The 72,089-nt window shown below is 42.8% G+C and overlaps 3 protein-coding genes, 2 long non-coding RNA genes and 2 pseudogenes across 10 annotated transcripts; 3 read left to right on the top strand and 4 right to left on the bottom strand.

The window, feature by feature from the left end:
• Positions 1-925: 925 nt before the first annotated feature.
• Positions 926-11,402, bottom strand: LOC130134718 (terpene synthase 10-like; annotated as a pseudogene).
• Positions 1,580-3,893, bottom strand: LOC130134719 (uncharacterized). Its single transcript, XR_008814251.1, has 2 exons — positions 3,842-3,893; positions 1,580-1,889 (listed from the first exon to the last, which is right to left on the bottom strand). It is a non-coding gene; the product is annotated as an uncharacterized LOC130134719 (long non-coding RNA).
• Positions 11,403-14,873: 3,471 nt separating the features above from the next.
• LOC130134780 (protein FAR1-RELATED SEQUENCE 5-like) lies at positions 14,874-17,346 on the top strand. The gene is made up of 2 exons (XM_056302461.1): positions 14,874-16,628; positions 16,702-17,346. Exons 1-2 carry the CDS (start codon positions 16,614-16,616, stop codon positions 17,344-17,346), a joined length of 660 nt encoding a protein of 219 aa, XP_056158436.1. The 5' UTR covers positions 14,874-16,613.
• Positions 17,347-17,450: 104 nt separating this feature from the next.
• LOC130134781 (protein FAR1-RELATED SEQUENCE 5-like) lies at positions 17,451-24,782 on the top strand (annotated as a pseudogene).
• Positions 24,783-27,636: 2,854 nt separating this feature from the next.
• LOC130140955 (uncharacterized) lies at positions 27,637-32,200 on the bottom strand. Of its 6 annotated transcripts, none has more exons than XR_008818921.1 (6): positions 32,116-32,200; positions 31,356-31,623; positions 29,738-30,696; positions 28,451-28,516; positions 28,248-28,296; positions 27,637-27,836 (listed from the first exon to the last, which is right to left on the bottom strand). It is a non-coding gene; the product is annotated as an uncharacterized LOC130140955 (long non-coding RNA). The 6 variants fall into 6 exon arrangements; XR_008818922.1 differs by having other exon boundaries at positions 31,356-31,646; positions 32,139-32,182; XR_008818918.1 differs by lacking the exon at positions 32,116-32,200 and having other exon boundaries at positions 31,356-31,995.
• A 26,331-nt stretch (positions 32,201-58,531) lies between these two features.
• On the bottom strand, positions 58,532-60,786 carry LOC130134721 (GTP-binding protein At2g22870-like). Its single transcript, XM_056302355.1, has 4 exons — positions 60,214-60,786; positions 60,077-60,144; positions 59,238-59,463; positions 58,532-58,716 (listed from the first exon to the last, which is right to left on the bottom strand). Exons 1-3 carry the CDS (start codon positions 60,760-60,762, stop codon positions 59,460-59,462), a joined length of 621 nt encoding a protein of 206 aa, XP_056158330.1. The 5' UTR covers positions 60,763-60,786; the 3' UTR covers positions 58,532-58,716; positions 59,238-59,459.
• Positions 60,787-67,065: 6,279 nt separating this feature from the next.
• On the top strand, positions 67,066-69,937 carry LOC130140977 ((+)-alpha-terpineol synthase-like). Its single transcript, XM_056321492.1, has 7 exons — positions 67,066-67,305; positions 67,394-67,652; positions 67,735-68,110; positions 68,236-68,451; positions 68,758-68,896; positions 69,047-69,295; positions 69,402-69,937. Exons 1-7 carry the CDS (start codon positions 67,066-67,068, stop codon positions 69,702-69,704), a joined length of 1,782 nt encoding a protein of 593 aa, XP_056177467.1. The 3' UTR covers positions 69,705-69,937.
• The last annotated feature ends 2,152 nt before the right edge of the window (positions 69,938-72,089 follow it).

A 72,089-nucleotide genomic window follows, 5' to 3' on the forward strand; every position in this document is an offset into this window, starting at 1 on the left:
AGGATGCAGCATATTGATATTAGGTATCATTGGATACGAGAAATGTTGGAAGAGAAGCAATTAAAGCTCCAGAAGATCCACGCGAACAAAAATGGTGCTAATATGTTGACAAAGTCTCTACCTACGGAGAAACTAAAATTCTGTAGGAAGGAGGCTGGCTTATCGAAGTGATAAGGAAGTTTAAGACCCTCCATGATGGGCTGGGGGTAGATTTGTTGGGAGCAACCCAACATGTTCGGAGTCGATTTGAAATATCGCGAAGATTGCTCATCAAATACCTAAAGAAAGGAGTCCTATTATGGTAGAACGCTGAAAAGGAAAAAAATCTAAATAAGAAGTCTTATTTAGAAAGAATATCAGGATGGAATCAATTCTAGGGATTGTCCAATTAGAGGAATTCCAATCAATTGGGGAGATTTCTAATTGGGAGGTGATTGTCAATCAATTAGGGAGGATTACTAACTTGGGTGGAGATCTACCGCTATAAACAGAAGGGCTTGGTTGGAGGTTTTTTTTTGTGTACACCAGAAAATACTCTAGAGATATCACAAGAGCCTTCAATAATGTGTGTAAATACGAGAGATCTTGAGAGTTCATCAAGTGAGGATGTGTTTTGTGACAATCGTGAGGATTTATTACAAGAGAAACACCATTAGAGTGTTAATTGTAATCCTTTGATTATACTGGAGCAATTCCTAGATCAGCGTCCCGTGGTTTTTCCCATATTGGGTTTTCTACGTAAAAACTTCCGGTGTATCGTTCTTCTTTTATTGTGCTAATTACGTTGTTCTGCAAAGAGAATATATGGCTGACAATTAAAATTCCGCTGCGATTGATTGCAATCTGACTTAATTTACAACACTTTTCAATTTTTCTCCAATACAAGAAGCTATATATTCAACATAAAATAAAATTCGATCGCCATGAATATTGTTTGTAATAACATAATCAGCCACCACACAAAGCACGGAATAGCATGTTCTTCGATATCTTAGAGCTCACAAATCCAGCTCGAAAGCTAAGAAAGACAAATAAGATCAAAGGCTCTCTCCGAAAGCAAGACCTTGGTCATTCATGCATGCCTAATCGAGGGGCACAGGTTCGTATATAGCCGACACAAGATGGTCCATGGTTTCCTGACTGGGAAGGCCGAATCCGTCTCCATATTGGTAAAAAATATGAGAAACTCGTGCCAGGTTGAAACAGGCACCGAGAAAACGCTCAAACCGGGGAACCGAGTAGTCCTCAAACACGACTCTATTATTCATCCTCTTCCAGGTCTCACGCACCATATGCCTGATGTGTTCCCGCGCGGCCACTTATGAAGTGCCGGTTTCATTCATGTAGCATTCAAGCGCCTTAAAGTTGTCACCTCGTGCCAATTCATGCTAAGCAGGACAATATTGATGGATTACATGTCACGCCTCGAACCCCATCGAGCTCGCGACATCCCGCCTCCGGTCGAACAGAGTGCGACGTCCCAGGAATAACGTCGCTGACCCAACGATCCATCAGAGTTAACTCGCGGCGGAAGCAATAAAAAAATCCCGGACATTAAAATTGGAGAACACCAGGAAGGAACAAATCGTCAAACCACCAAGCATATATTACACTTCCAAATATTTACATCATCCGCCAATACAAACCACAAAATAATTTATAAGCACACCGAACTATAAACTCCAAACCACCAAAATATCAAGATCAGCTCTCTAGGTCAGCACTATCCAAAAATGGGGCGCATCCTCCTCCCAGAACTATCCCCTACGCCCTCTCGAAGGCGTCCACTCTGACTCACTGTCCTCGGCATCACCACCTGAATCCTCCGCAGCTGTCTGCTCACCCGACGACTCCGAGTCGACCTCAATCTCGACATTCAGGTGGGGGCTCTGAAATGGTTTGGTTGAAACAACCATGAGATCACATCTCAATAAGTCACAACCTAAGCCCCACCTAGGCTATCACGTAATTCCAGACACATCCAAACGCGCAACCAAACAACCACACAACCAGCAATCAAACATTCACACATACCTGGACTCTCTGCATACGCACCATGCACGTTAGCCCACAATCCCAACATACAATTCTTGCACACATGCCATCACACACTTTCCACATATCAATACACACTCCAATCATACCACAGCAGTACATCACAGCCGCGCGCGTGCCTCGATTATAAAGCAAAACCTACTTGGGCACGTCCCATACCATGCCTAGCAGATTTTACCCCATAATCGCGCACTGCATTACGCGATACAAACACACTCGCACACCAACTCACACCACGCGTCACTTTCTCAAACCTCGCACCTCAAGCCAATTCCCGCTCATTCTCAACCTTTCCACCACTACCGCGCCCGCGTAAAATGCATCAGGCCAACGGTCTTCTGACCTCGTCAGGCATCGACACCCCGTCGGGCCGGGCATCGTCACCTCGTCAGGGACGGCATCGTCCCGCGTAAACGAACACGCCTCAGGATGGAATCCTACACACACTTTCCTTCTACCGCGCCCGCGTAAAACGCATCAGGCCAACGGTCTTCTGACCATGTCAGGCATCGTCACCCCGTCGGGCCGGGCATCGTCATCTCGTCAGGGACAGCATCGTCCCGCGTAAACGTACACGCCTCAGGACGGACCTCACCCCGCGTAAACGTACACGCCTCAGGGTCTCACCTTTCAAACCAATCCTACATTCCAGTACCTTCATTCCACTCAAACCACATTTGTCACACGGCCACACCTACACACTGCCAAACACGCACACCTCACACGCATTTCACAATTTCACATTCTCGTCACACGAACACGCCACCCAATCACACATTCTTGGCACGCGAATACAATACGCGAATGCACTATCACACCACCACATCTCACGGCCAAACACACACGGCATATCACCAATCCACATTCAAACACACATTCAGGCTCAATTCCCACCACAAGGGCAGCAACCATTCAACCTCGACACCCCCACCATTCCGCTAATAAAAACGAACATCCAAAGAATCGGGGTAAAATTGGGCAGTTTATACAGTGACCGAAATCCCATCAAAATAAATAGTAAACGAACTCCAAAAATTCTCAATTTTGGATATGTCACAAAACACATCCCGATAAACATTTCTTATGAAGAACACGAAATCCGGTTCAAACTGCAACCATGCCTTTTTGTCCCTTGAAATCAGACCAAAATCAGTTTGCTCCAACAGAATATTTTGTCCTCAAAATACATTTATTTCAACACCCAAATCACCTTGAAAAGCTTTTCAATTTTTATATGTTATAGGCACGAATGTTCCCAACAACTTTTGTGAAGGAAGTATTTTGAAAATAGGCCTGGAAAAATTTATAAAAATTCGAACAGACCCGAAGGCGGGTGAACAGTAAATCGGGCAGTTTTATTTCGGTCCAAAGATGGACTTCCGAATGGCATCAAATGATTTCCAAAAATTCCCAAATTAATATATGTTATACTTCAAAATGTTGGAAACAACTTTCATGAAGAAAACTTCCTCAAATTCGACCCTCAAAATTTTCTAAAAAAATAGAAAACCGGGTGGGTACAGTAACCGCGAATCCGCGATTCACCCCGAACCTCACGGATTCAAGCCCGAATCGATTTCTACCGAATTCCAACAGCCAAAACTCATTTCCCAATGTCTAATCCAACCCGCAACAACCACTAACAGTCATACTCAGCCACCAATAGCCATGATTAACCACCAATAATCATGATCAATACCTTAATCATCCTCTAAATCCTCTAAACCATACCCGAACGAGTCCGAAAATACCCGACGTCCTAAATAGGGATTAGATCGCGACTTACCGGACTCTAGACTAACTCGGCTAGAGCGGGAAGGTGGAACGGCTGGCCGGCGTGGCTCCGGCGAAACTCCGGCGAGAGAGAAAATGAAGGAAAATGGAGAGAAAGTGGAGAGAAAAGGTGGGAAAATGGGGAGAAAATTTCTGAAGAGGGCTGGTCTGCACGTGAGAGTGAGTGAGGAGAGAGAGAGATCAGCCAACTTGGTCAAATAATTTAATTAGGGGTGCCATGTGTCAAGCTTAGGTAAAAAGGACTAAAATGCCCCTAATTAAATGGTTCCTATTCATTCTTATCTAAAAAGAGAGGGGCAAAAGGGTCAATGGTCCCCAAGGATGCAGCTGATATTTATCCATAATTATCCCAATTTATCCAAAAAAAATTCGGACCCAAAAATTAGCCCAGGGGCAAAATGGTAATTTTCCGGTCCCGGGGCGAAATTCCAATTTTCGCACATACGCGTTCCATATGTGCGTGGCCAACATAATGTGGTGTCGGAATCGCGAAATTCACTTTCTAAGCCCTCGAAAATCAACTGCGAAGTTCCGGGAATAAAATAATATTATTTTTCCAATTTTTGTCGAAATTCCAATTTTTGGCCAAAACCACTCTAAATGTGCGTGGCCACCCCAAAATGACCTTGGCCGCGAAAAATAACCTCAAACGGCCTCCGAATCTAGCCTCGGTGCCCACAGGGGCAAAACTGTAATTTCTGAGTTCTGGGTCGAAATTCCATTTTTCGACCGTACTTACCCCAAACATCATTGGCCACACTAAAATGACGTCATCCTCGTAAAAATAGTCGCGCACGACCTCGAAAATCGACATCCAAGTCCGGATCCAATTTCGCGATCAAAATTGCCCAATCTCAATTTTAGGGTCTCTCACTAACGGGCGGCTGTTTAGGGATTACGCGTATCGACCTATGGTTATTCGAGTCATGGCGACCTCGATCGTCACCGAAGGTCGACTCATGATCGAGTTCTTAGGTCCACGTACATTTCCCTAGGTAGCCATTCCCTAAAGGTTAGTATTCCGAGAATGATCAGTTCCGGGTGAGACTTACTAAAATGAAATGAGAAATAACATCTATTTCATTGATTCCGGAAATAGGTCGAAATTCAGGATGTTACATTACAAACATAAGTCCAAATACTCATCTCACATTCGTATCGAAGATATAAGAAAGAATAGCTTGTCACTATGAATATACCAATGATGTACTCTTTTTTTTTATAAGCCACTATTTACAAGGAGAAGAATAATATAAAAATAAGTTACCGATGATGTACTGAGATCATTGTTGAGTCGAAGGATCTTGGCAGAGCAATGCACGACACTGGGCATTTTCGACACGTAATCAAGTCCCTCTTCCGTCAATTTATCCGTGGTTAGGAAGTAACTGGTCAACAGCATAACCAGCCCTCCGGCTGAATTCACCGCAACGTCCACGTACTCCTTCAGTGTCGGTTTAGTGCCCTTGTTGTACCAATGGACCTCCTTTATGTACGCCTTGCATTCATTGGCCCACTATAGGATTTGAATTCGAAGAGTGGGTCAATGACCAAGTCGAGGGACGTTCTTTTCTCCTACTTTTACGGATTCTCAAATGTTTAAATAGAAATCATAATGAAAGTTAGAAGTGGAAAAAGGGAAAATTGTCCAAAAACTTTTAAACCTATTATACGACGGCCAATTTAGTCTTAACTCATTCGATTGTGCCAATTTAGTCATAAACATTTTTACAATTTGCCAATTTAGTCATAAACCTTTCAACTATGCCAACTTAGTCATAAACCTTTTGACGATTTATTAATTTAGTCATTCGGGTCAATTTTGACCGGAAATCATTGACGTGGAGGTCTAGTCAAGGCCAATCATCCTACGTGAAATAACCAGTGTTGGACGTGGACAATTTTTGTAATTTTTTGAAATTTGAAAAAAATTTCTAGGCCAACGTCGGCCGTCCGCTGGCCGTGTCATGTAGGACAACCAGCGTTCTTGTCAACGATTTTCAGCTAAAATTGGCCGAAAGGACTGAATTGGCAAATCGTCAAAAGATTTAGAAATAAATTGACAAATCTTCAAAAGGTTTTAGACTAAATTGACACAATTGAAAGGTTTGGGACTAAATTGGGAAATTGCCAAAAGGTTTATGACTAAATTGGTACAATTGAAAGGTTTATGACTGAATTGGCCGCTGTACAATAGGTTTAGGACTTTTTGGACAATTATCCCATAGAAAAATGAATTGCCCTACACGGGCTAGAAATTATTAGGTGAACGATTTATCAAGTCGAGATTACCACTTTCCGCAGGTAAGGGATGGGGTTGATTCCTTGCTCTCTCATTGTCCAATACCCAATTTCGTTGGTGGTGTTGTACAAGAGCATGAAACTATCTCTTATTATTGGAGGAAGTTTATCGATGTCTGTGATGTCCCACCTAGATAAGTTATCACAATTTCAGCAATCTTATGAATTTTACAGTCACTGAATACGCTTTTTAGCAATAATAATGAAAGTTAGTGCCTACCGTTACGTTATTAGCCCAAACCAATCAATTACATAGAAGAAAAAAAAGCTAACATAAACCATGATAGGTCCAAAACACATTGAAGAATTTATTTTATAATATATAGTATTTACTATTTTTTCCATAGCGTTCATAGACTAATTAATTCCGTCTTTTTTTTGGCAATAATAGTTACAAGGGAAAATGATGATGGTTCTAATACTACGCAGACCTGACAATGAAATCTGTTAAGAGCTCAAGCTCTTCCGGCATCCCATATACGTCATAAACATCATCGATAAGTGTCACCATACAAGCGATCTTCGCATTCATTTCTCTGAAAGCTGTATATTGAGGTTCGAAAACCATTAGAATGCTCCAGAAATAGCATTCCACTAGCCTGTCCCTAAAGAAGGTCGTGTTGGTCGCCCCAAGTTCATCCCACCACCTGAAAAATTTGTCATGTGATGACTAAGTCAATCAAAATGCGCTCCTACCTTGCCAGATTGCATCTGTGAACTATAGAGTGCTTGTGTATACCTTGCCACATTGCTAAGTTCCTTCCTGTAGATTGACTGCACTAAATTGAAGTCTAATTTAGGCTCCGTTCATTTGGCGGAAAATATTCTCCTTTTGGAAAATATTTTCTCGGAAGTCATTTTCCTGGAAAATGTTTTCCCGGAACATAATTTTCCGGTGTTCGGCGACCAATATGAAAAAGTTTCGGAAAATATTTTTCGAGGGCGGTGGCCGGCGACCGGCGGGGCGGCGGCGACCGGCGACCAGCGGCGGCGGCGGCCGGCGCGCGGCGGCGGCCGGCGCACCCGCGGCGGCAGCAGCGGCGCCGGCGACCGGCGGCGGCAGTGGCCGGCGACCTTAGTGAAGAAGAAGAAGAAGAAGCTCCGGAAAATGATTTCCGCTTTTGAAGAAGCGGAAGTCATTTTCCATAAACTTAGGCTATTTTGTGAGGGGGGGAAGGAAAATATTTTCCCACGAAAAACGTTTTTCGCCCCCCGAACACCGGAGAATCCGGAAAATATTTTCCGGGAGAATATTTTCCGCCAAACGAATGGAGCCTTAGCCAATCGTAGCAAAGATGGCATCATGTCTTGTTGTTTCTCGTACATGTCAATGAACCACCGAGCCTCCACCCTATTTGGCCTCCAGTGGATCGGCATATCCAATGCATGACTCACGTTACTCGCTGAATTGGTGGGAACTTTGTCGAGGTTTAGATCCTTCAGATGCTTAGAAGCAAAGTTCCAAGCTTCATCAAGTATGGTTTCACCTTCCAATCCATGGACAGAAGCTTCATAAAGACCAAGAACCCCCTTCACATCCCTTTTGAGCGATTCGTTGAATGTGCCTGTCTCGTTCATAAACCTTTGAAGCACATCTATATGTCCAAAAAAAGGAATGGTAAGGTAAATTTTGGTGCATCAACATGATTTAAAGAGGTTAACTAGTTGGTGACTACCTTGCTGTACGTTGTATCCATGTTGTCTGAGTAGCCGGAATCGAAGGGAAGCGGGATAGAGATCATCTGAAAGCTGAGCATCTTCGATGTTGTTATGGATGGAACCAAGAGCGTTCTTGATCTCTGTCTCGAAATGATATCCTAGTCCCAGTCTTTGAACCCCGTCAACGAGCTCGAGTTTTGCCACCTGATTCATCTCCCGGTCGAATAGACCCTTGACTTCTTCCTTCAACCTTCGGACTTGCTCCGTATATATATCCTCCTAGGCACATGAAAAGCTCAGCAAAATGAGATCTTAATCAAAGTCAATACACAAGCAGACTTCAATATTGCCTCCCGTATGGAAACAGTTCGATTCTCACTTTATTTGCAAAAACATTTGAGTAGGCACGGTTGAGCTCGTGTCTATATATTGAGAATATGCTATTTCGACCAGGTTTATTAATAGGTTTATTAATGTCTCCAATAGAATGTTGATGGGGTTGGTCGTGTATTTGATAGAGTGGCAGTGGATGAATGTGTAAATTGATGTTTCATATCTCGAACGTCGTATATAAATTATATACAGAAGTACATAAGAAGTAAACATCCATATATCTAATTCAAAGGACGAATTTTCTTTTGGTTGTGTCTTTTTTGTATTGGTGGACTCATCCCATTAAAGTACATAAAAATAGGGAAAAAGTGTACATTTGGTTGCTTTACTCAGGTTATTTTTGTAGTCAACGTGGTCATTGAACTTAAAATTTGCACAATCAAGCTCTTGAACTTAGAGAATTTCTGTTCGACCAAAAAAAATAAACTTCGAGAATTTCTATCCTTTTTTTTTTTTGGTAAAGGTAAATGTATATATTACTTTTCATTAAACCAATACAACCTAAAGCCAAAACCAGCCTGTGACCCAATTAGGACATGGAGATGTCCAGACGAGGTCAAAGGTGGTTCCGCGAGGACTATACAAGAACACAGAGGCTAGAGTAAACAAATCTAGAAGATCGTAATAACTAAAGCCCAGGTATCCAGTTCGCTTCAAAGATTGAGAGCGGAAGCTCCCATTTCCTCTGTAGGGCACGATTCCTAGGAGTATCCTGAACTTTCCCAAAGGATATGGCCTTGTCTTTGACTACTTTGAGAAGATGCTTGCGCATACCCGGAGTGTATACGCTCTTGTTTCTGAATAATGCATTGTTTCTCTCTGTCCAGATAAGATGGACTAGCGCGCCAAGGGAAAATCGGGAGAGGCGGTGCGCAAAGGAATCTCCACCGCAAGTCTTCATTGCCCATAAAATAAGGTCTTGCCAAGGTCGATTGCGCCATGGAAGGTTGCATTTTGTCGCCCAGAAGGATGCCAGTCTACGTGTAGAAGGGCACTCAAAAAAGAGGTGGTTGACCGAGTCCGGCCTAGAACCACGGAAGACACAAAGTGCAGTGTCAATCCTTCGATTTTGCGGGAGGAATACACGGGAAGGCAGCCGGTTGAGTGTAATAATCCATAAGAGAAAGGCATGTCGGGAGCAATATGGTGGTCCCGGATAAATGAGTGCCAAGTAAGCTGGATTGCCTTTTCTCCGATATGGTTCCAAGCGGACATTGCGAGAAGGAGCCCGAGGGATGTGGAGTCCATACCAGCCTATCCGGGCATCATCATCAAGGACGGGCGGGGATCAGAGCCAGCTCAATATAGTGCCAAGTGTGTTTGAGTCCTGCCATGTACAATCGTAGAATTCCCGAACCGTTGTTTCACGGGGGATTCGCGATTGATAGATGTCTGCATTGCTGAAGATAAGGTAGAGGGGGCCTTTGTTGTGCCACCAGTCAAACCAGAAGGAGACAGAGTGGCCATTTCCTATCTCCCATCGAAATAGAGTTCGAGCAGAATGTCTCAAATCAAGAATTTTCTTCCATGTCCAGGAACAAAATGTCGGCTTGGATACTAACCAAAAGTTAGACTTTTTTAAGAAAACAGTGTGTATCCATTTACTCCACATTGATTCCTTGTCTGAGAAAAGGAGCCATATGTGTTTATACGTCATTGCTCGATTGTAGTCAACCAATCGCCGAATCCCAAGGCCTCCTTCGTCTTTGGGTAAGCAGACAGTAGACCATGCTACCTTGGCTCCCCCAGTGCCCAGGTCAGGGCCTTTCCATAGGAATTGTCTCAAGATGGTCTCAATTTTGTGCAAGACAGCTTTTGGGAGGGAGAAAATACTAGCCCAATACACTTGGATGGAGTGCAGTACAGATTTGATGAGCTGCAGCCTTCCCGCAAAGGATAGGAAACGTTGTGTCCAAGAACGTGCCCGTGCTGTTATGGAATCAACTAATATCTTGCAGTCTTCTTTCCGCATTCTAGACGAGATGATGGGCACCCCTAAATATCGAAAGGGGAGTGTGCCTTGCTGAAAGCCAAGGCATTGTAGTAGTTGGGCTTGCAGTGCCGAAGATCCTCCCGAGAGGAATAAGTTGCTTTTATTACTGTTCGGGTTAAGGCCAGACCAACTGGCGAACAAAACAAGGGATTCCTTGATTATTTCGACCGACCTGAGATGAGCTTCAGAGAATAGGAGAACGTCATCTGCAAAGAAGAGGTGAGAAATGAGTGGCTTTTTGCAGCGCCAGAACCAGTGAAAGTCCGGAACATTCGTTCTCCTCTCAAGAATTCCAGATAAGACTTCCATAGTCAGAATGAAGAGGTATGGCGAAAGTGGATCGCCTTGTCGAATACCTCGGCTGCTGGCAAAGAAACCATGTAATTCCCCATTGATTGAAATGGAGAATTTAGCAGTAGTGATACACGCCATTATCATCTTGATGAACTGGTCAGGAAAGTTAAAGGCCTTGAGTGTCGCTTCAATGAATCTCCAATCAACTGTATCAAAGGCCTTTTGGAAATCTACTTTAATGGCGCATTTGGGGGTGTAAGCCTCATGATGGAAGTCCGCAAAGAGCTCCTGGGCAATCATGATATTATCACTAATTCTGCGTCCTTTAACGAAAGCCGTTTGGAACGGACTAATCAGTGATGGTAGGACGTGCGCAATCCGTCTAGCCAAGATTTTTGAAATGCATTTATAAAGTGTGTTACAACATGCAATGGGGCGAAAGTCCGTCATGGCGGATGCATTAGGAGTCTTTGGCACTAGGGTTAAAATGGTGGTATTTATCTCTTTAAGCAACTGGCCAGACTCAAAGAATTCATTAACCGCCCTGAGAATGGAAGGACCAATAATTTCCCAGGAGGTTTTGAAGAATTCAACATTGTAGCCGTCCGGCCCAGGCGCTTTGCCTTTGGCCAAAGAAAAGAGAGTAGCTTGAATTTGAATTTCTATCCTTCTGTGCTGAAAAAAAGAAGAAAAACATTACCGTGTAATCAACACCGAGTGATTGCACAAAATCATAGTCCCAAACGCTTGGTTTCCAATTCGCCGAACGTCTCGCAATCTCTTGATCTTCAATCTTCAAACTGCATGTCGCGAATCGAGGGCCGGAGGACGCAGCGGAGGAGGAAGAGGAGGAGGGTTGGCTATGGTGAATTGAGGAGGGAAGGAAGCTTGCGACCAAAGAAGGAAGAGCCATTGCGAAATCTGTTGCCAGACTCTGAGTGTGCTAACCATCCATTATATAGGTGTGCTGCGGTGCATCCATAATGAAAAAAGTTTGTAGCTGCTTTGGGTGCAAAGTTTTCTACTTACTCGGGCCATCCTCTAAGCATTGCACTTTATTGTTTCTACATGCACAGAGTCATACTGACCCTGTTAGTACGACCCCCTCATGGCCGAGAAAATATTGGGTGCCACTAGGGATTCCACCGTGGAGAAATAACAACTCTGGCGTGGCGACACGTGTCCGAGAGGACCCACATGTCAGGAAGGCTCTCCCACGGCACTGAGCTGAGCTGAAGCTGGGAGAAAAAATTTTAAAAAACAGCCCTCTCTCTCCACACTCCCTCTCTCTCTTTCGCGCTCCCCATCTGCTCTCCGCTCTGCGCTCCGTCTCCCTCACCCGCTTAGGCACCCCATCCACGAACGACGCTTCGCTCCCATCCCATCCTACGCTTCTTGCTGGCCACTCGCCGCGCTTCCTTCGCCGCTCGTCGCTCGCCGCCTTGGCCGCTTGCCGCGCTTCACCGCCGCTCGCCGCGCCTCGCCGCCCGTCGCTCGCCGTGCCTCGCCGCCCGTCGCTCGCCGCCCCGGCCACTCGCCGCCCTTCACCGCTCGTCGCTCGCTGCTCGTCACGCTTCGCTTCGTCCCCCTTATCCTCATCTTCACCACAGGGAGGAAGAACTTACTTCAAGCGCTAGGGTTTAGGCATGTTCACGAAGGTAATGTATTCGTTCGGATTTTCATGATTTTTCTTGGGGGTTTTTGTGTTTGTGTCTGCTCGTTGCCCTGCCACCATAAGTTTTATGATAGTTTCTGAAAATAGCTGAGAGGGTTGATTGTGGTAGAACAGAGGGTGGTTCATGGCTGCATCTTGAGTACTGCATCTTGTGGGTTTTTCGTTGACGTGGTATGAGCTATACACATGTTACGCGACTTAAGCCAGATTCAGGGGAAGCTCAATTGATTGACCCATCTGCCTGTGACTTCATGTGTGATTAGATGCTATGCTTATTTGGTGCATCTTCTTGTCTGCATACTATGTTTCATCCTATCCAGTGCTGGGTTATCAGTCTAATGTCTTTTCTAAGACTAGATGAATTCGGTCACTGCACGGAGAAGATTTTAGGATTGACCTTTTCACAATATGTTCTGTCTAGAAGAAAATAAACTGGTGAAATCTACCTTATGCTGTATTACTATTATCAGGAGTATGCTCGTTTGACGTATGAGGAACTTAAAATTCTCACGTTAGCATCTCGTCTGATATAATCACCTGTCATTTATGTGACCATACTGCTTAATGTTATAAAAAAGATCTACTAGTAAAGGAAAATGTTCAATGCTTTAGTTGGACAATACTGCTGCAAAACTTTGCTGAATTTAGAGGAGTTGGTTCTTCAATAGTTGAGGAATTGTACATTTTAATGATAGCACCTGATGTGAGATAATTGCCATACAAATATGCAAGCAAACACTGCCAAATTTCGGTTGTCAAAGAGAGTTGCAAAGAAAATCAAGTTTTGCTATTTTAGACTCTTTTGTTCAAGGGTATTGCTGTTAGACTGTGCTGGCTTTGGCTCTTTCGTGTATTACAATTTCCAAATAAATTCGCATCCATTTTTTCAGGACCACTGGAAAGAGCCACACATGTATAGGATTGTTTGATTTTTAATTATTCCAAGAATGACATGCTTCCATAATTAAGGTATTGTGTAAGAAAGGAAGTTGTCAAGAAAGTAAGTGCTTAGCAAATTTTGTATTGTCATTAAGTTCATCAAGTCCTCACAACATGGAAATAGAATACACATCCTGTTCGTTTGGTTACTGGACGATCTAATGCTTGTCAAAAATATGCGTAAGAAGCGAAAGTGCGTAAGAAGCATTATCCTTCTTCCAATGGGATAAACAATTGTGGATCAAAAAGAGTAAATTAGAAGACAGAGCACGCAGCGAGTATGCAGGGGGGTCTCCTTCATAATTGAATGATTCTCTTGAAGTCTCTATACTCACTTTATAAATGACCTAGCAAATTAAGGTTTTGCGCTGTAGTTAATGAAAATTTTGTATTTATTTGGCATGGCGCTTGAACTAATAATTACAAGGAGATTGAAAATCTGACTTATTTAATTATGTTTGTTGGGATACAGGGCGGACAGTTGGCTGCTATAAATCTTGTATCTCGTGCGGCCTTGCTTGCTGCAAAGAAGGTGATGACATTTGAATTTGCAGACACACTGGAAAGTTATCATAGTGCAACAACGCATGGTCATTTACTCCATAGATATTTTATCAAATGCGAACTCATGATTATGTTTTTGCGTGATTGGTTTTGGCAAATACTAGCAAGGCACGTAGCAATAGAAATTTTACTTTCGGCTGGTAAAAGAGAATTTATGTATAGGTTGTTAACTGTGCTTGTAGTACTGCATCGACTATTTGGAAAGAGTTGGTTTCTTCCACTGACCATAAATCATCGAAGGTTATGCGTGTAAACAAGAGCTCACCAAGGAGGTATTACTCGATGTAATTCACATCGTGTTCTGAGAGTGAGCTTGCTTTTGTTACTATCTGGGTCTTTGTTAAAAGTAAAATAAGGAAGGAAGTTTTCTTTTTTCGGGGTCTAGTACAGAAGATGAGCTACATTATGTTTAGTGGTGTGAGTGTGTTGAGGTTGTTCTATTCTGTGTTTGCCTCAGGACTCTGAAGAAGAATGGTTTTTCCGGGTTATGCTCTTGTTGGGTTCCTTTGCCTGACGTAGAGTTGAAGTGTATTGCTTGGTGGGTGTTTGTTTACCCGCGATTTGAGGTTGAGCTTGGATTTACAAATTACAAAATAGGTGGATTTGAGGTTGAGCTCCGATTTGCCTAGGCGTTGACTCCCACTTAGCCGACACTAACGCCGCCTCCGACGAGCAAGGTCCTCCGCTGCCCACGAGCAACGTCCGTCACCTCCCACGAGCGAGGTATATTTTAGATCGTGATGTCTTTTTTCCTCATGTATATTTTCATTCACGACATTTAGTTGACATGAGTGTGCTTGTCAAAGGGCTTCTCAGTAGTACAGGTTGGGATGAGCTTGTTTATGTTTGGCAACATGGGACTGATCCTAGAGCTCCTTCAATTAGTATAAAAATTTCATTTTTTGGGGTCCCCTCATTGAGCTGTGTCAACTTGGGATCAGGATTCTGAATGGCCAAATTTGAAAGTGTAATTGTCGTTCTGCGGTTTATCTTGGTAAATGACTCGCAAATAATTAGACTGTAAGTTAGATTCAATAAAGCACGGAAAATTTCTATTTGCATTATCAGAATGGTGAGTTTGCACTTGTTATGTTCACCTTGTATGGTATAGCATTAGTGATGGTTCTCCTATGTTTGTTTATTGCTGTGATTGTTTAAACTGAGCTTTCTAGTCTTATTATAAGGATCTAGTTGCTGTTTCTGTTGCTGTAGTGAAATTTGTGTCTCGATTATGAATTTTCCGTGTTGCTCGGTTTGATCAGGGAAAGACCATGTAGTTGCCTCTTCTTTGTCATGCAAGGATGAGGTTGACTTTCAATATTATAGTTCCTTTGTTTGGTTAGTGCAGCATTCTTTGATACTTCTCACTTTATGGTCACTCTTTCCAACCTGTAAATCACCTGTTCCGAGCGTGGGAGTTCCAACTTCTTTGACAAAATAGTTCTGGTGCTTGTCTCAAAACATTGTTTCTTTGTTAATTGTGTTTTCTGAGCATTTGAAATGATTTGAAAGTGTCATTTTAATGCCTCTCTCTGAGGTGCATATTATCCCATCAAATAAAAGAAGTATTTTTGTTAGTGTGTGAAAGATCGTGAGTTAGTATAGAGTAGATGTCTCGACATTCCTGTCAATAAGTCGGCATGGACTGAGCCGCCGATAACTAGTACTTATTTATACTTTCTTGGTGCCGAATGGATCAATATTTGCCCCTTAGCTTGCTGCTCGCCTTGTGTTTGAAAAAATGCCTAAGCCAAATCTGTTGAGTGTTTGAGGTTTTGACGTTGCTAGATCGAATGGACCGAATGAATAGGGTAGTGCTAGCGTAACTCGATACATCACAATGAATGACGTGCTGTACTTTATCTGGTGGCTTCCGAATGAATGGTGTGTTGCGGCTAGAATTTGTTGTTGTGGGGGGGGGGGGGGTCAGATGTTCATTAAAATTCCCCAGAGAAAATTGAGTTGAATGTCTCACCGGATAATCATCTTTTGTGAATGTGTACTAGAGATGACGACAGTATATTAGAGATGATGTGGAGAGGACCTTGAACGAGTGGACTAATTCTGTACCTGCACTGGTGTTGCATAGGGTCCTGCTTCATTCATGGTTGAACATAATTTGTGAGAGTGCTTTTCCTGCTTTATAATGGTGTGTGATGACGTACTGCTAGTTTGGTGCATCAACTAGACTCTATATCTAATTGTGAATCGCATTGAAACAAATTTTTTTTCCATTTGAGCAGTTCATGGTAGTTTTGTCCGGAGAATTCTGTGGTCTCCTAATGAAAATGCGCCCTCACTTGAGTGCGTATGCTTGAAAAATTCCTTGTTTTACTTGGTTATCCATCAAAACACTTGGGTAAGAATAGTCCTCCTTACTTTTTTGGAATATGACTTCCACTTTTTAAATTAGGAAGTTGTTTTCCTTAGTTTTGAACTTGGCAGTATCGCATGAATTGTCACTCGCTGTTCAGTGTTTGAGCTCCTTAGAATGAATGGTAGTGCATCACATTTCAGCCCCTTGCATTAAATCGATGTCACCCTTCATGCTCATTTTATCATGATGGCAATTTTTTCGGATACTGTCATCTCTAACTTTACATATACGGTAGTGGCTTGCTCATGTACATAAATTTTCCATGGATGACAACCTCCATTTGAAAAAAAAAAAAAAAGCCCAGCTGTGTTGCATATATGTATCGTGCGTGCGTAGTTTCTACATTATAGTTTTGGATGTCTTTTCTGATAATGAACTCCACATTCTAGTTTTCTGAGCATATACATGAGTATGGACATCCGTAACAATTGATATACATCTATTTCTCGTCAAGTAGGGTCATTACTGAACTTAAACCTGCTGGAATTATCTTTCAAGCTTGCTGGTTGGGACTGTTTTAGTGTCATTTTAATCCCAATTTGGTATCAATTTGGGTGCAAATTTATCGGATGGCTGAATCAGAGGTAATTATTTGCTCATACTATGTGAAATATATTTTTCTTAAACCACCGCGTTGATAACTTTTTGTTCTTTTAGTTGCAGCATGAAACTTCCCATCTTGCACACGTAATGCGTGATATGGAAAAAGATTATGAGTTTGCGGTAGGAATGGTTTTTCCAAATGAACTTGAAGCATACGATAAGTATGTGGCCTATGCAATCGGCAAAGGATTTGGGGTGAGAAAGGGTAATATGTTCAAAAATGGTAAAGGAGAATTAACCCGACGAACTTTTGTGTGCCATTGTGAGGGGCATTCTGTCAGCTCATCTGATCAAGAAAAGAAATTTGAGAGGTATGAAGTTAGATATGGCTGTCCTGCTCGTATCGAATTTAAGGTTAACAATGGTGTCTATGAAGTCATGAAGCATATTTCTGAGCATAATCATGCATTTATTCCGGATGATCAAAAGCATTTGATTAGATGTGGAAGAATCATGTCTGATACTTCTAAGAGTGTCTTAGTTGACATGAGGAAAGCCGGCATTGGAGGGACTACAGCGTATAAGTTTTTAGCAAATGAAGCTGGAGGAAGCAAAAACTTGGGTTTTAACCTGCGTGATTGTCAAAATTATTTGCAAACGAAAAGATCCGATGGTATAAGTGGGGGAGATGGTCAAAGTGTTCTAAATCATTTTCATCTCATGCAAATGCAAAATCCAATGTTTTCATATGATGTATAGGTAGATCAAGATGGTAGATTGGCAAATTTATTTTGGAGAGATAGCATGTTGAAATTTGATTATGATTGCTTGGTGATGTTCTAGTGTTTGATACCATGTATCGTACCAACAAATATAACATGATATGTGCACCATTTATTGGGATTAATCACCATTGGAAGAATGTTTTTGTTCGGTTGTGCATTTTTGTTGGACGAGACTGCAGAATCATTTATATGGTTATTTGAGGCTTTTTTGAAGTCTATGGGAAATAAGGCACCGAAAACCATATTCACTGATCAAGACCAAGCCATGGCAAAAGCCATTAGAACGGTATTTCTGAATACACAACACCGTTTATGTACTTGGCACATCGGGAAAAATGCCAACCAAAACATCCCACATCTTTACCATAAGCCGGGTTTTAAGGATACATATTTCTTAGCGCTTATGTATAGATGTACATCGGAGGAAGAATTTGAATTTACTTGGAGGGAAATGGAAAAGGAGTGGGATACTGCGAATAACACTTGGCTTCGGAGATTATACGACATTAGACACAAATGGGGTTTAGCTTTTGGTCGTGACATTTTTACATGTATAAGATCTAGTCAATGGAGGGAGAGCACCAATAATGTCTTCCAACGAATGTCGACGAAGACATTGACTCTTGTAGAGTTTGTCCACCACTATGAAGAACAAGTGAAGCACATGAGAAATTGAAACTCAAGATGATTTCAGTAGTCGAGGGAATCCCAAATTGGCAATTTTGGGTAATGACATCTTGACGCATGCTTCATGTCACACCCCGAACCCCACGATGCGCAACATCCCTCGCAAAGGTCGAATTTGCTGCGACGTCCCAGGCCGCGTCGCCGACCCAACTCCCAACACAGAGCATAAGGCACATGCGGAAGCGATAATTAAAACACCCGTACAAAGCAATACATGACCAAGGGTAGCAGGAACGTCGAACAATTCAAAGCCTAATAATCAAGACTTGCATTGAACTTCAAAACATATACAATGTCCACTATACACCAATACAAGTCGCCAAACAAAAGCGGGTCGACGGCTACTACTAACAAAATCCCTAAGTGGCTAAGGGGGCAGTCTAAGGTGGGGCTATAATCAAAAGGGGTTACTGGCCCGACCTAAGGGAGGCTAAGGCTGATCCTAGGAAACTTAATCTGGATCAGATCCTGATAACTCGGACTCAGCCTCGATTATTTCATCCTCTGAATCCATCTGCTCGACCTCGCCAACCTGTTCGGGTTCCTGCTTTATGGGCTCCGGATTCTCATATGGATCAGGTACACCAGGCAACCTCTATCAGGAGTTTGAAAAACGGGGTTTAAACAACTATGAGACGAATCTCAGTGAATAGGCCTCCTAAATCGAAATTAGGTTAACATGCACCTCCCGACAAGCAAATCAACACAACAACGGACAATAATGTCAATCAAATGACCTAGGCTCTTGAGTCCGGTTCGCTTACCTTGCTGACCCTGCAGGTTAAACAGTTCGACATAAAAATCACGGCACATACGTGGCACACATTTTCACACGTACGCCATACGCATGCTCATACTCGAAGTGTTCATCTCGCATGCCATTCACCGAGTCTTGCACACTCGCACACTGGCCCATGCATTCTTATGCATGCAAATGTCATCATCATGCCATGTTTCGTTCTGGCTCACACTGCATACTGGCATACAGCTCATTTTTAATTAGAAATCGACCCGAAGGTCACGGCCCGAAGGCTCACAACACTCCACGGCCAGCGTAAAAACACCCCAGGCCCAGTGTCTCTAGCCTGCTACAAAGTGCATGAGGCGCAATACCGATCTCCTTACGAACCAGAGCCTGCTACAAAGTGCATGAGGTTGGTCGTCTTTCGGACATACCGGGCATCGTCCTGCTACAAAGTGCATGAGGACGGCACGACCCGAAGGCCAATAAGTGATAACATGGCACACTGTCAATTTTTATCTGAACCCCGCGTAAAACGCATCAGGGTATAATTAGGTGATCACATGCTCATGGCAGACACGCATTCTCGCACAATTTCGTCACATGCCTCACACTAGGCATACACAATGCGTGGCCATGCAATGTCGTATAATGCAATATGAGCATTCAATTTCAGCACGGCATTTCAACAAACATGCCAAATCAACGTGCTCAAATAGCCAATCAATTGCCCATACTTATTCGCATAACATGCGCACTTGGCCAACTAGTACCATGTGGCCCAAAACATAATTTACGCACTTGGGCAATAAACATTCACACCAATGATTGGCCAAACACACACCGCATTGCCCGAACACGAAATCAGGCGGCATGGCATTAAACAACTGAGCACGACAAAGTACCATTCAACCACCGAGTCGCTCAAACGAGGCACCACAAAATTTAACACAATCAAGCACAATTTGTACCCAAATCAACCACTAATCAGTCCGAGAGAGAGAAAAACTGGAAATATGCAAAATCGGGTCCAAACTGGGCAGTTGCACAGTGACAGAAATCCATTTGAAATAAATGGTAAATCAATTCTAAAAATTATGAAATTTGGATATGTTGTACAAAACATCTCGATGAACATTTTCCGTGGAGAACTAGAAACCCAGTTCTAACCGTAAACACCTCGTTTTGACACTCCAAGTCGGACAAAATCCGATTCGCTCGGACAGCCCGTCAGGCCAGAAAAATACAACTCATTCAGTACCCAAATCATTTTGGAAAGCCTTGAAATTTTTATATGTTATAACCACAAATGTCCCCAATAATTTTTGAGAAGGAAGTATTTTGAAAATAGGCCTGGAAAAATTTATAAAAAATTCGAACAGACCAGAAGGTCGGGTGAACAGTAAATCGGGCAGTTTTGTTTCGGTCCAAAGATGGACTTCCGAATGGCCTCAAATGATTTCCAAAAATTCCCAAATTAAATTATGTTATACTTAAAGATGTTGGAAACAACTTTCATGAAAAACACTTCTTCACATTCGGCCCACAATGATCACAATAAAAATAACAAAGCGCAGAGGTACAGTAAAATTAGTAATCCGAGAATCAGTAACTTGCACCATTAAGCAAATCCAACTCATACAACCTCTAAATCAAGTCTCCACAGCCTTAAAACCATCCTTAAAACATCACCTTATGCCCTTAAAATCACCACAACATCAGCCCAAATCAGCCCCCACCAATTACCCCTAAAACTTGTCCAAAGTGCACATAATCCTAATTAAGGGTTAGGATTTCCACTCACCTATTTACACTCCCCAAAATTCTAATCGACGGGAACGGGCGGCCGATTGCCGGTAAACGGCGAAATCGGCGGCGGCGTTCCGGCGGCTCACGGTAGAGGTTCTGGTCAGTGAGGGTGGTGGCGGCGAACGGCGCTCCTCTCGCGCGCGACGGCACTCCGACGAGCGGCTCCTCTGGCGGGGGCCTCTCACGGCCAAACCAAGAGGAAAATGAAAGAGAAGAAGTGGCGTGGGAGGGGAGATGATCGGCTGATGGGGGAAGAAATGGGAGGAGAGAGAGAGTCAAAGGGGTCTTATGGGTCAAAAAGTGGCGCCACGTGTCGCAATCCGGTGCGTTGGACCATTTTGCCATTTGATCCAATGGCCATTAATCACTCTCATCCAATAATTGAGGGCCCTTTTGGTCATTCAAAAATTCTGAATTTTTGACTCATAATTATCCACAAGAAATTCCCAAAAATTGCCAAAATTCGGAACCCAAAAATGGGCCATAAGGGCAAAACGGTAATTTTCCGGTCCCGGGTCGAAATTTCATTTTTCGACCGTATCGACCCCAAATGTGTGTGGCCAACATAATATGATGTCGGATTCGCAAAAATAACCTTTTAAGCCCTCGAAAATCGATTGCAAAGTTTGGAGGGGCAAAATAGTAATTTTTTCACTTCTGGGCCGAAATTTCAATTTTCGACCGTAACTACTCTAGATATGCGTGGCCACCCTAAAACGGCATCGGTCTCGAAAAATAATCTCATATGGCCTCGAAAATCGACGTCGGAGTCCAAGGGTAAAATCGTAATTTTTCTAATTTCGGCCGAAATTCCAATTTTCAGCTGGACTAGCCCCAAATGTATGTGGCCACACCAAAACGATGTTGGCCTTGCAAAATAGTCGTAAACACCCATAGAATTTCGACATCGAAGTTCGGGTCCAATTTGGCGATCAAAATTGCTCAATTCATAATTTTAGAGTCTCTTACTGACGGGTGGCTATTTAGGGGTTACGCGTATCGACCTAGGGTCACTCGAGTTGTGACGATCTCGATTGCCGGGATAGCGCAAGGAATTATTGATTATTCCAGGGGTCACGATCGTTCGGTTCAGGTTCGGGATTTATTTGCCATGCGCACTCTCGGTCCAGCGGAATCACCCGTGATCCGATCGTACGTCGTTGGCCAAACCAGATCCGTCACCTTCCTAGAATCGGTCCACACTGGCCCAAAATACTTCCCTGTTGTTTCTCGGAATCGGCGCCCGATTCGCGATCGGGTCCCCGATCCACTTACTGTTTTCCTAGTTAGCCTTTCCCATTGGTCAGTATCCCGCGAGGGGCCAGCTTCGGGCGAGACGTACTAAAATCAAATGAGAAATAATATCCACTTCGTCGGATCCCGGAAATAGGTCGAAATTCAGGATGTTACACTTCAAAAGTGTATACCCGTACCATTTTTAAACAGTTTAATGATGAATTCATGCAAAGTGTCTCTCAACGTATTTCAAGTGAAGCATTTGATGGATCGGTTTATATTTTTACTGTCAAGTTAAATGGGAAGTTAAATGGGAGTGGAAATGTTGTCAAATTTGACCCTGCAGACTCTTCAGTTTCTTGTGATTGCAAATTATTTGAATTAAAAGGGTGGTTGTGTTGCCATGCGTTGAAAGTGTTGAGTGAGAAATAATCGGTTATGGGTGTTCCATCTCCCCATATTTTGAAAAGATGGACTAAAGGTGCCAAACAAGTGATTGTGAATGATGAATCTTATGAAATGGCACCAGGTTCATCTAAATTTAATCGATTTTCCACGTTAATGCATCAATCCTTTGAAATGATGAGTTTGGGAGCCGAAGATGCTGATACTATGAGAATAGTGAAGGAGGACATGGAAAAAACGAAGGCTAAACTTTTATCACATAAATCGAGTATGGTTGTGACTGATGATGCTGGTAATGATGATGATAATGAGGCTTCTGTGTGCAAGATTTCGGCATTGGACCCGCATTGAAGGAAAGCAAAGGGAATAAGTTATGGGAGGCTTAAAAGCTCAAGTGAGAAAAAGAAGAAAAAATCTGAGGAACGAGCACCTCCAATACGAATAGAAAGTCGAGGTGAGTGGCATATTATTCTACTTAATATGATTAGTTAAATTTATTGCTTATGTCACATGATGCCAATAACATATTTATTACTTTGTAATGTAGAGTTGGTTGTTCAAGCAACACAAGATGGAGCTCATTTCCCAGATTATTTGCATAATTCAAATCAGTTTCAAAGTGCCTTTTATCCTAGCAATATTGGTGGTCCTAGAGTAAATCTAAATTTTCATAATCAGGTATATTGCTCGTAGTCTTTCAGTTGTATTTACATTTTACTAATTTGGTCAAATTTTTTTTGTGGATGTAGCAGCCACCATACATCATGCCGCCGGAGATTATGAGTGGATTTTGCCCATTCCCCAGTCAGGTATTTAATAGCTGAACTTATCGGATACATGAATGAGAATAATCTTGCAAAACAAATTAGTAGTGACAAATTTATTATATGTAGATGCAATCACAATACACCATGCCGCCAGGGATTATGAATGGAATTTCCCCATTCACTAGTCAGGTGCTTATTATGAAATCATTTTAGATCCTAGTGTTATTTCACCTTATTATTACCATTGTAATATTTATTGTTAATGGTTTCTTCTGCATAGATGTTGGAGTATCATAATAGATCTCATGGAACCATTTTGAGTTAGGTACAACTTGCTTTTTTTTATTCAACACTTATTTGAGACATTTATCTTGGCATTTGTTTAGTAAAATGTAAATAAATTGGTTATTCCTTTGTGCAGGGGTCATCAAACTCTTTTCATCATCCTAGGGTGAATGAGTTGAACGACTCTGAAGGAACATAAATCAATTGGCTGAAGTAACTCATAATTTTGTCTCTCTCTAGGAGGAGGAGGAGGAGGAGGAACTCTCCCTCTCTTTTATGTACAGGCTTGAATTTATAGCTTGTTGTGGATGAGCTCGACTTCGATTCCCGCCACTTCTCGTCAAGAAGAGGTAAAAGAGCTTGACCTTGAAATTTGAAGCAGTTACCTTCGGGTTGGTAATAGGGGTCATCTAAATTATTAATGTTACGGGAGTTGTTATTGTGATATTTTCCTTTTTGTGAACGAACATCACTTCGTTGTAGACATTTGGATGATTTGTCCTTGCTGTTAACTCTGAATGTTTGAAACATTTCCATGGCTGATTGAAGAGAGACTTCTCTTTGGACATGTAATGTCCATCTCCATTATCATTGGACAATATGCAGCTGTGGATCTACTTTTGTTAATGGACACTATTCTGTAGCTGGAGTTCCAAGGTGTGAGAAAGCAACTAAAAGTACAAGTTTGTAAATCTTAAAGTCTTCAGAAATTTTGGTATTTGGACTTTTTCAGACTTGACATGTATGTACACCAAGGCCAGTTGCATCAAGGCTTGCTGCAGATACCCATCTGCTTACTGGTCAGGTAACAGATTGAAAGTTCATTCCAGATCGTGATGTCTTTTTTCCTTTCGCATATTTTCATTCATGACATTTTCAAATTCATGGGGGCAGAGCGAGTAAGACTTTTGCGCTGATGTTGAACTTTTGTTCAGCTTGCTTATGTCGAGGGAGGAGGGGATGAATGAAAGTTGCTTCCTTTATCAGCGGAATAGAGCTAAACTATTTTTTTTTCTGATTTGTTTGTAAATTTTGAAATACTCAACTTTCTGAAGTTGATTGCAAATATCCGTTGTTTCCATCTGGTGGAGTTCAAGTGCAGTCATCTGCTTACAATGTTATTTAACTCTGTCGAACTGAAAAGTGGTGGCCATGAGACCAAATGACTAGACGATGTTGCAAAGAGTTAAGATGAGTAACATTAAGCTCTCATTATTGCAGCACTCACTGTCAAATGCAATTCAATCACAAGATCCATAATTGGTTGCTCTGGCTTAGGCTAAGATATTCTTGTATTATATCTCAGATAGAAAACCTCCTTTCTTGGATGGAAGAGTAGTTTTTACTGAACAAGCTGAGCCTATAATGCCGCTCAAAGATCCGACGTCAGATATGGCTACAATCTCAAGAAAAGGTTCTCCTCTGCTCAAGGAGATTCATGAAAAACAGAGTATGAATAAATCGCGCCACCGCTTTTGAGAGCTTGCTGGCTCAAAACTTGGAGATATTCTTGGTGTTGAGAAATCATAAGCCGATGTCATGTGTTTTGCAAGTTTGAATGACGGTGTCCTCTCTCTCTCTCTCTCTATTTTCAGATTTAGGGTTTAAATTCAGAATTTTGGAAAATTTTTCGCTACGAAGTCCGATTTTTGAGTTGTTGAGCTGCGCATTTTTATAGAATTGGTAGTTTAGGGTGTCGTGGAGCTGTGGGATTTTACGGATCTTGATTTGGACTTACCGTTTACCCGAAAACGAATTTTTAAAGTTTTCCGCGCGAAGTGAACAGTGCACGTCCGGCAGCCTTCAGGCCATATTTCTCTGCGAAATCCGATTTGTGAGTCGTTGAGCTGCGCATTTTTGTAGAATTGGTAGTTTAGGGTGTTGTGGAGCCGTAGGATTTTACAAATCTTGATTTGGACTTACCGTTTCCCCGAAACAAATTTTTGAAATTTTCCGCGCGAAGTGAACAGTGCACGTCCGGCAGCCTTCAGGCCATATTTCGCTGTGAAATCCGATTTTTGAGTCGTTGAGCTGTGCATTTTTATAGAATTGGTAGTTTAGGGTGTCGTGGAGCCGTGAGATTTTACCGATCTTGATTTGGACTTACCGTTTGCCCGAAACAAATTTTTGAAATTTTCCGCGCGAAGCGAATAGTGCACGTCCGGCAGCCTTCAGGCCATATTTTGCTGCAAAATCCTATTTTTGAGTCATTGAGCTGTGCATTTTTATAGAATTGGTAGTTTAGGGTGTTGTGGAGCCGTGGGATTTTACGGATCTTGATTTGGACTTACCGTTTGCCCGAAACGAATTTTTGAAGTTTTCCGCGCGAAGTGAACACTACACCTCCGGCAGCCTTCAGGACATATTTCACCGCGAAGTTCGATTTTTGAGTCGTTGAGCTGTGTATTTTTGTAGAATTGGTAGTTTAGGGTGTCGTGAAGCCTTGGGATTTTACGGATCTTGATTCGAACTTACCGTTTGCCCGAAACGAATTTTTGAAGTTTTCCGCGCGAAGCGAACAATACACGTCCGGCAGCCTTCAGGCCATATTTCGCTGCGAAGTCCGATTTTTTAGTCATTGAGCTGCGCATTTTTATAGAATTGGTAGTTTAGGGTGTCGTGGAGCCATGGGATTTTACTGATCTTGATTTGGACTTACCGTTTGCCCGAAACGAATTTTTGAAGTTTTCCGCGCGAAGTGAACACTACACCTCCAGCAGCCTTCAGGACATATTTCACCGCGAAGTCCGATTTTTGAGTCGTTGAGCTGTGCATTTTTGTAGAATTGGTAGTTTAGGGTGTCGTGAAGCCTTGGGATTTTACGGATCTTGATTTGAACTTACCGCCCGAAACGAATTTTTGAAGTTTTCCGCGCGAAGCGAACAATACACGTCCGGTAGCCTTCAGGCCATATTTCGCTGCGAAGTCCGATTTTTTAGTCATTGAGCTGCGCATTTTTATAGAATTGGTAGTTTAGGGTGTCGTGGAGCCATGGGATTTTACTGATCTTAATTTGGACTTACCGTTTGCCCGAAACGAATTTTTGAAGTTTTCCGCGCGAAGTGAACACTACACCTCCAGCAGCCTTCAGGACATATTTCACCGCGAAGTCCGATTTTTGAGTCGTTGAGCTGTGCATTTTTGTAGAATTGGTAGTTTAGGGTGTCGTGAAGCCTTGGGATTTTACGGATCTTGATTTGAACTTACCGTTTGCCCGAAACGAATTTTTGAAGTAGCGAACAGTACACGTCCGGCAGCCTTCAGGCCATATTTCGCTGCGAAGTCTGATTTTTTAGTCATTGAGCTGCGCATTTTTATAGAATTGGTAGTTTAGGGTGTCGTGGAGCCATGGGATTTTACGGATCTTGATTTGGACTTATCGTTTGCCCGAAACGAATTTTTGAAGTTTTACTCGCGAAGCGAACAGTACACGTCCGGCAGCCTTCAGGCCATATTTCGCCGCGAAGTCCGATTTTTGAGTCGTTGAGCTGTGTATTTTTATAGAATTGGTAGTTTAGGGTATCGTGGAGCCATGGGATTTTATGGATCTTGATTTGGACTTACCGTTTGCCCGAAACGAATTTTTGAAGTTTTACGCGCGAAGCGAACAGTACACGTCCGGCAGCCTTAAGGCCATATTTGGCCGTGAAGTCCGACTTTTGAGTCGTTAAGCTGGGAATTTTTATAGAATTGGTAGTTTAGGGTGTCGTGGAGCCGTGGAATTTTACGAATCTTGATTTGGACTTAACGTTTGCCCGAAACGAATTTTTGAAGTTTTACGCGCAAAGTGAACAGTACACGTCCAGCTGCCTTCAGGCCATATTTGGCCGCGAAGTCCGATTTTTGAGTTGTTGAGCTGCGCATTTTTGTAGAATTGATAGTTTAGGGTATCGTGGAGCCATGGGATTTTACGGATCTTGATTTGGACTTAATGTTTGCTCAAAACGAATTTTTGAAATTTTCCACATGAGATTTTACAGTAATCAGTAAGCTTAGAGTTACAGTAATCAGTAAGCTTAGAGAGAGAGAGAGAGAGAAAGAGAAAGAGAGAGAGAGTAAATGGCTATAAAGATGCAAAAAAAAAATTCTGTAGACTTAATGCCAAAAGGTCTGCTTGTTTCAAATAATTTCACAAACTTAATTCTGAGCCTTCCTATAGCTTCTGTTTTCCCTAACATTGCTAAGATAAAAATGATGTGCCAAAATCGGCATCAACTCAATAGAACGACATGGAGTCGGAGAAACGCTGTACTAGAGAAAATGTGAGTGAAAAAGAAGAAAAAAAATCTAAGCTAAGACAATGCTTCATACGGTCGACTTCACGTAACTCGCATCAGAGTCTCAATTTGGTCCTCCACATGTCTCCAATGACCATCTTAGGTTGCGGATTATCTGGCCCTCGATCCCGCTACCCCGATGTAAAGTACAACCAGCCGTCACAAAAGCTTGCGATTGCGGTTTTGACGCGGTAAGGAAGCTTACCGATCACCATCCATTTCATACCACAAGCATATAGACGTCGCTATAGACTACCTGAAATAAGAAAGTTCCAAGTTTGAAGAATCAGCTCGAATGAAACATCATATGACACAAGCATGCATCTTTTGATAAGCTAATAAAATCAATGACCAGATGATGAGTAGCATGATTAGCAAAGAATGTATCTAAACATGTGAATGCCCCATTCTACTTGGTTCTGTAAGTAACATTGGAATGCCCCATTCTACTCGAACTAATTATCTCATATCTCAGCTCATATATATCAAAAGATTAACGCAAAATGCTAGAGCTGTCTCAGGAAAGCACTGGTCCCAACAAATTGCTGACAAAGATAACAAAGTTGATCAACCTATCATATCTTAACCTTCGGCTTTGACTTATGGAATCAGCCTAAAAATGTTAAAGCTTTGCGGAGTCTACATTGGGACTTCTAGTTGCCATTACCTGCAATAGATCAGCTGCATAGTGGCGACTTCATTGACTTAGAGACCTCCTGCTCGTGATAAAAAAGTGAAGATGCTAATATTCAGTACCCGACTACTAAAAGTAGCATTTTAGCTTACAATATTGCCGGCTTACAATGTAATATGATGTACTCATCTAATCGAACAGTAACCAAATGAAACCACTGCAAGATGCTAACTCACCCAACATCCACAGAAGAGGCAGTAGTTATACTCATCTCTTAGCTTCATCAATACAGCCAGCAGATCCTGTATACAGCAGAAAGCAGTCATTCATTACTGTAGTGCCACTTTTTCCATGAGTCATACTAAAAATGATTCAGCAATGAACTTCGTGAACTGATGCTTATGCAACATTTTATATTCAAGGACTTTTTTTTTATCGTGATATTCAAGGACTTGAGAGAAATAACAAGAGGCAGATATCTGACAAATTTTTCACTACGGAATTTCAGTCACACAGATGAACTTCCGAAAGTTTGGAAGAGTTTTAAGATGAACTGCAAAGAAAGGCAAAAGCAGTTGCTTAATCAACTGAACCTCCATCTTCAATCTGATGAACATAATGGGTGACAAACGTTTTCACGAGTTATGAAAAAAGAAGCATTCAGTTGCACAGCATAATGAATGTAGAAAATCCTCTTACTGATCTCAGTCGTGCACTACACATCACTAATTCACTGTCATTTCACCTACTTTCACTGCCATAGAACCAAGGATGCAACAAAAGCATATGATAGTCTGAAACTAAAATCTGACTCCATTAAAACAATATGTTTCACCATTTCTAGGAAACAAAATGAACAAGCCAAAGCCATTTAAATGTAATGAATGAAACTGAGATTTAAAGAGAATCTGGATTCTGGTATATGACATCAAAGAACATATCTCTTCCGTAATTACTTCCTCTTCCTCTTCATCCTGTTCACCCTCCTCCTCGCCCTCATTCTTCTCGGGCTCTGGAAATTCCTTATTCTCTAATTGATCCAGTGCAGCCTTTGCCTTCTGGAAATATACAAATATCCTCCGACCAAACAATCCTAGAATGATGAAATACGTCATTGACCATGGAAATCTTCTCTTACCAACGACAAAACAAAATCACCTCATAGCATCCAAGCCGCCTATGCACATAAGGCGCACAAGCCCATCTGACTAAGGTACGGAACCAAACAAGAACGAGCCTTTGTAGCTAAGAAAGAACAGAGCAGCTCGAAACAAAAAACCTAACCACGATCCCAATCCTCCTAACTCCACGTTCGCAAGACTGCGGCATCAAAACGAAACTAATCTGCTCTATCAGATCGCTAAGGCCTTGGTCTTTTCCAAGACAATTAAAAGCTAGGACCTATAATCCAAAACCGAAGACAGACACATCGTAAAACCTCAAAAGAGCTCGAAACACCATCGAACCGAAAGCAACTGCGAGGCTGCGTAATCAGAAAGATATCGAAAGCCAAGCAAGCTTACCTCCTCCGATTCCCTAGTGAACCACGACCTCCATTCCCGAGGTCCGATGCAGCAGCGGAAGAGGACCTAGATCAGCACCACCACCATGGAAGAAACGGATACATCAATTCACCATCCGAAGCTCGGAGCACGAATTCCAGAGGCGAAACGACCTGCAAATCATTCGCTCCGCGCGAGCTGCTTCATCGTGCGTTCAAGAAGGAACTTCAGCGAGGGAGAGAGTGAGTTTGACTGGTGGTGGAGATTGCGAACGAGCTTGGGACCCAGCTGCTCTTGGGCAGGCGGAGGCAACGGCGGAAGTCGGGGCAATAAACCCAACTCCACAAGCTCCTCTTTCTGCTATTATGTCCTCCAATTGTGCAACCTGCTCAAAGGAAAAGTCATCCAAACTATTAAATCCTATGCTTTTTTAAAGACAGAAGCATAAAAACACTAAAGGTGATAAAATGACAAAATTGATCGTTCACAGAAGAATTCCCGGACAGGTATTGATGCTTCATTTTGGACCACTCCTGACGTATCTAATTTAACAGAATATTTGAAGTAACATGAATCCAGACTCGTGAATCTGCCAAAAGTGTAAGAAACCAAGAAACGAAGCATCAATATCCTTTGGGATGGTCTTCTGAATGATGTTATATTCCGGCGCAGCAAGCCAGTCCGTCTCTGGATTGACCTCCCCAAGGACGAGCTAACTCGATAGGAAGGCTTCTAATTAGAGAAATTCACAGTAACCTTCAGCTATAGGAATTTTATAGGACCAAGGCATGAAAGATGTGGCGGAACAGATTGCAAATGCAGCATATGCTGAGGTCTTTCGGTGCTTTGTCCAATCCGACTCAAATTCCATACCAGAACCTCTGCTTTTAGAGAATTCTGTTCTTGCAGATTGAGGCAGAGTATTTTCCAGGCAGATTGATGTGCCACTAAGAGTTTAAGCCCACACTTAAAGGGATGCCCTGCAATTTATTCGGCAACCAGTAAAACCAACTCTTGTTAGTTACTAAATTAAACGAATTTTGTCAATGCAAATTGTTAGTACATTGGTTATAATATGTTCCTGTTAAATCGACTACCAACTATCTGGATACTGTTCACATCTTTGGTTTGCACGTAAGCTGAATTTGAAAATGTCGACCCCTCTGCCCCCATGAGTTCTTTCAGTCCTTGCGCATTATAAACAGAACACAATCCAGCCATAGAGATTCAAAAGTGTTTTCGATATTTCTTCAATGCTAAAGCTTGGCTAAATAAGAGTACTCGAGTCTTAATCACCAAACTCTTTCCGGACAACCCCCAACAACCCCCAAAAGAGAAAAAAACAGCAAGAATTTGATGGAACGATCGAAGTACGAAGGACGCGCCACCTGCATGTAGCTCAAACCGCATATCTCTTCGAAGCAAAAACAAACAGTGGCAGGATTAGGAAGTCAAGAATATTCAAACAGCACAAGCAATCACACGAAGCACATATTCGAAGCAAAAGCAAACGATGGCAGGACTAGGAAGTCAACAACATTGAAACAGCAAAAGTAATTACACGAAGAATATGCTCTGAAGCGGCAAAAAACGAAGTTGTAACGAGAGAAAAGCACGAAAGATGATGAAGGGTCGTTACCTCCTCCAATGGAAAAACCCGCGGGCTTGGTTTAGAGGCACGATGCGCTTAGAAAGAAAATGCACGGCCTGCCCACTATTCAGCGAACATTCAGAAGGCGTGAACTCATGAAACCTCAATGAGTTTGGAAATTGAACTTTTGTGGGTTGGCGTCTGAGGCTAGGGCGTCGGCGTCGGGCTTCGTCGGAGGTGTCGTCGGCATCGGCGTCGGCGTCTAGGGCGTCGCTCGTCGAAGGCTAGGGGTCGGCGTTGACGCGAGGAGACGGACCTCGCTCGTCGGAGGCAGCGGACCTCGCTCGTTGTAGGCGTCGTCGGCGTCGGCGTCGGGCTTCGTCGGAGGCGTCTTCGGCATGGGCGTTGGGGGCTAGGGCGGAGGCGGAGGCTAGGGCGTCGCTCGTCGGAGGCAGCGTCGGCGTCGGCGCGAGGAGACAGACCTCGCTCGTCGGAGGTAGCGGACCTCGCTCGTGGGAGGTGACGGACGTCGCTCGTGGGCAACGGCGAACCTCGCTCGTCGGAGGTGTCAGAGGCTAGGGCGGAGGCGGAGGTTAGGGCGTCACTCGCCGGAGGCGGCCAGGGCGTTGGCGCGAGGAGACAGACCTCGCTCGCCGGAGGTAGCGGACCTCGCTTGTGGGAGGCGACGGACGTCGCTCATGGGCAACGGCGAACCTCGCTCGTCGGAGGTGTCAGAGGCTAGGGCGGAGGCGGAGGCTAGGGCGTCACTCGCCGGAGGCGGCTAGGGCGTCGGCGCGAGGAGACAGACCTCGCTCATCGGAGGCAGCGGACCTCGCTCGTGGGAGGCAACGGCTCGTGGGAGGCGACGGACGTCGCTCGTGGGCAGCAGCAGACCTTGCTCGTCGGAGGCGTCGGCATCGGAGGCTAAGGCGGAGGCGGAGGCGGAGGCTAGGGCGTCGCTCGTCGGAGGCGGCGTCGGCGTGGGCGCGGCGTGAGGGAGACAGAGCGCAGGGATAGAGATTGGGAGCGCGAAAGAGAGAGAGAGACTGGAGAGAGAGGGCGCTTGATTTTATTCAAAAATTTTCTCTCTCCAGATCTCTCAGCTCTGTGCTGTGCCGTGGGAGGGGAGAAAATATTGGGTGAGGGAGACGGAGCGCAGAGCAGAGAGCAGATGGGGAGCGCGAAAGAGAGAGAGAGAGGGTGTGGAGAGCAGATGGGGAGCGCGAAAGAGAGAGAGGGAGTGTGGAGAGAGAGGGCTGCTTTTAAAAAAAATTTCTCCCAGCTTCAGCTCAGCTCAGCTCAGCGCCGTGGGAGAGCCTTCCTGACATGTGGATCGTCTCGGACACGTGTCGCCACGCCGGAGTTGTTATTTCTCCACGGTGGAATCCCTAGTGGCACCCAATATTTTCTCCGCCTCATGCACGTGTGTTTCTTGGGAACCACGTTTTATTTATTGCACGTTTAAACATGGCTCCGTGGGATAACAATCCTGTGGCCACGAAAAAATGTTTCAAAAGAGGAATCTATGAACCACCAGTTTGCTTGGAAGCCTGTAATTACGATAGGGTGTATAACAACGTTGTCTATAGATCTATCTCCAGAAGGAGTACTTTTTAAGTGACTACCGATTTGAAAAACTTAACTATTTCAAATTTGGGAGAGCTACATAGGGGAGGAGAGAAATGTGTTGATTATATATCAATGTCATGCTTGAAGAGCGGCACAAAGGTGCTTATGTTGGAAAGTACCTTGTTCCACATAAATAAAATGGGAGTGTGTTGGCGAATATATAATTGTGAAAGTCTTCTTTTCTTACAAATAAAGACAATAGCTAAATGAACTAGACCCTACTATACCCGCGTGCGGGCGTGCGAATAGTTGCGCGATTTTGGTGAGTGTAGAACAAATTTGGCACTAATCAACGATTATTATTTTTTATTTATTAAAATTCGGATTTATAATTATAAAATAACATTTGTGTTCTATTGAAACAGAGTAAATGTTCGCAATAGAGTTACAATTATTTTGTTTATTATTTAATTCCGAATTTATTATTTCTATCGAACAATTATTAGGTGCTCTTACAACCTTTAAAAGGTTGTATCCGTTCAAACATATTTTTCGCTATTAATTACTCAACATTTTTGCTTAATAGAACAACTTCCATTTTTGTTTCTTTCAAAAGATATATGACCACTGTTTTCTATTGTTTCCCTTTGAGAGTTCTTGGAAAAATACCAGAATTACTATTGGGTATTCTAGCTTGAGACTTGTGTCATGGAGGAATTTGCTAGTAACCGTTAGCAACGTTTTGGGGAAAATAATTCCTTAAAGAGTGTGTTATGACAAAAAAAAAGTCTGCTTTCGTTCGTCTTCTTGATTACTTGATTTTTCCCCAACAACGTCAAGATGTCATTAATAGATGAAACTCTACATATCTAATGCTTGAAAGTATGGTTGTCTTTCAACGTGCATTTTCCCAATTAACATATCTACTCAGGCAATAGTCTTCCAAGCACTAGGAGAAATAATAGGAGATTTTGTAGTAGCTTGATTTGTGAAACTATTTAGAAATTTCTTATATGCTGATTTTATTTCATGTTTAATTGTTTTTTTATTTCATTAGTTCTTTTTCAATATACTATTATTTTTTGTATTTAAGGGAAAAATTGCTAAAAATTGGAGCCCGAGTTGGGTTGAGTACGGGTCAGGTCAAGTTGGGTCGAATATAGATTGCTAAGATTGTATTACATAAAAATAGATCGACATGGATTAATTAGATCAATTTGGATTGCTTCCATTTTTGACCTAACCAAATCCGACCGGACTCCCTCTCTTTGACCGGTGTATTCAGAACTACTAAAAAATCTCTAAGAAAAAGATTTGCAACCTCTAGGTCGGGTGAAAATTGGACTTTGACTATTAGCTTTGACACACTCGCTCACCAAACATTAGAAATTGATCTAGACCACTCCCTTTATCTTTTCTCGAAGATACGCTTTGAGAGGAAGCAAAAGAGAATGATGCATGTTAAATCGAAATTATCCGGTTAATTTAAGTCGTAGGCAGACATAGAGGGGTGCTTGGATATCTCTATTTTCTTGGCATTGAATGAATTGTGAGGGAAGCAATCAAAAACCTGCCAGCGCTTGCTGTGAAAATGAGAAAGAAGAAAGGAAGTGTTGACACAAAAAAAAAAAATTGGACCAACTCTAGATTGGTATCAACGAGTGGCATGCTCAGTCGATAATTAAAAGCAGAAGTCATCAATAAAAAAAAACAAACGGAGACCGATTAGGCTCAACGTTAGTGAAGGAAATCGATAACATCATTTATAAAGTCATCACAATATGTAGTGCAAAAATTATCAACGAGAGGCTTCACCAGTCAACAACTTAAAGGAAATTGATTGACAAAATCATCGACCACAGACAATCTCAGATTTTTGGCTAAGTGTTGAGGAAATGATATTAATGAATAAACTAGAGGTTTGCTAATACAACAGTTGAATATGAAGAAAGGTGATTGACTCAAACACATGATTGCCATATGATTATGCATACAATCTAGGGATTTGCATGTTTTTGTGTATAATCATGTCTAGAATCTCAGAGAATGTAAATGTAGATCGTGCTAGGAAGTTTGTATAGATTCAAAATCCAAGAACTGGTTGTAAATAACTGCTACAGTGTATTATAAGAGCTCATGTAGTAATCTAACTGCACATAATCAATCAATCTTTGTTTTTTTTTGGTCAGCACCCATAATCAATCAATTTGAACATCTGTTTTTGCTTTTATTTTCGTCTTTAACTATCCTGCAAATTTACCTTCGCAATACCTTTAACTTTCCGGTACCTTTTTTTTTCTTGCAACTTCTGAAGTTCAGTACTCGCAATTTAAATACCTTTAGTTCCCTTTACATTCCTTTCCAAAATAAACAAATGACCATTTTTTAATCTTTGTCAATTCAATTCGAATCATCCTGATGCAGCCTGGTGTAGGCTACTCGAACGTTAGGATCGGGAGAGTGACTTGCACACGTGGAACAGGACGAACAGTAATTACAGTCCTGCGCAAGCTCGGGAAAATGGATGTAACTTCGTCGATACAGATCGGAATGACCTGATTCCAAAGCCAAATGAACAAAGACTTCTGGATTGACAATTTCTCTGTTTTGAGTTTTCTCAAATAAGCACTATAGGAAGGACGAAATCGGGGTAGAAGTGGACGGTTGTAAATGGACAGAACAGAGGAAAAGATAGAACTTCGTTGGTTGCTCTTCCAGGCCTCCAAGGAAGTGGATAGGGCACCGATTCTTCTAGATCGATGACTGCAACTCTTCAAGGATGCAGATTTGAAAACCTCCGACTCTTCAAGGACGGAGTGAAAACTCTTCTAGGTTTTCAGGGGTATGAACTCTTCAAGGTTCAAGATAATTGCTTGATGCAAAATTTTCATTAATCAAATTCGTCTGTCGAATACATAAAGTAGATGGTCTTTTATAGCCAAAGAAAAACAAATGAAAAGACTCAAGCAAATGAAGAGACTAAAGAGCATTAAAGACCCTAGAAAGCATAAAACATTAAAGAACTTAGAAACTATAAACTAGATAAATGCCCAACGTCTTCTTGATCATCCCAAAGTATCTTTTAGGCTTCCAATGTATAGGGAAAGACAAGGACTTTATTGTGGCATGGACTCGCGGATGAGACTCTTTGTCTTCGAATTGCGTCCCTTCGATATCTTCAAGACTGGTCGAGCGACTTGTCGAGCTCGGATGCGGGCTGATCTCCTTGGTCGAGTGAGCTCGTCTTCGATGCGGGCAGCATTATCAATCTGGCCTGCATCATCCTCCCCTTCTTTAAACGAATTTGTCCCCGAATTCATGTCATCATCAGAGGAATCACCAGCATAAGGTGTTAAATGCCGAACGTTGAAAACATCATGTGTTTTCATATGAGAAGGAAGCCTTAAGCGATATGCATTGGGATTGATGCGCTCAAGAACTTCAAGAGGACCAAGCTTTCGATCACTAAGCTTGTTATAGCTTCCAACAGGATGACGCTCTGGTGGCAAGTAAGCCCAAACAAAATCTCCTGGTTCGAAGATAACTTCACGCCGCCGCTTATCGACGTCCTTTTTATAGGACTCTGTCTTGCTTTCTAACCTTTGGCGCACATCTTCATGAATTGCTCTCATCTGAGAAACAATATCTTCAACATTGCCACTCGACTTTTTAGCAAAAGGAATGGGTGCAAGATCAAGAGCAGTGTTCGGCTGTTGTCCATACACGATCATGAAAGGACTATACCTAGTCGTACGGTTTACAGCACAATTATATGCAAATTCGCCATGTGACAATCGTGTCTCCCAAGAGCGAGGATCAATCATTGTCCTCAATAGAATTCCCAAGGTTCGATTGACGACTTCAGTTTGCCCATCAGTTTGGGGATGAAACACAGTACTATATTGCAGTTTAGTACCGACATTCTTCCACAATTGTCGCCAAAAATGACTGAGAAACTTTGTGTCCCGATCAAAAGAAGCAACTTCACCTGCTTTGTGAAGTAAAACATATACAATACGAACCCCTTTTAAAGCACCTTTTATATCCTTCATCGAAAGCAATGAAGACTTTTCGACAACAGAAGTTTTTAAAGGCTCCTTACTAGGTGCTAATATAATCTTCTTCCCTCCAAATTCAAAAGAATACGTATTTCGATAACCATCATGAGTAGTCCGCCTATCGAATTGCCATGGTCGCCCAAGAATAACATGACTAGCATCCATTGGTAGAACATCGCACCATATCTTGTCGAAATAAACAGAACCAATGGATAGATTAACAAGGCAGCGTTTGGAAACGGTTATCTCGGTGCCTTTCGATAGCCACGACATCTTGTAAGGTGTGGGGTGCGTCTTTAACTCCAACTTTAGTTTGTTCGTCGCCCTTTCAGAAATTATATTCTCACAGCATCCAGAGTCAATAATTAATTGACATACCTTCCCCTTAATCGTGCAAGCGGAATGAAAAATGTTGGTGCGCAGCCACCCATCTCCGGTCTCATCACGAGGAACTAGAAAGATTTTTCTCACCATCAGAAATTCACCAGAATCAGCATGCACTATTTGCTCGTCACCTGCGGACTCTTCGACATCATTCACCTCTTCTTCGAGCGGATCCTCCACATGCTCATCAGAATCGTTATCCACTAAGAAGGCTTTGCCGGCTTGTCGATTCTTGTTCTTTTGGCAATTGTTAGCACGATGACCCAACTCACCACAAGTATAGCAACGAATATCGGACGTAGTTGGTTGCTTCAAAATGTTGGGCTGATTAGGAAACTTACTAGCGGTTTGCATCGTAGCCTCAGCAACTTTGGTGGTGCCGGGGGTACTCCTAGCGGGTTGATTGGTCATGATAGAGGATTGTTGCCTCCTTGAGCGAGAACGCTCCACCTTGAGTGCTCGTTGGTGTGCATCTCCTAAGTCCCAAATGTCAAGGACTTCTGGGGCATCTTGAATATGAAGTTGAAGGCCATTCAAGTACTTGCTCACAAGCATCTCCTCCGGATCTTGAATGTTGTTGCGAATCACCAACTCGTTGAATTCGTTGGTGTATTGGTCCACCGTTCGCGTACCTTGTCTCAGATTTTGGTACCGTTGATAGAGCTCTCTCTTGTATCCCTTAGGTAGGAAATACTTTCGGATCTTGTCTTCCATCTTCCTCCACGAGGTAATTGGCGCTTTGCCAACGGATTGGCGAGTTTGCTTCTCACGCCTCCACCAAGCGATGGCTTTACCTCTGAATCGCATAGCGATGATCCCGACTCGACGATCCTCCGGAACATTTCGATGCTCAAACACTTCATTAACAAGTGTTAGCCAGTCAACAATTTCTTCAGGAGAATCATTACCTGAGAATTCCGGGATATCCTTTTTAACTTCTTTTTCCCACTCCGGTTCACAAATGTTTTGCTCGTGATGTCGAACATTCCTCCGATTGCGAAATGGTCGAACATTCTCCGAAGATGAAGAGTCACCATTGGAATCTTCGGTCCTGGAACGAGGTGGTGAATTGTTTCTTTCCGCCCTCAGATGCTCAACTTCCCGCGTCAACTCATCAATTTGTTGTTGCATATGTTGCTGCAAATTGTCAGCGAGCGTATGCACTTCATTCAGTGGGATGGTTCTGCCTCCACGACGTCTAGCTTGTCTTGGCAGCATGGTTCTCTCCTCCAAAGCTCTGATACCAAATGATGCAGCCTGGTGTAGGCTACTCGAACGTTAGGATCGGGAGAGTGACTTGCACACGTGGAACAGGACGAACAGTAATTACAGTCCTGCGCAAGCTCGGGAAAATGGATGTAACTTCGTCGATACAGATCGGAATGACCTGATTCCAAAGCCAAATGAACAAAGACTTCTGGATTGACAATTTCTCTGTTTTGAGTTTTCTCAAATAAGCACTATAGGAAGGACGAAATCGGGGTAGAAGTGGACGGATGTAAATGGACAGAACAGAGGAAAAGATAGAACTTCGTTGGTTGCTCTTCCAGGCCTCCAAGGAAGTGGATAGGGCACCGATTCTTCTAGATCGATGACTGCAACTCTTCAAGGATGTAGATTTGAAAACCTCCGACTCTTCAAGGACAGAGTGAAAACTCTTCTAGGTTTTCAGGGGTATGAACTCTTCAAGGTTCAAGATAATTGCTTGATGCAAAATTTTCATTAATCAAATTCGTCTGTCGAATACATAAAGCAGATGGTCTTTTATAGCCAAAGAAAAACAAATGAAAAGACTCAAGCAAATGAAGAGACTAAAGAGCATTAAAGACCCTAGAAAGCATAAAACATTAAAGAACTTAGAAACTACAAACTAGATAAATGCCCAACGTCTTCTTGATCATCCCAAAGTATCTTTTAGGCTTCCAATGTATAGGGAAAGTGTCACGCCCCGCTCTCCTCGGCGCGCCACATCCCTCACGAAGGTCGATTCGTGTGCAACGTCCTAGGACGCGTCGCCGACCCAACACCCAACACAGAGATTTAAAGCACATGCGGAAGTAATTAAAACCACCCGTACAAAGATAAATACACAACCAAGGATAGCCACAGAAACCAACAACAACGATTGCACTAATACTGGAAATCATATACAATATTCATATACAACCCGATCATCAAAAATCAAAAGCGGGTCAAGGCCACTACTGACAAAAAGGGGGGTAAGTGGCTCGGCGGTCAAGCATTATATCTAACCGGGGCTCCTTCCAAAATGTATCGGTACGCCTGTCATCTTCAAGGCCGGGGGTCTGAAAAATTAATTTTCAACAACAGTGAGAATGAATCTCAGCGAGTAGATTCCCTAAACCTAAGCTAGGCTAACATGCACCTCCTGACGAGCACTAAACAACACACCAATCAAGCCATAATTGACTTAGGCCCTCGGGCCCAAATCCAATACTCACCTTGCCCTGCAAGTTAGGCACTTACAATTCAAGAATAAAACATAGGACCCAAACGCAACACATGCGCACATTACTTGGTCACAACGCATGTCATGCTTATGCTCGTGCTCATACGCGTGCTCACGCCTCATCAATGCATTTTCGCACGCTTGCACTCAGCACACTTGCCATTTATCAATTTCTCCTCCGACCCGCGTTAAACGCATCAGGTCCGACCCGCGTAAAACGCATCAGGTCCATCACTTCGAGATCGATCTCTAGCCCGCGTAAAACGCATCAGGCTCATGGCACAACACCCGCGTAAAACGCATCAGGTTTGGCCATCTTCCGGTAGACCGGGCATCGTCCCGCGTAACACGCCTCAGGACGGGTTCACTACCCCGCGTAAAACGCATCAGGGTTTATTGTGATCACATATTCACAAGTACCAATTTTCATCTGAACCCCGCGTTAAACGCATCAGGGCATTTTAGGTGATCACAATGCACATGTCACTCGAGCACACTTGTAAATGCACATGCCGTGCCAATGCTCGTGATGCAAACTCATGGCCATAAACTTCACACTCGGGCATTCACGATTTTCACAATGAGCATTCAATTGCACAACACCGCTTATTCAATTCACCACATAATATGCTCAATTAAATAAATCACAAGCCCAAGTAATCAACCATCCATTCCAGCCATGGCACAAACTTGGCACATAATTTACGCATACAAATCACACAATTGAGTCAACATCAATTCACGCACTCGAGGCCCGGCAAGAGACTCCATTCTTAGTCACACTAGGCACGTGACACGGCACCACAAAATTGATCACAACCCAGTACAAGTCAGCCACTTAGCCTGCCAACCTAAACATTCCCGATAATCACACAATTAACCTCCAAATTGATCGCTCATAGACCAATTCAAACCCGGTATGGACAGCCACCAAACAAATCGTCCTAGGCCAACAAATGTTCTCAAAACACTCCATTTGACTCCCCAAAATATCACTCAAATCAGCCACCATGAGGACCAAATGAGGCGCGCACTATAATCCACATTTGAACCCGAAATTAACCCCAAACTCGGGCCGAATCATTCCAATACTTTCGGCCTTCATGCAGCACATTCCAAGTCATTACACCTCATTAAAATGATCCCGTTAGACCACCAAAACCGCCATGAAAACAGCCGCTATTCGGTCTTCAATTTACACCCGCCAAATTCACAATTTGTACCCGAACCAAGGCGTCAACGTTCAGCCACTATCCAGCACACCACAGACCACTAAACCTCGATTAGAACATCATGCTAACCCACCGAATGCGCCACAACATCAGCCCTTAACATCCTCCAAAAACTAACCCCCAAATTGATCGCGCCTTGTCCGATTCAAACCCGATATTGACAGCCCCCACACCAGTCCCTCTAGGCCACTAAATATCCTCAAAATGCTCCATTAGACTCCCCAAAACACCATTCTAGTCAGCCACCACAAGATCGAATAAGGTGCGTACTATAATCCCCATTTCAAACCCGAACTTTCCCGAACTCGGGCCATTCCGATCCAAACCTGTCCAGCCAATGTACAGCGCCTCTCGGGCCACTAAACCTCCATTAATTCATCACACTAATTCACCGAATCCGCCACAATGACAGCCCCTAATCACCTCCACAATTTAACCCCCAAATTAACCTAATTAAACCCTAAAACCCATCTAGAAACACACATTAGTCTAATTAGGGTTTAGGGTTGTACTCACTTGGATTCCTAGGCTCCAAATAGGGCTGAGCAAGTGGCAATGGCGGCTGGACAGCGGCGGATCCGCGCCGGAACAGTAAAGGCGAGCGGCGACTCCGGCGAAGCCCTAGAGCGGCCGAGAAAGAGAGAGAGCAAGAGGGGGAGAGACACGGCAAGAGGGAGAGGGAAGGAGACGGAGTGGTGATGGTGGTGAGGCGTGGGGCGGTGGCACCGACGGCGGCGAGCTGGGGCGACGAAGATTTGGCCAGAACAGGGGAGGAGAAGAAGTGGGCTGAGACGGGTGGTGCGGCTGGGGGGGCGCTCGGCGGCGGCGACGGCTGGACGCTCAAAGGCGTCGGGTAGCTGGCCGGACAACCGGACGACGGCCGAGACTCACGGACGCAGCGTCGAGCTCGCTGCGCTGCGCAGAGGAGGAGACCCGGCGGTCGGGCGACGGCCGGGCGGACGGCGCGGCACGGCGGTCGAGCCGGGCCGGGCGACGACGGCGGCGGCGCGCGGCGGCCAAGCGAACTCAGGGCGGCTCGGCGTCGGGCGGGCGAGCGAAGCGGAGGTGAAGCCGAACCAGACGCAGCGGAGAAGGAAGAGAAAGAAGAAGAAAAGAAAAAGAAAGGGAGAGAGAAGAAAAGAGAAGAGAAAGAAGGAGAGAGAAGAGAGAACGGACGCATGGGGAAAAAGGAACGTGCGCGGCAGAGGAGAGAGGAGAGAGAAAGAGAGAGAGAGAGAGAGAGGGAAAATAAAAGAAAATATTTGAACATTCAAATATTATTTGCAATCCGATGGCCCAAATTAAAAACCGAAAACGATCTACTGGTCCAAAATAAGCCTCGCACATAAAAAGGGACAAAGGCCAAATTAATTGAACCAAACTATAACGAGGGAGGTCTACTAGTCCAAATTCGCACATGGTCAAAAACTCCCCTTTTTCCATCATTCCTGACAATCTCAACGCTGGCCACAACAATATCGACACCGTCCAATTTATTTCGTCCCGAAACTTCCGAAAATCGACTGCCAAGTTCGGGGTCTAAATAACGGTCAAATTCGATCGAGTGCGATTCTAGCGAAATCTCTAATTTAAAAATAATAACCGAGAGTAATCAGTTCTCGGGCGAGATTTTACTATAAGCACACTGACAAATTACACGTTTTATAAATCCCAAAAATGGGCCGAAATTCGGAATGTCACAGAAAGACAAGGACTTTATTGTGGCATGGACTCGTGGATGAGACTCTTGGTCTTCGAATTGCATCCCTTCGATATCTTCAAGACTGGTCGAGCGACTTGTCGAGCTCGGATGCGAGCTGATCTCCTTGATCGAGTGAGCTCGTCTTCGATGCGGGCAGCATTATCAATCTGGCCTGCATCACATCCTTATCTTTTGAGATTTTTCACTTTTTGGTGAAACATCTTTGGGGCATACCTAATGGGACCTTTTGTTGATTTGAGAAAATGCAACGGCGAGAGCCAGAAATTAATAAGTGACTGACAATGCTGCTGACAACAATAGCCAACTACCACAGGCTAGTAATGAGATGGCTACGCATTCTGAACTTTCAGCTGCTGTAAGATCAGTAAAAGATAATCATCTCGAAGATGTTGATCTTCCAAAGCATCTCACTAAACAGCAGTGGAAAGAAGATGCACTAAATCCTAATATGATGTCAACTATATGGGCATAATGACATTAAAAGTGCTAAAAGTTGCGTACGGCGCTCACTTTAGTGCCAAAAACTTTTCGTCGGATTACTTGAGTGTCAAATCGGAGAAAAAACGATCACTTAACTGGCATTGACGATACAATCCTGACAAAAGTCCTACATGGCTTTTTTAATTAATTGATTATTCACTTGTTGCTTTTTTTTATTAATTCCCACCCAACAGCATGGATTTTTATCTTCATTTATCCTACGTGGCTTTTTCTCTTCCTTTTTTTTTTCTCAATCCTTCTTGCAAGCGTTCAAAGCCATCACTCACCAGCATCTCTTGGTCTCTGTCACGCCCCGAACCCCGACGGGCTCACGACATCCCTTTGATGGCCGTATTGAACGCGACGTCCTAGGACGCGTCGCCGACCCAAACGAAACAACCAACGATAAAGGCAAGCGGAAGCGAAATAGAAATAATCCAGACAATAAGTAATGACCAAAGGATAGTATTTGCACAAATCAATATACGCATAACAAGCTTGGCAATTACCTACGGCATTCACAATACCCAACATCAACCCCTGGCTACTAACTTCAAACCACGATCATCAAAAGGGGGCGGTGATTGGGTAACCTAACTTCACTATTAACAATGGGCATCCAAACAAGGATGAAGCATCAATGTCCAATACCACCCCCGGCCTCCGAACCGCACGTGACGACTGTTCGTCACTCAAAACCTGAAAATGTTTAACAACGGGAATGAGATAAATCTCAATAAGCAGACCCCTAAACCCCACATAGGCCAATGCGTACCAGACGAGTCCAAACATGCAATCTAACTATTCACATAACAAATTTCCCATAATGTACTTACCTTACCTCAAATCACACGCCATCTCTGCACATTAGTCAAATCATGGTAATTCAATAATATCCCGAGAATATAACACAATCGCTCGAGCGACATCCACACTTGCACTCAACCAATCCAACGAAACATCCACATATTCATACAGCCAATCCAAACACTCACATTACGCACACGTGTCCAACCAACTATCCACGACTCGCGTCAACGCGCCTCAAGTCTCTTCTCACAGCCCGCGTAAACACGCCTCAGGCTCATTCTCACTGCCCGCGTAAACACGCCTCAGGCCCAATCACACGACCCGCGTAAACACGCCTCAGGTCCAATCTTACAGCCCGCGTAAACACGCCTCAGGCTCATTCTCACTGCCCGCGTAAACACGCCTCAGGCCCAACTTTCTTTCCAATGACCCGCGTAAACACGCCTCAGGTCTTTTCTTGCCTTTCTCGCCACACCCGCGTAACCACGCCTCAGGTTGGCAGCCCTCCGATCAATCCGGGCTTTTCAAGCAAACACACACACCACTTAATTCAATCAATTTCACGTCTTTCACGGAATCAAATATCACACAACCATTCCAAACGACCACAATATAATTCGCCATGCTCAAGCCAAAAAGGCCACGGTTCTACCAATTCACGTTGCATTTCAACAAACACCTACGATCACTATAGAGCGATCACAACCAATCATTAATTCACCACATATGAACACAATTCAAGCATTTGGACCACACGGAACAATCACACACTAAATTAATATTCTAGCCTCAATGGCCCCTCATACAATCACACTAAGCCTCAACTCACAATAGGCGCATTATCCCCATCACGAATCATCAACACGAACTACCGTCAAACGACCATTAAATCACGCACGAGCGATCGACGATCTCGGTATAAATTCCAGCACTGACGACCTCTAATCCAACCACAAAGTTCAGCCATAAACCATCGCGATTCAGCCCATACTTCGGCCCCTCCACTCGCCCCGAACCAGCCCATAACTTAGCCACCCAATCACGCTAAACGGCCACCAAAACCACGCTGAACAGCCCATGACAGCCACTATATTCACTATATTCAGCCCACACACGAACACACGAACCCCTAAACAAGTCTAGCATTACCCATCATCCTAAGTCGGGATTAGGAAGTCGCTTACCTCGACTTGAGCAAGAAAACGGGGCTGGGCCACGGGGAGGATCGTCGGGACAGCGGTGGCGACGACTCAGCGGCAGCAAGGGCCAGCGGTTGGGTTCACGGTGGTGAGAAGCTGCGGCACCGGCGAGTGGCGGGGACCTCGCCGGAACAAAGAACAACTCCGGTGACGGGCGGCAGCGACGGCGGCGGGCCGGACAGCGACGGCGACGGGAATGGGGGCGACGGGTGGGCCAAAGAGGACGAGCGAGAGGCAAAAACGGCAGCAACTAAGGTACTCCGCGGAACAGTGGCAGGGGCAAGGGCGGCGACGGCGCGACGGCGAGCTGCTGGGGTGGATGGCAAGGCAGCAGTGGCGTCGGAGGTTGGACGGACGGCGAGCGGCGGATCTGGTCGGCCTCGGCCTCGACGGGACCCGAGGCCGCGCGAACGGGGAAGAAAAGGAAGAGGAGGGGCGACGGCGACACCCGGTGCAGGACGAAAGCAAGGCGACGGCGACGGCGACGGAGAGATGGGCGAGCGTGCGGCCAATGAGCCTGGGGCGGCGGAGGCTCGGCCGTAACAGGGGAAGGTAGACGCGCTCGTTGTCGGGAGCAAGCCAGGGCGACGGCGGCTTGGGGGGAAGCTAGAGGATGGTGGCCCGGCGAGCCGATGGGGCGATGGCGGCCGGAAGGCAGCGGCGTGGGGCGGTCGCGGGCGGCGGCGGCGGCGCGTGGTGGCGAGGCGAGCCGCGGCGGTCGGCGTCGGGCGCGGGAGAAGAAGCGAGAGACGGGACGACGGGTAACCGGACGGGCGAAGAAGAAGAAAGGGAAGAAGAAAAGAGAAGAGAAGGAAGGAAGGAAAAAGGGAAAAGGAGGAGAGAGAATGTCGGGGGAGTGGTTGGTCGCATGGGCGTGGCCGAGGGACGTGCGCGGGGGGAGACGTGCGCGTCCGGCGACCAGAGAGGGAAGAGAGAAGGAAAGAGAGAGAAAGGGAGAGAGAGAGAGAGAGAGAGCAGGACAGACGTGATAATGGGGGGGGGGAAGCGCGTGCGCGGGCAGAGGAGAGAGAGGAGAGAGAAAGAAAGAGAGAGAGAGAAAAATTTAAATGTTCAATCAAATAAATAATGTAATTAAACGGCCCATAATTAAAACCGACAACGATCTACTGATCCAAATTAAACCTCGAATATAATAAGGGACAAAGGCCAAATCAATTAAGTCAAATTACCCCGAGGGAGGTCTACTAGTCCAAATTCGCACCCGGTCAAAAACTCCCCTTTTTCCATTATTCCTGACAATCTCGATGCTGGCCACAATAATATCGACACCGTCCAAATTATTTCGTCCCGAAACTCCCGAAAATCGACACCAAAGTTTAGGCTTTAAATAACGGCCAAATTCGATCAAGTGCGATTCTAGCGAAATCTCTAATTTAAAAATAACTGAGAGTGATCAGTTCCCGGGCGAGATTTTACTATAAGCACACTGACGAATTACACGTTTTGCAAATCCAAAAAATGGGTCGAAAATTGGAATGTCACAGTCTCGGTCTCACTCGCCTTTCTCTGTGAAGTAATCAAGGATTGAACCTGAACAAGACAGACACGAAAGCAACTTTAAGGATTAGATTCAACAAGTAAAACAATAGCAGCCGCGGCTTGAGCTCTTTAGTGATGGCATTGGACAATAGGAGCAAATAGAGGTCAGCTCACGCGTGGCTATGGATGCAATGGAAAGCGGCAGCAGTGGCTGTCTTCTGGCTACTTGAGAATCAGGTGAGTCTACATAGGACCCGTGCAATGTAACAAATCACACCCATTGAGAGCAAGTGATGTAAGAATAATTGTGATCCACGTGATGTTATTAATTAATGGTTTAATAAATTAAGTGCCAAAACATCTTGGTTATGAAAAAGATTAAAAGATGCATTTTTATTAAGAAGTTCCAGTTCCTTCGAAGAGGTGCGACTTTTATGAAATGGAACATGCTTTTATGGAAGACACCTATTGATAACCCATATAAATAGAGTCTGGTCCTCTCTCCATCCAAGAAGAACGAACGGTTGTATTCTATCCCCCATCAGATAAAATACGTTAGAGAGAAAAGTGGATTAAGAGAGAGATATCAAATTTCTACGTTTCTTCTATTTCTGCGACAATTATCTTCAAGGGCAACTCTATGGATAAATGTATGTCTTCATTCCTCTTATTGTGAAAATAATTAAGATATAATATCCTGGATTTCAGAATTTTTTCGCATAAAAGAATTACGTTATCTCTAACAATTGGTATCTGAGCCATAGTTTAGGATCTTATGATTTTTCCAATTATTAAAAATATGTATGGTTTATGGATAAAGTTCGCCGAAGCTTGGACCTGCGTGGTTGTGCTAGTGTGGTCTCCAAAACCCACAGATTAATTTGGTCAAAGATGGGCTGTCGGAGGAGACCCGGGCGGAAGAAGGTTGGGCGGAAGCGGAAAATGGCCAATCACCCAATAAAGGCCTTAGGCAGGTAAGACCCACGCGCCACGTGCGAAGAGAGACGGGGGCGTGGAATCCACGCGCTCGCTCAGTAGTTGAGGCGCGTGCTGCCCCTTTGTGCTAAAGTAAGGTTATGCCCCTTTTGTGTAAATTTACGTTTCTGCCCTTGGCTGGTGATTTCTATTTCTGCCATTTATGAATTATTTATTGTTTTGCCATTGACCGAATTATTTACCATTTTGCCCTTGGTTGCTAAATTTTCGGTTCTACCCCTAAAGAATTCTGATTTTACAGTTTTGCTCTTATGCATTAATTTACGATTTTTCCCTAAGCATGCAATTTGGTGAATGTTTGTGAATGAAACAATTATTGTGCTTTACAATTTTAATAAATTCAATTATGAATGGTTTGTTAGTCACCAAAGTGGCCAAACCTTAAGGTATCTTGAATTTTTGAAATTGTATAAAGTTTCATTCAATTATCCATGATTAATTGATGCTTTGACTGATATTGATATATTACATATCCTTATTTGTGTCACGGGTATATTGAAGTTCATTTATTATAAGACTTTAGGGATTCACCCAAAAGTTAATGAATTTCTTATAATTTATGAATGTAATAGTTGGTAATTAATATGTCTTGTTAGATTTATTTGTATATCCAAAGATATCAAATAAATTTTAATGAGGTGTATTTATAATTACAAAATAAAAGTTATTAGCGTCATTATGGTTTATTGTATGTTTGTCTACTGTAGGATCAACCAAAGGAGAATTATGATGTACATGTATTGTTTAATTTGAATATGATTATGTGATATTCTCAAAGCATTAATGTATGAGTATTGTCTTGCATATTTGTAGTATCTGTACCTGTTTCTCTTCATTCGCATGCTTCATCTGTTCCTTTATTCAATAGAATGAGTTTCCCTACTTGGAGTGAACAAGTCCAATTTCACCCAAGTGTCCTGGATCTTGATTTAGTAGTTCAAGTTGAGGAACCGGCTGCTATTACTAATGAGAGCATCGATAATGAAAAGTCTTTCTATAAAGCTTGGGAAAGATCGAACAGATTAAGCTTAATATTTATGCGGATAACAGTTGCGAACAACTTAAAGACCACTCTTCCCACAACTGTTGATAAGTCACTTGCTGGTACATTGATGAGTACTTTGACCACCATGAAATATGATGTTCACGTACCATGCATGAACATGTACTTGAGATGACAAACTTAGCGGCAAAATTAAGGACTATATGAATGAACGTGGATGAGTACTTTTTAGTATAGTTCATACTTAATTCATTGCCTCATGAACAATATGGACCATTTCAAGTAAATTACAACACCATAAATGACAAGTGGAATGTAAATAAATTGGCCAGTATGCTTGTTCAAGAGGAAACAAGGATAAAGAATCAAAAGACTCATTATGTTCATCTCTTAAGTCATTAAGAAGTTGAAAAGAATTCCAAAAGGATAGGTGGAAGGAGCAAGAAGAAATGTTTACACAACATGAATGACTCTTCTAAGCTGAAATCCACAAGAAGGAACGCAATATTATCAAATGTCACTTTTGTAATAAAATTGGACAATTCAAGAATGATTACCGGAAGCGTAAAGCTTGGTTTGAAAAGAAAGGTAAGCCTTGTGCTTTAGTATGTTTTGAATCAAACTTTATCGAAGTTCCTCATAATACTTGGTGGACTAATTCTAGTGCCACCACTCATGTTTCAAATATGTTGTAGGGATTTCTTTCGATCCAAACCATAAAGCCAAATGAGAATTATGTGTTCACGGTTAATGGAAACAAAGCTCCAGTTGAAGGTATTGGCACTTATCGTTTGATCTTTGATAATGGGCATTATTTGGATTTGTTTCAAACCCTTTATGTACCTACATTTTCCCGCAATTTAGTTTCTTTGCTAAAACTTGATGTAGCGGGATTCTCTTTTAAGTTTGGTTGTGGATCTTTCAGTTTATATAAGAATAATAATTCTATTGGAACTGGAAATTTATGTGATGGTCTCTACAAGTTTAAACTTGATAATGCTTTTGTTGAAACTTTAATGACCTTGCATCATAATGTTGGCACTAAACGTAGTTTAGTTGATGAGAATTCTGCCTACTTGTGGCATAAATGTTTGGGTCACGTATCCAAAGAAAGAATGTAAAGATTAGTGAAGAATGAAATTCTTCCGAATTTGGATCTTACTGATCTTGGAGTGTGTATTGATTGTATTAAAGGTAAACAAACAAAACACACTAAGAAAGGTGTCACAAGAAGCACAAAGCTTCTTCAAATTATACACACTGATATATGTAGTCCTTTTGATGTTCCATCTTTTGGTGGAGAATGTTATTTTGTCATCTTTATTGATGATTTTTCATGTTATGGTTATATTTATCTATTGCATGATAAATCTCAATCAGTGAATGCACTTGAAGTATATATTAAAGAAGTCAAGAGGCAATTAGATAAAAAAATTGAAACTAGTAAGGTCGGATAGAGGTGGTGAATATTATGGAAAGTATGATGAATCGGAAAATATCTGGGTCCATTTGCTAAATTCCTTGAAAGACATGGTATTTTTGCTCAATACATGATGCCAGGTACATCACAATAAAATAGTGTAACAGAAAGGCATAATCGTACTTTAATGGAAATGGTTAGGAGTGTGATGAGTTATTCATATCTACCCTTATCATTGTGGATGTATGCATTAAAGACTTCTATATATTTATTAAACAGGGTTCCTAGTAAGGTAGTTCCAAAGACTCCCTTTGAACTGTGGATAGGAAGGAAACCTAGTTTACGACACCGGCATGTTTGGGGTTGTCCAACAGAAGTAAGAATTTACAATCCACATGAAAAGAAATTGGATTTAAGAACAACCAGTGGTTACTTCATTGGTTATGTAGAGAAATCTAAAGGGTATAGATTTTACTGTCATAATCATAGTACAAGAATTGTTGAATCTGGAAATGCTAGGTTCGTCGAAGATGTTGACATCAGTGGGAGTGAAAGAATGCGTGATGTTTGCATTCAAGATGTTAGGGTGAAAGTTCCTATACCTAAAACTTCTAAAGTTGTTCCTAGTATTATAGTTCAACCCGACAATAATCAAGAACAACAAATAAATGATCAAATACTCTATAAAAAAATTTACATTATTGCTAATAGTGTGATTCTAAGACCACACAATAAACGTAACAGATATTCAAGTACATTTTGGCATCCATGATTATTATTGAACATTCAATATCCACTAAGAACTTGATCGGTTAATTTTAGTGATTGAATCAACTGTGGTGCCTGCCTTCTTCTCAATCATTTTCATGTCCTTTGTTCTCAACACAATTGAAATGGTTTGCATATTTTTCCTTGGAAAGTTTCCGTGTCACGGAAAGCTTTAAGGACCACGCGAGAGGAAAAGATGTGTTGCATCTTTAAAAGACGTGGAAGGAGCAGGTTCATTAATCATTTCTCTTCATATCCACGGTTATTATTAAACATTCAATTTCCACGAGAAACTTGATAGGTTTAATTTTAGTGATTGAATCAAATGTGATTCCTGCCTTCTTCTCTATGATTTTCATCTCCTTCTTTCCCAACATAATTGAAATGGTTTGCATACTTTTCCTTGGAAAGTTTCCAGGTCACGAGAAGCTTTAAGGACTACGCGAGAGGGAAAGATGTGTCGCATCTTTACAAAACATCAAAGGAACAGGAACTCCATCATATCTCTTGTAACAGTCTGAATTTTCGATCCTTTTCCTGGGATTTAAGAAATGAATATTTTGGCCAATGCACTTATAGTGAGATCTCACCCGGGACCCGCGCATGCTCGGGATGCTAACCTTAGGGGTAAGGCTATTACGGAATTGAGTTCGCACGACCAAAGAACTCGACCTGGGTTTGATCTTCGACCATATGGATTGACGAGGTAATGTTTTGAGCCAACCGAGACCGGTCTATTTGATTGATCGTGTCCGAAGGGCACTAGTGACAGACCCTCGCAATTATATGACAATCGAGATCGTCTTGGGAAGAGTAAACTTAAACGTGATTTGACTTAGTGTTGGTCACGGGTCGAGAGCGCGTAATTCCAAGGAGCCACCCGTTAGTAAGAGATAAGCTAAAGTCGCGATTGTCCAATTTTAGTCATTTCTTGGAATTCGGGCCCGGGAATCGAGAATTTTGAAAGTGATAATTTTGAGCGGCCGATGACGTTTTTGGCTTGGCCAACCTTGGGGCCACCCATTTCTGCAAAAAAAAAAAGATTTCGGTCCGGGGCCGGAAAAATTACGGTTTTGCCCATGTGGACACCAATGTTGGATTTTGAAGTCGTTTGAGGTTATTTTTCGAGGCTAGCGTCATTTTGGGGTGGCCACGTGCATTTGGAACAGTTTTGGACAAAAATTGGAATTTCGACAAAAATTGGAAAAATAATATTATTTTATTCCCGGAACTTCGCAGTTGATTTTCGAGGGCTTAGAAAGTGAATTTCGCGATTCCGACACCACATTATGTTGGCCACGCACATATGGAACGCGTATGTGCGAAAATTGGAATTTTGCCCCGGGACCGGAAAATTACCATTTTGCCCCTGGGCTAATTTTTGGGTCCGAATTTTTTTTGGATAAATTGGAATAATTATGGATAAATATCAGCTGCATCCTTGGGGACCATTGACCCTTTTGCCCCTCTCTTTTTAGATAAGAGTGAATAGGAACCATTTAATTAGGGGCATTTTAGTCCTTTTTACCTAAGCTTGACACATGGCACCCCTAATTAAATTATTTGACCAAGTTGGCTGATCTCTCTCTCTCCTCACTCACTCTCACGTGCAGACCAGCCCTCTTCAGAAATTTTCTCCCCATTTTCCCACCTTTTCTCTCCACTTTCTCTCCATTTTCCTTCATTTTCTCTCTCGCCGGAGTTTCGCCGGAGCCACGCCGGCCAGCCGTTCCACCTTCCCGCTCTAGCCGAGTTAGTCTAGAGTCCGGTAAGTCGCGATCTAATCCCTATTTAGGACGTCGGGTATTTTCGGACTCGTTCGGATATGGTTTAGAGGATTTAGAGGGTGATTAAGGTGTTGATCATGATTATTGGTGGTTAATCATGGCTATTGGTGGCTGAGTATGACTGTTAGTGGTTGTTGCGGGTTGGATTAGACGTCGGGAAATGAGTTTTGGCAGTTGGAATTCGGTAGAAATCGGTTTGGGCTTGAATCCGTGAGGTTCGGGGTGAATCGCGGATTCGCGGTTACTGTACCCACCCGGTTTGCTATTTTTGTAGAAAATTTTGGGGGTCGAATTTGAGGAAGTTTTCTTCATGAAAGTTGTTTCCAACATTTTGAAGTATAACATATATTAATTTGGGAATTTTTGGAAATCATTTGATGCCATTCGGAAGTCCATCTTTGGACCGAAATAAAACTGCCCGATTTACTGTTCACCAGACCTTCGGGTCTGTTCGAATTTTTATAAATTTTTCCAGGCCTATTTTCAAAATACTTCCTTCACAAAAGTTGTTGGGTACATTCGTGGATATAACATATAAAAATTTCAAAGCTTTTCAAGGTGATTGGGATGTTGAAATAAATGTATTTTGAGGACAAAATATTCTGTTGGAGCAAACTGATTTTGGTCTGATTTCGAGGGACAAAAAGGCATGGTTGTATTTTGAACCAGATTTCGTGTTCTTCATAAGAAATGTTTATCGGGATGTGTTTTGTGACATATCCAAAATTTAGAATTTTTAGAGTTCGTTTACTATTTATTTTGATGGGATTCCGGTCACTGTTTAGGGTTCGGTTTAGGGGATTTTGTGACTGTTTTAGGGGCTGTTTGGGGCTGAATTGAGAGACTGGTTATTTGGTGGTTGTGGACTGATTTGGCGACGAAAATTTGAGGTATAGAAAGCTTGGGTAGGACCGTGATGTTGTGACTGGATTGGGGTTGAATTGTGCAATCGATCAGTGGGAATTATGCTATGAATTGAATTGTGTACGTGGTTGTGTGATTTGTGATCGTGGGCTGATTTGGATTATGCTTGGGCTGAATGTGGATTGGTGATATGCAGTGTGTGCTTGGCCGTGAGATGTGGTGGTGTGATAGTGCATTCGCGTATTGTATTCGCGTGCCAAGAATGTGTGATTGGGTGGCGTGTTCGTGTGACGAGAATGTGAAATTGTGAAATGTGTGTGAGGTGTGCGTGTTTGGCAGTGTGTAGGTGTGGCCGTGTGACAAATGTGGTTTGAGTGGAACGAAGGTACTGGAATGTAGGATTGGTTTGAAAAGTGAGACCCTGAGGCGTGTACGTTTACGCGGGGTGAGGTCCGTCCTGAGGCGTGTACGTTTACGCGGGACGATGCCGTCCCTGACGAGGTGACGATGCCCGGCCCGACGGGGTGACGATGCCTGACGTGGTCAGAAGACCGTTGGCCTGATGCGTTTTACGCGGGCGCGGTAGAAGGAAAGTGTGTGTAGTATTCCGTCCTGAGGCGTGTTCGTTTACGCGGGACGATGCCGTCCCTGACGAGGTGACGATGCCCGGCCCGACGGGGTGTCGATGCCTGACGAGGTCAGAAGACCGTTGGCCTGATGCGTTTTACGCGGGCGCGGTAGTGGTGGAAAGGTTGAGAACGAGCGGGATTTGGCAAGACGAGTGAGAGGATTGTGAAAGTGATGCATGGTGTGAGTTAGTGTGCGAGTGTGTTTGTATCGCGTGATGCAGTGCGCGATTATGGGGTAAAATCTGCTAGGTATGGTATGGGACGTGCCCAAGTAGGTTTTGCTTTATAATCGAGGCACGCGCGCGGCTGTGATGTACTGATGTGGTATGATTGGCGTGTGTATTGATATGTGGAAAGTGTGTGATGGCATGTGTGCAAGAATTGTATGTTGGGATTGTGGGCTAACGGGCATGGTGTGTATGCAGAGAGTCCAGGTATGTGTGAATGTTTGATTGCTGGTTGTGTGGTTGTTTGGTTGCGCGTTTGGATGTGTCTGGAATTACGTGATAGCCTAGGTGGGGCTTAGGTTGTGACTTATTGAGATGTGATCTCATGGTTGTTTCAACCAAACCATTTCAGAGCCCCGCCTGAATATCGAGGTTGAGGTCGACTCGGAGTCGTCGGGTGAGCAGACAGCTGCGGAGGATTCAAGTGGTGATGCCGAGGACAGTGAGTCAGAGTGGACGCCTTCGAGAGGGCGTAGGGGATAGTTCTGGGAGGAGGATGCGCCCCATTTTTGGATAGTGCTGACCTAGAGAGCTCATCTTAATAATTTGGTGGTTTGGAGTTTATAGTTCTGTGTGCTTATAAATTATTTTGTGGTTTGTATTGGCGGATGATGTAAATATTTGGAAGTGTAATATATGCTTGGTGGTTTGTCGATTTGTTCCTTCTTGGTGTTCTCCAATTTTATTGTCCGGGATTTTTGATTGCTTCCGCCGCGATTTAACTCTGATGTTTGGGTTGGGTCGGCGGCGTTCTTGGGACGTCGCAATATTTCGACCGGAGCGGGATGTCGCGAGCTCGATGGGGTTCGAGGCGTGACATCTCTCTTCATAGCAACTCAATTTAGACCTTAAAGAAGATTAGACGTGAGTTTGCAAAAAGAAAGGGATCGAAAGAATCATCCGGCGACTCTTAAAAGGACAATAATACCCAATAAAGTTAATGAATAAATTACTAAATTATGAAAACCAAATTTTATATTATAGAAATTGCTCTCGACAGTAATTGCACATCCTTTGTACACGACAACCTTCTATGTGTACATCTATCAATATTTAGATAATTCTTAGAAAAACTTAGTATCGGAGCTGTGACTTCCCCATCTCTTTTCTCTCTTCCTCACATGTTTCACTCTTGTGTTCTGAGAAAAATGTTGCTGACCTCTCAATTCAGAGGCATAACTATGTATTTATAGTTTTAACCCAGGTTTATCTCACTACCGTGAGCTTAAATTAAGCCCTTTTTCAATGTGATGGGCTCTAATAACCAAGGCCAACTTGTATTTAAACTTCAATGGGCTGGAATATGATCAAATTAAGCTCAATTAGGCCCATCTTGCCTTGAAATTTTTGGCCACAATGCTCTCTAGCCTGGTTGAGTTTAGCTTGATGTGCGGGCCAAATTTGCGCAACTGATTTGGGTTTATTTACCACTTCCGGTCCGAAGCAAAATGCAACTAAACTATATGCTAAGCAATATAATTTTAAAATTTTTGTCTAGGGTTAAAGATTAATTCCTAGTTTTTTGTGTAATTAATTTCTAAATGATTAATCAAAATTTAGGTGTCAACATATATATATAGGTGATAGTTTTTTATCTAAAGAACTCATCTTAACTCATAGTTTTTTTTTCGGTCAAAACAAATTTCCATTCATTACCGAAATGATACATGATAGGATATCTCAAAAGTCACAATAACAAAGCAAGCCCACAAAACTCCAAAACAAACCAAAAATCAGAAATCAAGGCATATCTTGAGATAATCAATCGCTCGTCTTTCAAGAACAGATATGTGACTGCATCCAAGCGAAAGAATCGACGGCCGATCACTAAATCACACAGCATCATCAATGGTAAGCACACGCCGAGATCTCCATCTATAGTTATGGTTTTGCCTTTCGGCAGTGTACGCCTAGGTTCGGCATCCCCAACATCATTACTGTACGGGGACAACATAAACATGTTGAAAAAACTTAGATTTGATACCTGTGATAGCAAGCTCTGTAGCCAATGCGATGCGCCAAAGCTTGTAACTAAAACACGTTGAATGAGCATAGATTTGACACCGAAACTGCTGTGAACACCATTAAAACTGGAGGTGGAAAACTTAATCATTAAAACTCCAAAATCTAGAATTAGATCGGAGAGAAAAGCTCCCTAATATAAGATCCGGAGAACAAAGCTCCTAGATCTAAAACTAGATCAAAAGGAATATAAGGAAATGAAAGGAAAAACAACTAGGAGGGGAGGGAGCGATCTAGGTCAAATCCCTCCCCTCCAGAAGTGCTAGAGATGAAAAAAGATTCAAAGAGGGAGAGAGGGTAACTTTTCAAATTCGAAGAGTATGGCATTTAGAGCGCATATTAACTCATAGTTGAATGAAGATTAAAATTCATGTTATTGAAAAATTGCATAATCACAATCCTGGCAACTCATGCTTGACTGACTTTTCAAACATTTCATAATAGCAAAATATGTATTACGTATAAAGAAAGTTAGGGAAAATTACCAAAAAAGTCCTAAACCTTTTGCAATTGTGCCAATTCAGTTCTAAACCTTTTTTTTTTGCCATTTCAGTCCTAAACCTTTTACAATTGTGTCAATTCAGTCCATCCGGCCACTTTTGGCCGGCCGGCGCTGACGTGGATGCCGGCCGGCTGACGTGGCATTATTTTAATATTTTTTTTCTTTTTCTTTTCCTTCTTCCCCCTGGCCGGACCGGCCAGGGGGAGGCTCGCCGGCGAGGCCTACCTCGCCGGCCATGGGCGAGGTCGACCTCGCCCGACCATGGCGAGGTCGAGCTCGCCGGCCATGGGCGACGGCGAGGCCTCGCTCAAAAACCTCGCCCGGCCATGGCGAGGTCGACCTCGCCGGCCATGGGCGAGGCCGAGCTCGCCCGGCGACGGCGAGGTTGAGCTCGCCGGCCATGGGCGAGGCCGAGCTCGCCGGCGACGGCGAGGCCTCGCCCGGATCCGGCGAGACCTCGCCCAGATTTGGCGAGACCTCGCCGTTCTGCCGGGCGAGGTCGGGCATGCCCGGCGACGTCGAGGTCTCGCCGGATCCGGGCGAGGCCTCGCCGCCGCCGGCGAGCTCGACCTCGCCCATGGCCGGCGAGCTCGAGCTCGCCCGGCCGACGGCGAGGCCTCGCCCGGATCCGGCGAGACCTCGCGTCGCCGGGCGAGGTCGACCTCGCCCGGCCATGGTGAGGTCGAGCTCGCCGGCCATGGGCGAAGTCGAGCTCGCCGGCGGCGGCAAGGCCTCGCCCGGATCTAGCGAGACCTCGCCGTCGCCGGCGAGCTCGACCTCGCCCGGCCGACGGCGAGGTCTCGCCATATCCGGCGAGGCCTCGCCGTCGCCCATGGCTAGCAAGCTCAACCTCGCCATGGCCGAGCGAGGTCGACTTCGCCCATGGCCGGCGAGCTCGACCTCGCCATGGCCGGGCGAGCTCGACCTCGCCCATGGCCGGCGAGGTCGGCTTCGCCATGGCCGGTGAGGTCACCTCGCCGGCGAGCCTCCCCCTGGCCGGTCCGGCCAGGGGGAAGAAGGAAAAAAATATTAAAATAATGCCACGTCAGCAGGCCGGCGCCGGTAGGCGCCGGCCGGCGTCCACGTCAGCGCCGGCCGACCAAAAGTGGCCGGATGGACTGAATTGGCACAATTGTAAAAGGTTTAGGACTGAAATGGCAAAAAAAAAAAAGGTTTAGGACTGAATTGGCACATTTACAAAAGGTTTATGACTTTTTTGGTAATTTTCCCAACAAAGTTATCATTCATATTTCTTTATATTTCTAATTTCATTAATGATTTGCCACAGATTAGCGCATTGCTAATAATATCTAATGGATTTTGGAGTAACCAAGAAATTAATCCATCAATTCCCATGCATAGCACGAGCTTGCTAGATGTAATTGTAATCCAATCAACTTGTTTTGTCGAAAAGTGTTGAGGAAATACATTTCAAAGCATGGATCGATGAGTAATTCAACAAAGGGTATAAATAGTCCTTTGTTAATTCTTAAACAGGAAACGCAAACCAAGAGAAAATTAAAAATGTGAGATTGGAGATAATCATGTCAACCATGTAAAGGTAATGAAATATTAAAAATAGGAAGAAAAAATTGAACTATTGGTTTTCTTTGATTGATTGGCGGTCTCTTCTACAAACTACAATTGAAGTATTTATATCTACTACCGATAGTTATCAACGATTAAAAAAGAAATTGAATATACCCTATGCAATTCTTACAATTCAGCAATCTCTATTACCAACAGTTACTAAAAAATGAACCACTCTACCACTTCAATAATTGCTTCTTCTCCGCTACTTCCACGGTTGTCCTTTCCACTTTTCCACAATTTTCACGGCAAAAGAACACTACAAGTGCCATAACTTGTGTACGGCGCTCACTTTGGTCCCATAAGTTTTTTTTGGATCACTTAAGTGCTAAAATTTTTGAAAAACGATCACTTAAGTGCCAACTCCGGTGCCGTACACAATTTTTCGTCGGAAATCCGACGTGGCATTTTTTTTATTAATTTCTGAAGCTGACGTGGCTCGCCGGAGATTGGCACTTAAGTGATCGTTTTTCAAAATTTTTAGCACTTAAATGATCGTTTTTAAAAAATTTTAGCACTTAAGTGATCGTTTTTCAAAAATTTTAGAACTGAAGTGATCCAAAAAAAACTTATGACACTTAAGTGATCGTTTTTCCTCCGACTTGGCACCAAAGTGATCCGAAAAAAAGTTATGGCACCAAAATGATCTCCGTACACAAGTTATGGCACTTATAGTGTCCTTTTGCCCAATTTTCACTATCGGTTGCTCATGAACTTCTTGGCTTCACTACTCTACGATTGCCTTAAGTTCCCCCTTGAACGAATATCTCTCATGCAGTTGCATCCAAAATTGTTGGCTTCAATACTTGGATGGTTACTTCATTCTCACTCCGTCAACGGAGCCTTTTTGTCACTTGAGTCGACCTTTGTTTATCAACATTCTACTCACTGACTTGGTAATTTTTACTCGTATCCTCTGTCAGCTATGATAGATAAGCGGCAATGAAAAGAGTGAATGGAGAGCTATTTTTGTGGGAGAGTTAATTAGCAAAACTAATCTTTTAGCTCGAAGAATCCTTTAACTGTTTATTTTTATTCTACTCATTCCATGGAACTGTTGATTGACAAAGGCAACAATGAAAAAGCATAGTATGAAGACAAAGCATGTAAAAATTTACTTCTTCCACTTCACGATTTATATCGAAAGACGGAAACTAATCCTTTGCCGCTTGTCAAAGGGTCCACTACGTGAGGAACAGAAAGACCTTAAGTTGGAGACGGAATTTCCAGCCTCTACATGTTAGCTGAAAGAATTACTACCTTGGCATATCCAAAGTGACAGGTAAAAAATGCTTAAACCATTTGAGCGCAATTAATCAAGTTTTGAAGGCTCGTCAACAAGTTGTGATCCAACGATTTTCCAGTTTCCCACTCTAACAGCTTTGAATCGACTACTTACCTCACTCGATTAGTTGCAGCATTCCCAGAAACAAAACTTACATATTAGCTCACATTCTGCGATTTTTTTTTGCATTTATAAGCCGCCACACAGCTGAAAAATTTAAGCAAGCCAAAAGCCAGATGCTTAAAGCTCACCCGTAACCCAGCAAATCCACAACGTACCAACTCTTGTTCACCAAGAAGTGATTTATAAGCTCTCTTGCCTGCAAAATACATCAATCAATCAGCCCATCCCACGCGAAAAAAGTAAAACCATAAGGAATAGAAAGGACCTGGTTTCTTGGATTTAACTGTAACTTCCTTCTTCCTCTGAACCAGAGCATTGATATGCCAAGACTTGCCCCCATTAGACGGACCCATAATTGCAAACTCGGGCCTCCCATTTCGGGACAATCCTTGGCCCTCCCACTGCTCTTCACGAACTTCACTTCCTTAATCTGGGCGTGACCCTCGGCCGGATCGACCTTGGGCAGGAAGAGGAAAACTTTCCGAACGATCCGGGCCGAGTCCGAGGCTGTCGGGCTCGCTGTTTTGAATGCGAAGCCATGGAAGCAAGGGCCGTGGTGGGTGGGCTGCAAGAGAGGAGGGGTCTTGAGAGAGAGCGAGAAGAGTAGGGCATTCGGAGATGGCTGAAGTGAGGGTTGAAGAAGAGAGGTCAAGTGCAGAGTGAAGAGGTGATTTTGCAGTGTAAGGCCATTGTCGGACGGAGATGATTTGCTTTGCCTAAAGGGGAAGCCGAGGAAGCGAAGAAAAAGAGAAGAGGAAGCGAAGAAGCAAAGGGAGAGAGATTGTTTTATCAGTAAGGAAGCCTGCTTCAACATTAATGGAGGGAGAGAGAGAGAAAGGAGAGATTCCAAAAAATAAAATTTAAAAATGAAAAATTTTGAAGATGCTCACGTACCCTTCAAGGGAAGTAATTTAATCATACTATTTTCTTTATAATTTATCAGTTCTGGTGACTATGGTGGCATCTGGGTAGCTTCCAATTTTTGCTATATTGATCATATGATTAGTAGATGGTTTAGATGGGTCAGTCGAAAGCTACATCTCGCGTTCTCTATGTTGGTACACACAATAGAAGCAAGGAGAAGATTCTCGTCTAACCTATTGCTAATAGCTAGATTTGATTAATTAATGAATTTGAACACTAACTAACGCTCGAGCCACGACAGACGTCCTTGCTGGATGCTGTGAATGAGAAAGTTTGCGTCCCATGTGATTCTTCTTTTGGTTTTGAAAGCTCCGACGAGTAGATGCCATTTGGACACGTGATGATCAGTGAGTGGAGTGGCCTCTCACTAGGTTGGAAAGTAAAGACTAACTAATATTTCTCACTTTTCTTTAGCAATTTATGGAGTGATGCGGCCGTCTTTTTATTTGCCCTCGCTCCATGTCACCTAAATCCGAGACACATATAGTACATTCCGATCAACATGTCAAATTTCTAACAACTACTATAGATAGAAGCTAAAAGGGCGGACTTTTTGGGTTGGAAGCCAAACTTTGTGTTCTTTTGTGAGATACTTGATGAAGTTCGGATATAATTAGACTTTATTGTTAGAAGAAGTAATTTCACTAAATCGTGAATAACTATTGTCCTAGATTGTGACTTAGGTATGGGACCCCTTCGTTCAACCAATCAATAATAGAAGCTTCAATTAGAGCTCATTCATGTGCAACAACCATCATAGCAGATTTTCTATCTGTGGGCGTGGTACGACAAAACGTACGAGGGAAAGGCAGTTTGGTGGTGTCTTAGTTTGAATGTGAGACAAGTCCTACAATTCAAAGCCACCCTAACCAAACTCATATCGATCTTGTATCAGCGACGCCCTATTCATTAGGGGCAGCTGAATAGCCTGAATGTAGCTTTTTTCGGTGGTGCGTCTCCCATAGTTGCTACCCGTGATTTTTGTGATATTTGCAATCGACAGCAAACGACCTTCGGCTTCGAGAGCGGAGATCTTCGAGCTTGGGTATTTTATACGACGTTCGGTCTATTTCTTATACAGTGCTTTGCATTTATTCTTGACCTGACGTCGCAAAGACGTTCGAGAGAATTTTCTTACTGTTCATATTCGATGGTCTCCGGGAGAATTGTTTTATTATTTTAGATACTGATTTGATAAAAAGAAAAGTGAAAAATTCTAGGCTTTTCACGATAATTGGCCTAATAATTGTTTCTATTTTGTCCACTATTGCTAATTTACTTTTATTAGTTATCTTAAACGAGACAACATATTTTATTTAATTTTTTAGTAAAAATTAAAGTCGGAAGATGCATAGTTAGAGATATTCATGATATTTCCTTAATATTTCATATCACTTGAGATTGTGTATTTATCTTCTTTGACTGTACATATCTCCGATTGAATAATCTTGTTAGGCTCATGTACTCTTCGTTACGACATACACAAAAATATACATAAATTACATAATTCTCTCTTCCACATATTTCTTCTTTTGGTGTGGAGCTTTTTGTGGGAAAAAAGGACACCATGAGTACCATATAACTTTTTTGATCACTTGAGTGCCACATTAATGGAAAATCGATCACTACAATGACTGTAAGGACCCGGGGTCTACACTGTGTAATATTGTCCGCTTTGGGCCCACTGACCCTCACGGCTTTAAAACGCATTATCATGGGCAGAGGCGCTCTCTAGCCCTTCCTCTCCCAAGCCCAATATTGTCCTCTTTGGGGCGCAAGCCCACAGGCCAGACCCACCCCTCAAGGCTTTGTTCTCAGCACAGCGGAAGCTTGTGTGAAACGCGTTTTAAAGCCGTGAGGGTCAGTGGGCCCAAAGCGGACAATATTACACAGTGTAGATCCCGGGTCCTTACAAATGGTATCAGAGCCGACTCCCGACCGCGTGTGGGGCCACAGCGAGGACGCTGTGCTCGAAGGTGGGGAGAATGTAACGACTCGGTCCGACGAGGGCGGAGAGTGGTCGCCGGGGCCAGAGGGCCTGGACAAGGAGCGGCTCCTGGCAGGCTTCTAGGATGGCAATGGGGGGCATGTCTCTTGTCCCACATCGCTTAGGGGGGGAGTCCTGGGCTAGTTTATAAGGCTTGGGTTCTCTATTCTGTGTAACGCGTTTTAAAGCCGTGAGGGTCAGTGGGCCCAAAGCGGACAATATTACACAGTGTAGATCCCGGGTCCTTTTTGTAAGGACCCGGGATCTACACTGTGTAATATTGTCCGCTTTGGGCCCACTGACCCTCACGGCTTTAAAACGCGTTGACTTGGGTAGAGGCGCTCTCTGGCCCTTCCTCCCCCAAGCCCAATATTGTCCTCTTTGGGGCGCTCTCTGGCCCTTCCCCTCAAGGCTTTGTTCTCATCATGCGCAGCGGAAGCAAGCCCATGTGAAACGCGTTACATAGAATAGAGAACCCAAGTCTTATAAACTAGCCCAGGATTCCCCCCCTAAGCGATGTGGGACAAGAGACATGCCCCCCTTGCCATCCTAGAAGCCTGCCAGGAGCCGCTCCTTGTCCAGGCCCTCTGGCCCCGGCGACCACTCCCCGCCCTCGTCGGACCGGGTCGTTACATTCTCCCCTCCTTCGAGCACAGCGTCCTCGCTGTGGCCCCACACGCGGTCGGGAGTCGGCTCTGATACCATTTGTAAGGACCCGGGATCTACACTGTGTAATATTGTCCGCTTTGGGCCCACTGACCCTCACGGCTTTAAAACGCGTTACACAGAATAGAGAACCCAAGCCTTATAAACTAGCCCAGGACTCCCCCCCTAAGCGATGTGGGACAAGAGACATGCCCCCCATTGCCATCCTAGAAGCCTGCCAGGAGCCGCTCCTTGTCCAGGCCCTCTGGCCCCGGCGACCACTCCCCGCCCTCGTCGGACCGGGTCGTTACAATGCCTCTGGTGAGATATTCCGGCGATTTGTTCTACGTGGCTTTTCTAGTGAATTTTTAAGTCTAACGTGGCATTTAAAAAAAAAATTTGAAGTCTATACAATGGACGGGAGGACATGGCTCTTGTGGGTAAATGAAGCCAAATGAGAAGGAGCCAAAGAAAAAGACCCCATTTTAGCTTCAGCTTCGATCGTCTTAACCAACAAGAAGGACCGAAAGCATATCGAGAGTTAAAGTGACTATCTTGCTTAGCCCTCAACATTTTTTCATCTGTTTCCATGATAATTGATGGTAGATTTCCTGATTTTGCCTTAATTATGGATGTCATCGTATGTGTTGGAATATTTAGATATTAAACCACACTTTTATCTAATAGCTTAACTTTTTAGAACAGTTAGCACTGATCTCATAAAATCTAATATGGTATCAGAGGCAGTATAATCCCTTTTGTGAATGTGCATCCTACCTCATCAGTCAAATTCCACGTGCCCTTATAATGTGGCTTGCAAGTGAGAGGGGGTGTTGAAGTAGTGTCCTACATCACTTGACCACGGGTCCTAAATGCTCTATATATTAATTTTTATAAATGATACAAGCAATCATTTTTAGGAAAATATTTTTCAAATGATTCATTTTCTGCGAAGCAAACAGAGCCTAAACATGAAAAACAATTAACAAATAAGAAATTACTAAAGATTTTTAGGTATACAAGCTATTAGAACAAATCTCCTGTTATTTCTTCTAGTGCTAGAAATTTGATCTAATTTCGAAGAAGAGACCATGGCCGGGAAGGTACATCAAATGGGAAAATGGACATGGAAAGACGAGCATCCTTAAGCTTTAGGTATGTAGAGTTCCATCTAGTGTCTTTTTACCCCTCGTCGAGTATGACTATGATACTCAATCAACAAATTTTAGTGACTTCCCTCGTTGAGCTCCTCACATATATATATTTGGTCAAAAGCTCCTCACATATTTGAAACAGTTAACTTTTGGAGGTGTCATCACCCAACACCTTCTGGTGGTGATCACTTAAAATACCCACGTTGGAGAAAAGATCAACGTGAAATGAACCGTTCGTTACACATCCTATACTAATTACAGGCCTCAAAAGAAAAAGAAAAGCTGACAATCAATAGATTTAGTTTTTGAAACATTTTTCTTGGCCACAGAATTGATTGATTGTCATAGTACTGGTTTGGTATTGTGTGCCGGCCATATATATTAAAGGTGCAATAAAATGAGGATCGCGGCTTTTTCATTCCTACTAAGGCTAAAACACTTCCTCTTATAATGTTTTGACAATATTAACCTTTTTGGGTTCTACTTTTTTTAAGCATTCTTCAACTGCTTCTCTTCTTTCTCTTTTCTGGCAGGGCCACTTTCCTTCTTCTCATTTTTTTTCTCTCTATGTTCTCTCTTTCTAAAATATCTCTCTCATGTCAATAATCTGTGTTGAAGCCCTAATTTGCATAAACCTCCTCTTCACCCAACTAGTCTTCTTCCATCTCATGGCAAATTTAAATTATCCTATTTCGCATCAAAATTTTCGATTGATCGATCAAAAAGACAAGAAAAAAATCATTAAAGATTCAAATCCAAGAGTTGAAGCCTTGGCCCAAAAACTCTTCAAGCTCATAAGCAATCTCTACTTCTTCGTCTTTATCTTCTTGGTCATAATTGTCACTGCTATTGCCGATTCGCCATCCCCTACCCACCTCCAAATACGTGGTTCAAATCTCCCCTCTCCCACTAAGTTGTTTACGCAAACCAAAAATGCAATCGGCGAGGATTTGCCCCTCCTCGTGCTTGCGATCTCTCATAATTCCGCGCCGATCTTAATTACCAAGCTATCGCCGCTGGTGATTAAGAGGACTGAAGAGGTGATTGCGAACTCAATTCTTAAGTCCGAGCCCTTATGCGATGAGGTGGCCCTATTGCCCGTCAATGGTTCAAATCCCCGTGTTCTGATAGGCGTAAAGTTCAATGCGGGAGCCAGGATATCAAACTCCGGTTAACGATTGAAAAACCGATGACTGCGACATGATCTGGACGACAAGTAACAGAGACTTACCACAAGAGAGAGTTTTTTTTTTTACATATTCCACCAATGCTTGAACCATGACCGAATTTAAGAACTTAGGGAGAGAAGTAACGAAGGAGGAAAAGGGAGAGAAGTAAAGAAAGAGGAAAATGGGACCCACGAGAAAAAATAAAGAAGAAAACAAATGAGACACCACAGCCAAAAAAAAGGACCCTTAAAAAAGATGGGACCCACAAGGGTTAATATTGTCAAAGCACTGTAACAAGGAGTGTTTTAACCATGGTGAGAGTAGAAAAAACGCAGCCCTAAAATGAAGGGCAAAAACCACCGAAAATCCTAAGTTATGCTGACACATTTATCCTAAATTTTTTTGTGACATTAAAAATAACAAACTTGTACCTGTGTGACATATTTACCCGCTGTCAAAGTTTCGTCAATGAGAACCATTAAAAATTTGCCTACATGGATGCTGGAAAGCAAACGGTGTTGGCATGATGCCCACGTGGCTTAAGTGAAATAACAACGACGTTATTTTGACTAAAAATTCATCTGACAGAATGTTGATGGAAGGTAAATGTGTCACATATATACAAATTTGGGATTTTCTATGTCACAAGAGAAATGTCACGGTAAATGCATCACAGTGGGTATAGTTTGGGGTTTTTGATATCACAAAAAAAGTTCAAAGTAAATGTATCACGGTGGGCATAATTGGGGGCTTTTTGTGACGTTTTCCCTAAAATAAATTTGTGGTTAAAAGAAACAAAAAATGCTCGAGGAATTGAAATATAAACGTGTGCATATAGAAACAAAAATAAATCATCTAAAATTCTATTAAGGCCCAATCTGATTAAACTTTAATTTTTTAAACTCATTTTCACTTGGCCTTTTTAAGTGTTTAAACAACCTATATACAACATGATTGTAAAAATATGAGTCAAAGAATGGGCTTATGACCCATGTTGACACCTCTATTTTTGAAGCGCGACATTTTTATTCATCCAAATCAATATGGTGTGTCGAGGACAACTGTTTTGGAGCAAAATAAAAAAATAAGAACATAAATTACAATGCTTAGAGAATGGCTTGCGTAAATAGAAAATTTTGCGCCGAAAGCAACTACAAACTTTTCCATGACTGGGCCTCCACAACAACCCCTATATAAAGGATGGTTAGCATACTAAGTGAATCGCAACAAATTTCGCAATGGCTGTTCCAGCATTGGTCGCAAGCTTCCTCCCCTCCTCAACCCGCCATAATCAACCCTCTCTCTTATTCTTTAGACACCTTCGCTCCTCCTCCTCCTCCGCCTCCTCCTTTTCCGGCGCTCAATTCGTGACACGCGCTTTGAAGATTGAAGATAAAGAGATTGTGAGACGTTCAGCAAATTGGGAACCTAACATTTGGGACTATGGCCTTTTGCAGTCACTCAGTGTTGATTACACGGTAATGATTTTTTTTTCAACACAAAATCCGGCCTAGCTTAAGAACTACGGAAAATATTCACATCTGCTCCTGAATTTCATGTGCCTAGGAGGATAAATATACGGAGCAAGTCCAAAGGTTGAACAAGGAAGTCAAGGGTATATTCGACAGGGAGATGAATCAGGTAGCCAAGCTCGAGTTCATTGATGCGGTTCAAAGACTAGGACTAGGATACCATTTCGAGACGGAGATCAAGAACGCTCTAAGTTTCATCTACAACACCGAAGTTGCTCAACTTTTGGACGATCTCTATGCCACTTCCCTTCGATTCCGGCTACTCAGACAACACGGATACACCGTACCGCAAGGTAGTTGCCAACTTTTTAACCTTTTGTGAATCATGTTGACGCATCAAATTTTACCTTACCATTCCTTTTGCTGGACGTATAGATGTGTTTCAAAGGTTTATGAACAAGACGGGCACATTCATCGAATTGCTCAGTAAGGATGTGAAGGGGCTTCTTGGTCTTTATGAAGCTTCTGTCCATGGATTGGAAGGTGAAACCATACTTGATGAAGCTAGGAACTTTGCTTCCAAGCATCTAAAGGATCTACACCTCGACAAAGTTCCCGCTATATTAGCGAGCCACGTGAGTCACGCATTAGATATGCCGATCCATTGGAGGCCAAACAGGTTGGAGGCTCGGTGGTTCATGGACATGTACGAGAAACAGACAGACATGATCCCCTCTTTGCTCCGATTGGCTAAAATAGACTTCAATTTAGTGCAATCAGTCCACAAGAAGGAAGTTAGCAATATGGCAAGGTATGCGCAAGCACTCTATATATAGTTGATAGATGCATTTGACGGGAGGATATAAATTCATGCAAACACCAAACATATAGGAGCGCATTCAGATCGACTTAGTCGTTGTATGGCAAATTTCTCAGGTGGTGGGTTGAACTTGGCGCGAACAAGATGACCTTCTTTAGAGACAGGCTAGTGGAACACTATTTTTGGTGCTGCGCACTGGTTTTCGAACCTCAATATTCAGCTTACAGGGAAATGACGACGAAGCTCCTTTGTATGGTGACACTTATTGATGACGTTTATGATGTATATGGGACGCTGGAAGAACTTGAGCTCTTAACAGATTTTATTGTCAGGTTAGTGTAATATGATTACCATCATCATTTTCTTTTGTAACTATTATTGCCAAGAGAAAAGGTAAGCGGTTAATTAGTCTCTGAATGACGCGAGGGATAAAACAAATCCTGAGAATTATATGATATAAACTCTCCGATGTATTTTGAACATATCACTTTTTAAATTAGCTTTTTTTCCCTCAATATAATTGATTGCTTTGGGCGAATAAAGTAATAGTAAGTACTTAACCTTCACTGGTATCACTAAAAGCGTATCCAAGTGATGGTAAATTTTACGAAATGTTGAAATGGTGATATCTTATCTAGGTGGGACATCACAGACATTGATAAGCTTCCTCCAACGATAAAGAATAGTTTCATGGCCTTGTACAACACGACCAACGAAATTGGTTATTGGACAATGAGAGAGCTAGGAATCAACACCATTCCTTACATGCGAAAAGTGGTAATCTCGATTTGCTAAAATCTTTCACCTAACAATTTCTACTTTTGTAACGAAACTTCTGTTTAAACGTTTGAGAATCCGAAAAAGTAGGAGAAAAGAACGTCCCTCGACTTGGTCATTCACACACTTTTCCGAATTTCAATCCTACAGTGGGCGGATGAATGCAAGGCCTACATAAAGGAGGTCAATTGGTACAACAAGGGCACTAAACCAACACTGAAGGAGTACATGGACGTTGCGGTGGATTCAGTCGGTGGGCTGATTATGCTGTTGGGCAGCTATTTCCTAACCACGGACAAATTGACGGAAGAGGGACTTGATTACGTGTCGAAAATCCCGAGTGTCATGCATTGTTCTGCCAAAATCCTTCGACTCAACAATGATCTCAGTACCTCATCGGTAACTTACTTTGACGTTTATCCTTCTTGTAAATAATCGCTTTTTAAACATTTTATACGGATCTTGAGACTTATGTTTGTAAAACATCAATGTCGTCCATGCACAGTATGAATTGGCACGAGGAGACAACTTCAAGGCGCTCGAATGCTACATTAATGATACCGGCGCTTCGGAAGAGGCCACGCGGGAACACGTGAGGCATCTGGTGCGCGAGACCTGGAAGAGAATGAACAAAGACGTGTTTGAGGACTACCCATTTCCTGGGTTCGCGCCTTTTCTCGGTGCTTGTTTGAACTTGGCACGAGCTTCTCAGAGCTTTTACCAGTATGGAGACGGACACGGCCTTCCCGATAACAAAACCAAGGACCATCTTGTGATGGCTTTATTCGAACCCGTGCCCCTCGATTAGGGATGCATTACTGACAATGGTATCGCTGTTGGAGAGAGCCTATAATCTTACGTGTTATTATAAGCTTTCGGGGTGGCTCCGGAAGCTCTAAGACATTGAAACTATTGTAATTGAAGTCTATCGAAGTTCGATGTACGAGCTCCATAAAATTCGCCGGAGAAGCACATGCTATTCCGTGCTCTGTGTTGTGGCTGATAAACGTAATTGATTGTAATATTTGTGGTGATTATCTTTATTATTGTGCTAAATATGTCGAATTCTTTATATTTCGGACAGTGCGAGGCTATTTCGGACCCGTTGGAGTACAGCGGTTGAAGTTGCAATTCGCCCACTAAACCATCAAATAGGTTGAATGTTGATAATTATGAACCATACTGCTATATTTCTATATCGTCCTTTGTTTAAGTTCATAATCGAAAAACACTACGAAGTACACTGTTGTGCTTTTATGTGATTTTCCTCTTTGCTTTCTTTTTCAATGTGTTTTTCTCCATTTTCCTCTTTCAATTACATGTATATTGTGAATTTGCAGCCTTTATTGGCATCATGTTCTTCTCATAGGGCTCGTTTGGTTATGTTTATAGACACTTTTTTTCTATTTTTCAAAAGCGAAAAATTTATTTTTTACATAAAATTATCATTTGGATGGTTATGGATAAAATCAATTTTTTCAAAAATCAAATCAACATTAATCTATTTTCTTGAGAGCAACACATTTTGTTTTACATAATCAGAAAAGTGATTTTGGTTATCTCTAATTTTATTTAAGTGGAGCAAAACAGTTGTAGATGTCTTTTACTTAAGAATTTGTATCTTCTTCTTTGCTACAAGAAAGATGAGAGCTCTCGGTGTCGTTAGTATTTTTACGAGGGGTTCAAGTTACCAATTCATATGATAGCTGCGTACATTACTGTCGATAGTAACTTCTCTCATATTATGTCATAAGAACTATTAGCATCTTTGAAACTTTTGTTTATCTTTTGATCACTAAATTTTTTTTCCGTCCGAGAAACATTAAGATTATCATTTTGAATCGAGAGTAGTTCTTTTAATGTTTTAAGGGAATGAACACACTACTTTCATTAGTTCTAACTAGACTTGTCAAACGAGTGAATTGGGTTGAAAAAGATCCGACCCAAATTGACACATTTAATCTGTTTTGAGATATTTGCATGCAATATAAATCTAGTAACCCATATTCAATCTGATCCAAAATGGGTTTAGAATAGAAAAGCCTAAAATAATATGGGTGTTAAATAGGTTCATAACTTACTTTAGCCCAACCCACCTCTATGACTCCCTCTTCACTCTCTCTCGTTCAGACTCGATTTCAAGCTCGTTTACTCCGTGCTCTCACCTCAGTTTGGTTATGAGTTTTCCTAAATCGGGTTAAATATAGAAGTGTTTTAGCAGTATGGTTCGTGTCGGTTTGAGTTGGGTTTGGGTCGAATCAGGTATGGGTTACTAGATTTGTATTGCATGGAAATTAATCAAAACGGGTAAATGGGTCAATTTGATTCAGACCATTTTCGATCTGATTCTCCTGTTCAATGGGTCTAGTTAGAACTAATCAAGGTAGCACGTTCATTCCTTTCAAACATTAAAAGAACTACTCTCAATTCAAACTAATATCATTAATGGTTCCTATGAATATGAGAGAAGTTATTATTGACAATAATGTATGCAGCTATCATAGGAATTAGTAATTTCACCCCTCGTAAAAATATTAACAGCACTGAGAACTCTCATCTTTCTTGTGGCAAAGAAGAAGATACAAATTATTAAGTAAAAGAGATCCGAAACTGTTTTCCTGCACTTATATGAAATTAGAGATAACCAAAATCACTTTTCTGATTATGTAAAGAAAAATGTGTTGCTCTCAAGTAAATAGATTAATGTTGATTTTGATTTTATCCATAACCACCCAAATGATAATTTCATGTAAAAAATAATTTTTTTGCTTTTGAAAAATAGAAAAAAAAAAGTTTCTATGAACATAACCAAACTGAGCTCTATGAGAAGAACATGATGCAAATAAAGGCTACAAATTCACAATATACATGAAATTTAAAGTGGAAAATGGAGAAAATCACATTGAAAAATAAAGCAAAGAGGAAAATCACATAAAAACACAACAGTGTACTTCAAAGTGTTTTTCAATGATTTGGAAAACATTTTCCTAAAACTGATTACTTATGTTGCTTACATAATAAAAGAACGAAAAATATTTTCATCATTTAAGAAAATGTTTAGACATAAATTATTGTTGATATTGCAATATAAACGATTAATTTTAGGAAAATATTTTCCAAATCATTTCATTTTATGCGAAACAAACGGAGCCTAAGTATAACCCTTTTGTGTATTTAAAAGACACGAAAGATT

The sequence above is a fragment of the Syzygium oleosum genome, unplaced genomic scaffold (genome assembly GCF_021117445.2).
Source record: "Syzygium oleosum isolate NSW1041296 unplaced genomic scaffold, Sole_v2.1 Sole_v2.23, whole genome shotgun sequence".
Classification (NCBI taxonomy): Eukaryota; Viridiplantae; Streptophyta; class Magnoliopsida; order Myrtales; family Myrtaceae; genus Syzygium; species Syzygium oleosum.

Coding starts and splice junctions, on each gene's coding strand:
- LOC130134721 (XM_056302355.1), bottom strand. CDS start 60,762: ATGTTGAAGCAGGCTTCCTTACTGATAAAACAATCTCTCTCCCTTTGC. Junction 60,145..60,213: donor AGTTAAATCCAAGAAACCAG/GTCCTTTCTATT, acceptor TGTATTTTGCAG/GCAAGAGAGCTTATAAATCA.
- LOC130140977 (XM_056321492.1), top strand. CDS start 67,066: ATGGCTGTTCCAGCATTGGTCGCAAGCTTCCTCCCCTCCTCAACCCGC. Junction 67,306..67,393: donor CACTCAGTGTTGATTACACG/GTAATGATTTTT, acceptor TCATGTGCCTAG/GAGGATAAATATACGGAGCA. Junction 68,111..68,235: donor GAAGTTAGCAATATGGCAAG/GTATGCGCAAGC, acceptor CAAATTTCTCAG/GTGGTGGGTTGAACTTGGCG.